This window comes from Arachis stenosperma, chromosome 6 (genome assembly GCF_014773155.1).
Source record: "Arachis stenosperma cultivar V10309 chromosome 6, arast.V10309.gnm1.PFL2, whole genome shotgun sequence".
NCBI lineage: Eukaryota > Viridiplantae > Streptophyta > Magnoliopsida > Fabales > Fabaceae > Arachis > Arachis stenosperma.
Genome location: NC_080382.1, coordinates 135,616,999 through 135,689,087, shown reverse-complemented (window position 1 = coordinate 135,689,087; position 72,089 = coordinate 135,616,999). Strand labels below are relative to the sequence as shown.

The 72,089-nt window shown below is 34.8% G+C and overlaps 5 protein-coding genes across 5 annotated transcripts; 3 read left to right on the top strand and 2 right to left on the bottom strand.

The window, feature by feature from the left end:
- Window positions 1-23,156: 23,156 nt before the first annotated feature.
- On the top strand, window positions 23,157-23,915 carry LOC130934724 (F-box protein At2g35280-like). Its single transcript, XM_057864264.1, has one exon. The coding sequence runs from the start codon at window positions 23,157-23,159 to the stop codon at window positions 23,913-23,915; it is 759 nt and encodes a 252-aa protein (XP_057720247.1).
- A 3,527-nt stretch (window positions 23,916-27,442) lies between these two features.
- On the top strand, window positions 27,443-27,817 carry LOC130934723 (uncharacterized). The gene has a single exon (XM_057864263.1). It carries the CDS (start codon window positions 27,443-27,445, stop codon window positions 27,815-27,817), a length of 375 nt encoding a protein of 124 aa, XP_057720246.1.
- Window positions 27,818-30,380: 2,563 nt separating this feature from the next.
- Window positions 30,381-34,316, bottom strand: LOC130934722 (uncharacterized). Its single transcript, XM_057864262.1, has 4 exons — window positions 34,250-34,316; window positions 31,856-32,703; window positions 31,365-31,777; window positions 30,381-31,283 (listed from the first exon to the last, which is right to left on the bottom strand). Exons 2-4 carry the CDS (start codon window positions 32,589-32,591, stop codon window positions 30,381-30,383), a joined length of 2,052 nt encoding a protein of 683 aa, XP_057720245.1. The 5' UTR covers window positions 32,592-32,703; window positions 34,250-34,316.
- A 7,306-nt stretch (window positions 34,317-41,622) lies between these two features.
- Window positions 41,623-48,205, bottom strand: LOC130935702 (probable protein phosphatase 2C 76). Its single transcript, XM_057865573.1, has 9 exons — window positions 47,856-48,205; window positions 47,104-47,367; window positions 45,659-45,786; window positions 45,446-45,544; window positions 45,174-45,332; window positions 44,762-44,848; window positions 43,985-44,076; window positions 42,807-42,881; window positions 41,623-42,211 (listed from the first exon to the last, which is right to left on the bottom strand). The coding sequence occupies exons 2-9, from the start codon at window positions 47,352-47,354 to the stop codon at window positions 41,900-41,902; spliced, it is 1,203 nt and encodes a 400-aa protein (XP_057721556.1). The 5' UTR covers window positions 47,355-47,367; window positions 47,856-48,205; the 3' UTR covers window positions 41,623-41,899.
- A 22,246-nt stretch (window positions 48,206-70,451) lies between these two features.
- LOC130934720 (uncharacterized) lies at window positions 70,452-71,183 on the top strand. The gene has a single exon (XM_057864261.1). It carries the CDS (start codon window positions 70,452-70,454, stop codon window positions 71,181-71,183), a length of 732 nt encoding a protein of 243 aa, XP_057720244.1.
- Window positions 71,184-72,089: the final 906 nt, after the last annotated feature.

Genomic DNA, 72,089 nt, shown 5'->3' with positions numbered 1-72,089 from the left:
TCTTAGTGTCATGACCAACAATCAACATGTCATCAACATAAAGCAAGAGAATCATAAAATCACCATTAGAGAATTTCTTAACATACACACAATGATCAGAAGAAGTCTTACTATACCCATGACCTTCCATGAAGGAATCAAACTTCGTGTATCACTGCCTTGACACTTGCTTCAACCCATGTAAGCTCTTTTTCAACTTGCATACAAGATGCTCCTTTCCTTTAACTTCAAAATCCTCTGGTTACTCCATATAAATTTCTTTGTTTATGTAACTATAAAGGAATGCAGTCTTCACATCATGCTGCTCAACCTCTAAATTCAAGCTAGCTGCCAATCCAAGCATAACTCGAATCGAGGACATCTTCATAATTGGAGAGAAAATCTCCTTAAAATCAATACCTTTCTTTTGCTCAAAACCTTTCACAACCAATCGAGCTTTCTACATTGGTCATGAGACATTTTCATCCGCTTTCAATTTGAACACCCATTTATTCTTAAATGCTCTCTTACCCTTCGGTAACTTCACCAATTCAAACGTATGATTCTCATGCAAGAATTTTATTTCTTCTTGTATGGCCTTCAACCAATTTTCCTTAAGCTCATCAGACATAGCTTCCTGATAGCTCTCTGGATCTCCAGTCTCAGTGTTCATCACATACTCATGAGGAGAGTATTTCTGAGAAGGATGACACTCTCTAGTAGATCTTCTCAATTCATGCTCAACTGGTAGTTCAGGTGAAACTTCAACATCTGGTGGAACTTCTGCATCTGGCACCTCAGGTTGAGGTGTAAGTTCATCATGCAAATCATCACCATCTTCATTATCAACTTGTACATCTCCCCCATTAACAGGAGGTCTAGTTGAAGGACTAGGTTCATCATCAGCAGAACGTATAACAGTTATTAGCTTATCTGTCTTCTCAAGATCTTCAATAGTTTGGTCTTCAAGAAAAATCACATCTCGGCTTCTAATTATCTTCTTGATCACCGGAACCCATAATCTATAACCAAAGTCTTCGTGACCATAACCAATGAAGATACACTGCTTTGACTTTTCGTCAAGTTTAGACCTTTTATCTCTTGGAATGTGAACAAAAGTCCTGCAGCCGAACACTCGCAAGTGACTATAGGAGACATCTCTTCCTCTCCAAACTTTCTCTAGAACATCACCATTAAGTGGAACTAAAGGAGAAAGGTTGATCAGATCTACTACAGTCCTCATCGCTTCACCCCAAAAGAATTTAGGCAACTTTGCATGAGCGAGCATACACCTGACTCTATCATTGATAGTACGATTCATTATCTCTGCAACTCCATTATGTTAAGGAGTCTTAGAAACTGTCTTCTCAAACTTGATCCCATGTCCTTTACAATACTCTTCAAACGGATCCCTGTATTCACCACCATTATCTATTCGAACACATTTCAATTTCCTTCCTGTTTCTCTTTCAACACTTGCATAAAAGTGTTTGAAGATACCGAGCACCTGGTCTTTAGATTTCAAAACAAAAGCCCACACTTTTTGAGAATAATTATCAATAAAAGTAACAAAATATGATGCACCACCTAGTGTCTTAGCATCCAAAGTACAAACATCACTGTGAACTAAATCTAGAACATGTGATCTCCTATGAGGTCCAGAACTATGAAATGATACTCTAGCATGCTTTCCAACAAAACAATGAGTACAAGTATTTAAAGTTGTACCTTTTACAGGAAGTGAGTGATTATTGGCTAAGATGCTTAGTCCTTTCTCGCTCAAGTGACCAAGACGTATATGCCACAAATCAGGAGAGAAATCATCAGCTACATTCATCTCTTCTTTGCACAACTTTGTTTGCAACCGATAGAGAGTAGTGAGACTATTGTCTTCTTTAGCAACAATGAGAGCCCCTTTGGTAATCTTGCATTTTTCACTACCAAAGGAAGTGCAATACCCCTCTTGATCCAATGCCTTCACTGAAATAAGACTGAACTGCAAATCTGGCGCATGCCTAACCTTCTTCAACTGCAACTTGCATCCCATGTTGGTTTCAAGCCATATATCACCCATACCAATGATATCACACACTCCTTTGTCTCCCAATTTGATCTTGCCAAAATTTTTAGCAGTATAGGAAGTGAAAAATTCACGCCTCGGAGTGACATGACATGAGGCACTAGAGTCTATAATCCAAGTGGAATCATCACAGACAAGATTCACATAATTTTTATCATATGTGATAAGAACATCTTCGTAAATAATAGTAGCAGTTTCTTTATCACTATTTTTTACCTTTGTTTTCATTTCTTTACCTTGATTGTTCTCTTTTCAAGAACCTACAACACCTCTTGATATGCCCCGTCTTGCCACAATGGTGACAAATAAACTCCTTTCTTGGCTTGTACTTTCCTCTTGACTTGCTTTGACTCTCTGACTTGTTAGAACTGTGAGGTTTTCTACATTGACTTCTCCCTCGTGACTCTAAAACAAGTGCTTCTGACTGGGAGGATGCATTAGTCAAACCTCACTCTCTTCTTCTGGCTTCTTCATTCAACATGCTCTCTTTGACCATTGCTAATGTCAACTTTCCATTTGGAGCTAAGTTAGTCAATGTCACAACCAAAACTTTTCAACTATTAGGCAAAGAGCTCAACAACAATAAGGCTTGCAACTCATCATTCAAAATAATTTTATTATTTGTCAGTTGGTTCACCGTCTCCTAAAAAATGCTCAAGTGCTCCGGCATTGATTTACCTTCAATATACTTTATATTGACAAGCTTCCTAATCAAGAATGCTTTGTTTTGCACATTCTTTCTCTCATATAACTCTTTCTATTTCTTTCACATCTTCTCGGCATTTGTTTTGGTGTCAACATGTGGATACACGCTAAGATCAAGTCATTGCCTAATCAAAGCAACTGCCTTCCGATTCAACTTCTTCCATTCAGCATCAGATTTGGTACCTTTGGATTTATCTCCCTCTATAAGATTATACAAGTCCTTGCTATACAACATATCTTCCATGAGGATCTTCCAAATTGAATAATTTCAGGAATTCAATTTGACCATATTTGGCCCTTGAGTATTTTCCTCCATTTAATTAGCACAGAGATAAACAACCAAAGCTCTAGATACCACTTTGTTGAAAAAACTCAACAAAGGTTTGATGGATGGATTATTCTTCTTCTCGGCCTTCTTGAGCTTCTCATCAACCTCTGATGGCTTGGGCATGGTCCCCAAAGCTCCTCGGATCAATCTTCCCTAATAAGCTCGTGGTTGTGGCACCGACTTAAGTCATTCGGATTAATGGATGGATTTTTCTGTGGGTAGCCATCAGGTTTGAAAGAATAAGGAACTGACTTGGTGCGCAAGTTACTATATGCATTTGTGTTTGAGAGTTTTGAAGAAAAAATTCATGCAGTATTGGCATGAAACTCGGTAACAATTATTATAGTGAGTAGTGATAGACCAAAATTCATCCACTAATGAGCCACTAGTACGAAAATTCAAATATATTCTACAATATCCAAAAACTTGAAAATAACTAACTCTAAAAGTAAAACACACTTTTAATTACACACGTCCAAAACGAGAAGTTTTGTACTAGTGAAACTCCAAATGAAAAAATAAAAAAAAAGTGACTATTTATATTTATTTGATTTAAAAGTTTCAAAATATGAATATGCATGCCAATTAGGTTCAAGTCTCTTGGTCACAATCACTCACAAATTCAGAGAAAGGATATCCAACGTTGTTTTGCCTATGAGTCTTGACACTCTTCTTTGTAAACAACTCATTTAGTTGGTAAAAAGTTATTATATATGATTGTTGGGCCTCCATGAGGAGCTCTCGACCATCGGAAAGATTTCGGGAAGGAATTAAGTGAGAGAACATAAGATAAGAAGACACCACATCCAACTCAAAACCTTAAGGTAGTAAGTTAATGGATCTCTCATCTTATAAACTCCTCACTCTTCCTTGCTTTCTTTGATGTGGGACTAACTTCATACACTCCTCACACTTGCAACATTAACAACCTCCTCCTCAAGTGTGAGCCTCCACTTCAAGCATCAACTCCCTCTCTTTCTAGCTCTTCCACCATGAGTATTCATCCATCACACTGCCGCTGTCGCACCACACCGCGGGACATGCCGCCCGGACCACCTTTGTTGGGAAGACCACACCGCGGGACACGCCGCCTAGACCACCTTTGCTGGGAAGACTTTCGATGCTTCACCTTGAATACTCTTTAAACCAAACCGATTAACCATCAGCTCTGATACCACTTGTTGGGCCATTGTGGGGAGCTCTCGACCACCGGAAAGATTTCAGGGAGGAATTAAGTGAGAGAACATAAGATGAGAAGACACCACATCCAACTCAAAACCTTAAGGTAGTAAGTTAATGGATCTCTCATCTCATGAACTCCTCACTCTTTGTTGCTTTTTTTGATGTGGGACTAACTACATACACTACTCACATTTGCAACATTAACAATTATAAGTGCTTTAATAGGTAGAATGCACATCTCTTTCAATATCATCGAATTGGTGCACTAAGATAAGTTCATGGTCATATGACCCAGAGACGCCCATGGTTAAATGTCAAAATTAATTGTTCATATGGCATCCCATAGAGCCATTGGGTATAAACTCTGTCCGCTCTCGTATTGATGATGTGTATTATATTCACTCTCCATTTTAGAATAGAATGCCATAAAAAGCATTGTTACCTATACCTGCACAATTACAAAGTTAAGGATTAATGTTAAATACCATACATAATCATAAGCTTGTGCAAGTATGAGACATGAGACCTTGAATTTCTTTAATAACCCAGATGTAGTGTGCTTTATGCAAAACATAGCTTCCATACATTATTATTACAAATTATTGGTGACCTAATAGCGTTATATCAATAAGAGATAATATTGATTTGTTGCAAGATTCCATAACCTCTATTTGAATCAGATTTTTTATTTGGTGCATGTAAAAGGAGGATTTCTTCTGAAGCATAAATGAAAAAAAAAAAATTCCGATGTAGCCTCAGGATGTGATCTTTTCTTGAAACCCTATATATCTAATTGACTTTCTTCTTCTTGCCTGAGTTTAGAAATCTATTTTTTCTTCTTGATTTGAGCTCTAATTAAAACTTTCCCTTTTCTTGTTTTTCTTCTTATTTTCTTCACATGGATGAGAGAAAAGAGAGAAGTATATGTATACCCTCCATTGGAGTTAGTAGTTTTGAGTTGAATCCTCAGCTCATTATCATGGTGCAGCAAAGCTGCCAGTATTTCGGTCTTCCACATGAAGAACCTACAGAGTTTCTGGCATAATTTTTACAAATTGCTGACACAGTACATGATAAAAAAGTAGATCAGGATGTCTACAGATTATTACTGTTTTCATTTGTTGTAAAAGATCAAGCTAAGAGGTGGTTAAATAACCAACCTAAGAAAAGCATAAGGACATGGAAACAGCTGTCAGAAAAATTCCTGAATCACTATTTTCCTCCAAAACGGATGACACAGCTAAGGCTGAGCATCCAAGGCTTCAAACAAGGGGATAATGAATCTCTTTATGATGCTTGGGAGAGATACAGAGAGATGCTGAGAAAATGCCCCTCTGAAATGTTTTCAGAGTGGGTGCAATTAGACATCTTCTACTATGGGCTTACAGAAAAAGCTCAGATTTTTCTAGATCACTCAGCTGGTAGATCTATACATATGAGAAAAACAATTGAAGAAGCTCAAGAGCTTATTGATACAGTTGCCAGAAATCAGCATCTGTACCTAAGCAGTGAATCTTCCATGAAAGAAGAAGCTAAAACAGTAACTGCTGAACTCAGTCCTGTAGATCAGGCTAATGAATTCAATCAGCAGCTGGATTTTCTAACTCAGCAGCTAGCCGAATTCAAGGAAATACTATAAGAAACAAGAATGGCTAACAAGAATATAGAAGTACAATTAAAACAAACAGAAAAGCAACTGTCAAAACAAATAACAGAAGAATGCCAAGCAGTTCAATTAAGAAGTGGGAAAACATTAAATACCTCACTTCAAAGCAGCAGGAAGCCAAGAAATGAACAAATGGCTACTCAAAATCCCTCTGAGGACAATCAGAGCCTAGAGAGGAATAATGCTGGTGCTGAACGCCCAAACCATGCTCATTCCTGGCGTTCAACGCCAGAAATAAGCAAGGATTTGGCGTTGAACGCCCAAAGGGAGCACAGTTCTGGCATTCAGATGCCAGAAACAGATAAGGAGCTGGCGTCTAACGCCACTCCAGCTTCCACCCCTGGTATTCAAATGCCAGTGGGGGATCAGACACATACAAGTACTGATAACAACCCTTCTAAAAAGGCTTCCCAATCCACATCTGTAGGCAATAAACCTGCAGCAACTAAGGTTGAGGAATATAAAGCCAAGATGTCTTATCCTCAAAAACTCCGCCAAGCGAAACAGGATAAGCAATTTGCCCGCTTTGCAGACTACCTCAGGACTCTTGAAATAAAGATTCCGTTTGCAGAGGCACTTGAGCAAATACCCTCTTATGCTAAGTTCATGAAAGAGATCTTAAGTCATAAGAAGGATTGGAGGGAAACTGAAAAAGTTTACCTCACTGAAGAATGCAGTGCAGTCATTTTGAAAAGCTTACCTGAGAAGCTTAAAGATCCCGGGAGCTTTATGATACCATGCATATTAGAGGGTACTTGTACCAAGCAAGCTCTATGTGATCTTGGGACAAGTATCAACTTAATACCTGCATCTATTATCACAAAGCTTGGTTTGACTGAAGAAGTCAAACCAACCCGGATATGTCTTCAACTTGCTGATGGCTCCATTAAATACCCATCAGGCATGATTGAAAACATGATTGTCAAGGTTGGGCCATTTGCCTTTCCTACTGACTTTGTGGTGCTGGAAATGGAGGAGCACAAGAGTGCAACTCTCATTCTAGGAAGACCTTTCCTAGCAACTGGCCGAACCCTCATTGACGTCCAAAAAGGGGAAGTAACCCTGAGAGTCAATGAGGAGGAGTTCAAGTTGAATGTTGCCAAAGTCATGCAACATTCAGACACCCCAGATGACTGCATGAGTGTTGATATCATTGACTCTCTGGTAAGAGAGGTCAATATGGCTGAGAGTCTCGAATCAGAGCTAGAGGACATCTTTAAAGATGTTCAGCCTGATTTGGAGGAATCAGAGAGAATAATAGAACCTCTGAAAATCCCTCAGGAAGAGGAGAAACCTCCCAAACCCGAGCTCAAACCATTACCACCATCCCTGAAATATGCATTTTTGGGAAAAGGTGATACCTTTTCTATAATCATAAGCTCTACCTTAGAGCCATAGGAAGAGGAAGCACTAATTCAAGTGCTAAGGACACACAAGACAGCTCTTGGGTGGTCCATCAGTGATCTTAAGGGCATTAGCCCATCCAGATGCATGCACAAGATCCTATTGGAGGATGACGCCAAGCTAGTGGTCCAACCACAAAGGCGGCTGAATCCAGCCATGAAGGAAGTGGTGCAGAAGGAGGTCACTAAATTACTAGAGGCTGGGATTATTTATCCTATTTCTGACAGCCCCTGGGTAAGCCCTGTCCAAGTCGTCCCTAAGAAGGGAGGCATGACAGTGGTTCATAATAAAAAAAATAAAATGGTTCCTACAAGAACAGTTACAGGGTGGCGTATGTGTATTGATTATAGTAGGCTCAATACAGCCGCCAGAAAGGATCATTTTTCTTTACCATTCATAGACCAGATGCTAGAAAGACTAGTAGGTCATGAATACTACTGCTTCCTGGATGGATATTCAGGTTATAATCAAATTGCAGTAGATCCCCAGGATCAAGAGAAAACGGCATTCACATGCCCATCTGGAGTATTTGCATACAGAAGGATGCCATTTGGCTTGTGCAATGCACCTGCAACCTTTCAAAGGTGCATGCTCTCAATTTTCTCTGATATGGTGGAAAAATTTCTGGAAGTCTTCATGGATGACTTTTCAGTATTTGGAGACTCATTCAGCTCCTGTCTTGACCATCTAGCACTTGTTCTAAAGAGATGCCAAGAGACCAACCTAGTTTTAAACTGGGAGAAATGTCACTTTATAGTGACTGAAGGAATTGTCCTTGGGCACAAAATCTCGAATAGAGGAATAGAGGTGGATCAAGTTAAGGTAGAGGTAATTGAAAAATTACCACCACCAGCCAATGTTAAGGCAATCAGAAGCTTTCTAGGGCATGTAGGATTCTATAGGAGGTTTATAAATGATTTTTCAAAAATCGCCAAACCTCTAAGTAATCTGCTAGCTGCTGACACGCCATTTATCTTTGATAAGGAGTGTCTGCGGGCGTTTGAGACTCTGAAAGCTAAGCTGGTCACAGCACCAGTCATCTCTGCATCAGACTGGACATTACCATTTGAATTAATGTGTGATGCCAGTGACCATGCCATTGGTGTAGTGTTGGGACATAGACATGACAAACTTCTGCACGTCATTTACTATGCCAGTCGTGTTTTAAATGACGCACAGAAGAATTACACAACCACAGAAAAAGAGCTGCTTGCAGTGGTTTACGCTATTGACAAGTTTAGATCCTATTTAGTAGAATCAAAAGTGATTGTGTACACTGACCAAGCTGCTCTTAAATATCTACTCACAAAGCAGGATTCAAAACCCAGACTCATAAGATGGGTGTTGCTTCTGCAAGAGTTTGATATAGAAATAAGAGACAGAAAAGGGACAGAGAATCAGGTAGCAGATCACCTGTCCCGAATAGAACCAGTAGAAGGGGCGTCCCTCCCTCTTACTGAGAACTCTGAAACCTTTCCGGATGAGCAACTCTTTGCCATTCAGGAAGTGCCATGGTTTGCAGACATTGCAAACTACAGGGCAGTAAGGTTCATACCCAAAGAGTACAGTAGGCAGCAATCAAAGAAGTTGATCACGGATGTAAAATACTATCTTTGGGATGAACCATATCTCTTCAACTTGATCACAAGCGTATCACTATATGGATACGTAGAGCTTCAGGATAATGATTCTAATAAAAATTTTATTGTTAATGGACAGAGAGTCAAACATTATCTTGAAGGCAATTTTGAGCAAGAATGCTCAAAACTGAGGCTTGATTAAGGCTCAGTAATAGTCCGGCTAATGACAATAAAGAAGCGCTTGCTGGGAGGCAATCCAGCCATTTACAAAGTTTATTTGTTAATTAATTGATTTTACAGGTATATGTCAAAGTATCTTCAAGGTAAAATAGCAATTGCTTGAATTCACAAAGTTACAAGGGAATTTGGAAGCTCACTGGCGTGAAAAAGTCAGTAAGAAACATTTTGGGCGTTGAACGCCCAAAAGAAGCACCCACTGGGCATTCAACGCCAGTAAGGGTAGCCATCTAGGCGTTAAACGCCAGAAAGGAGCATCTTCTGGGCGTTGAACACCAGAAAGAAGCACCTTCTGGGTATTTAACGCCAGATTGACAGCGTCCTGGGCGTTCAGAAAAACGCCCAGTGACAAAGGACTTCCTGGCGTTCAACGCCAGAAAGAAGCAACAGCTGGGCGTTGAACGCCCAGGAGAAGCAGCAATTGGGCGTTAAACGCCCAAAACATGCAGCGTTTGGGCGTTTAACGCCAGAATGGTGGGGAGGAGGTAAAATTCGTTTTTCTTCACAAATTTTCTAATTTTTATGTTTCAATTCATGATTTCTTGCATAAACATATTTCAAAATATCATCCTTCAATTCCAAAAATTTTAATCCTAATTTCTAAAATCCCATTTTCAAAAATATCAAATATATCTTAATCCATAAACACAAATCTTTTTCCAATCCAACTCTTTTTCAAATATTTTTCAAACTTATCATATCTTTTGAATTTCGAAATTGCCTTTCCCTCTATTCCTCTCCTATCCTTTCTTTTGCTTGAGGACAAGCAAACCTCTAAGTTTGGTGTGATTTGCCATGATCACTGAGCTAAAACTCATCAAGATCATGGCACCTAAGGGAACAGGAAGAGCAAGGATGTGACTTGAAGAAACTGAAGCGTCAGAAATTATCTCTTGAAGGATCAAGCATCCCACAGACTAGAGGAACACCCACTTCCCAAAATAAAGGTTGTTGAGTTCTAATCTTTGCCTTAACTCTGTGATAACTGTTCTTATTATTAATTTACCTTAGAAGTTATATATTAGTAGTAGCAATTAGTGTCTCTATTTTGATTTTATCTCCAATTAAGCTATAATTTATTTTTCTCATCATCATCAAACATGAATAAAGTAGTAGATTTTTAGAATAAAGAGGCAATATTTTTTTCGAGTTCTTAATAAGAAAAATTCTAATTATTTATATGTGGTGGCAATACTTTTTGTCTTCTGAATGAATGCCTGAACAGTGCATATTTTTTATATTGAATTTTATGAATGTTAAAATTGTTGGCTCCTGAAAGAATGATGAATAAGAGAAATATTATTGATGATCTGAAAAATCATGAAATTGATTCTTGAAGCAAGAAAAAGCAGTGAAAAACAAGCTTGCGAAAAAAAAAAGTGGCAAAAAAAAAGAAAGAAAAAGAAAAAGCAAGCAGAAAAAGCCAATAGCCCTTAAAACCAAAAGGCAAGGGTAAAAAGGATCTAAGGCTTTGAGCATCAATGGATAGGAGGGCCCAAGGAAATAAAATCCAGGCTTAAGCGGCTAAATCAAGCTGTCCCTAACCATGTGCTTGTGTCATGAAGGCCCAAGTGAAAAGCTTGAGACTGAGTGGTTAAAGTCATGATCCAAAGCAAAAAGAGTGTGCTTAAGAGCTCTGGACACCTCTAACTGGGGACTCTAGCAAAGCTGAGTCACAATCTGAAAAGGGTTCACCCAGTCATGTGTCTATGGCATTTGTGTATCCGGTGGTAATACTGGAAAACAAAGTGCTTAGGGCCACGACCAAGACTCATAAAAGTAGCTGTGTTCAAGAATCAACATACTTAACTAGGAAAATCAATAATACTATCTGAATTCTGAGTTCCTATGGATGCCAATCATTTTGAATTTCAAAGGATAAAGTGAGATGCCAAAACTGTTTGGAAACAAAAAGCTACTAGCCCCGCTCATCTAATTAGAATCTGAGCTTCACTTAAAACTCTGAGATATTATTGCTTCTTGATTTCTTTTTATCCTCTTTTATTCATCTAGTTGCTTGGGGACAAGCAACAGTTTAAGTTTGGTGTTGTGATTAGCAGATATTTTATACACTTTTTGGGGGTATTTTCATGTAGATTTTAGCATGTTTTAATTAGTTTTTAATATAATTTTATTAGTTTTTAGGCAAAAATCATATTTCTGGACTTTACTATGAGTTTGTGTGTTTTTCTGTAATTTCAGGTATTTTCTGACTGAAATTGAGGGAGCTGAGCAAAAATCTGAGTTAGGCTGAAAAAGGACTGCTGATGCTGTTGGATCCTGACCTCCCTGCACTCGGAATGAATTTTTTGGATCTACCGAAGTTCAATTGATGCGCTCTCAATTGAGTTAGAAAGTAGACATCCAGGGCTTTCCAGCAATATATAATAGTCCATACTTTGCGCAAAGATAGACGACGTAAACTGGCGTTCAACGCCAGTTTCATGCTGTAGTCTGGCGTCCAGCGCCAGAAACAGGTTACAAGTTGGAGTTCAACGCCCAAAACACGTTACAACCTGGCGTTCAACTCCAGAAACAGCCCAAGCACGTGAGAGGCTTAAGTATCAGCCCCAGCACACACCAAGTGGGCCCCAGAAGTGGATTTCTGCACCAATTATCTTAGTTTACTCATATTCTGTAAACCTAGGTTACTAGTTTACTATTTAAACAACTTTTAGAGACTTATTTTGTATCTCATGACATTTTCAGATCTGAATTTTATACACTTTGACGGCATGAGTCTCTAAACTCCATTGTTGGGGGTGAGGAGCTCTGCAGCGTCTCGATGAATTAATGCAATTGTTTCTATTCCTCCATTCAAACGTGTGTGTTCCTATCTAAGATGTTCATTCGTGCTTAATTATGAAGAAGGTGATGATCCGTGACACTCATCACCTTCCTCAACCCATGAATGTGTGCCTGACAAACACCTCCGTTCTACATCAGATTGAATGAGCTTCTCTTAGATTCCTTAATCAGAATCTTTGTGGTATAAGCTAGAATTGATGGCGGCCACTCTTGAGGATCCAGAAAGTCTAAACCTTGTCTGTGGTATTCCGAGTAGGATTCAAGGATTGAATGGCTGTGACGAGCTTCAAACTCGCGATTGCTGGGCGTGATGACAAAACGCAAAAGGATCAATGGATCCTATTCCAACATGATCGAGAACCAACAGCTGATTAGCCGTGCTGTGACAGAGCATCTGGACCGTTTTCACTGAGAGGATGGGAGGTAGCCACTGACAATGGTGACACCCTACATATAGCTTGCCATGGAGGGAACTTTGCACTTTTCCATGCATGGAATATTACATTACAGAAATTCAGAGGACAAAGCATCTCCAAAACTCCAACATATTCTCCATTAATAAAGTAACAATTACTTATTCCAAACACTTTTACTTCTTACAATTAAATCCAAATAACCTTATTGGCATCCTGACTAAGATTAATAAAATAAACATAGCTTGCTTCAAACCAATAATCTCCGTGGGATCGACCCTTACTCACGTAAGGTATTACTTGGACGACCCAGTGCACTTGCTGGTTAGTTGTGCGGATTGCAAAAGTGTGATTACAATTTCGTGCACCAAGGTGCTACCGACGGAAGAGGAAGTAAAGGAGGCAGTGTGGGATTGCGAATTATCTAAGGCTCCAGGCAGTGATGGTTACAACATGAACTTTATAAAAAAATATTGGGAGGAGATTAGAGTGGAATTTACTAAAACAGTGATGAGCTTCTTTGAGACGGCAAAGTTACCAGCAGACTCCAATGTTACTTGGGTAGCACTGGCCTCGAAATTTGTAGGCGCGAAGGAGATAAAGGATCTTAGACCAATCAGTATGGTGGGATGCATTTATAAGGTAATATCCAAAGTGTTGACAAGAAGAATGAGAAGTGTAATACCAGGCTTAATTGGGGAATCACATAGTGCATTTGTCAAGGGGAGGAGGATACATGATAGAGCGCTAATAGCATGTGAAACTGTATAATGGCTAAAACTGAAGAAGGCATCATCAATTATCAAATTAGACTTCCAAAAAGCCTATGACAGAGTCAAATAGAACTTTATTGAGATTGTGGTAGAAAAGATGGGGTTCGGTATCAGATGAAGGATATGGATTATGGAGTGCATTAGGTGTGCATCTATTTCCATTTTGGTCAACGGGTCACCTTCAAAACTGTTCAAAATGGAAAGGAGACTTTGGCAAGGAGACCCATTATCACCATTTCTGTTTGTTCTTGTTGTAGACGTGTTGAACAGGATTATTAGGCAGGCAGTAAGAAATAGGAGAATATCTCTTCTTTTACTTGGTAGGGATAATATATAGTTATCACATCTTCAATTTGCTAATGACACTATATTGTTCTGTCCACCAGAGGAGGAGACAGTGAGAAATTACAAGAGGCTTCTGAGGTGTTTTGAAATGATGTCCGGATTGAGTATTAACTTTGAGAAGTCCAGCTTGATACCGGTGAACTGCAGACAGGAGTGGATTGGTCAGATGTGTCGATTACTGGGTTGTCAGCAGGCAACTCTACCGGTGAAGTATCTGGGTATTAATCTAGGAGCAAACCCGAGGCTGGTAAAAGCATGAAAGCCGGTAATAGATAAGGTAGAGGAGAAACTCAGCTTGTGGAAAGCAAAAGTTCTCAACAAAGCAAAAAAGTTGGTCCTCATCAAGTCAGTCATTAATAGTCTACCTATTGACTATTTGAGCCTATATAAAATGCCAGTTGCGGTGGCGAAAAAAATTAATTCATTACAGAGGAGATTTTCTTGGGGGAAGGTTGATGAACAACCTGGACTGGCTTTGGTAAAGTTGGAGATGATACATGCACCGAAGAAATTAGGAGGGTTAGGAGTGAGAGATGCGATGGTTTGTAACACTGCCTTATTGTTTAAGTGGTGGTAGAGATTTTCTAAGGAAGATTGTCCACTATGGAAGAAGGTTGTGTGCTCATGCAATAATTTAAATCCTGAACAGCTATTGTCCACTCAAGCATTACCAGCAAAAGAGTGTCCGTGGAGAGATATATGTCGCTTGCAAATAAAAGAGCATCATGTTAGACAAAAGATGATTGACGGACTTGTTATGGAAGTAGGAGATGGTAGATCAACCAGATTTTGGGAGGATACATGGCTATGGGCGGAATAGCTGAAAGACTCCTTTCCGAGACTCTTCTTGATTTCAAATAATAAAGGATCTGTTATTGGGGACTGCGGGTTTTGGATGGGATAAAATGGGTGTGGAACTTCCAATGGAGGAGGGAACTCCGCCAATGAGAGATTGACAGCTTGAATCGACTGCTTAATATTTTGCAAGCTGTGAGATTGATAGCAGGTGTATAAGATAGAGTGGTCTGGAGATTTGACAAGGAAGGCATTTATACTACTAACTCATTTGTGCAGGCTTTGTAGGTAGAGACTTTAACAGAAGACATCCTTAGCTACAAGTTCACAAATAGAATATGGAAAGGACTAGTGCCTCCTCGAGTTGAGCTGTTTACTTGGTTTGTGCTAGTAGGTCTTGTTAATACAAAGGATCGTCTTAGTAGATTGTGCATCGTTGACCAGAGTGACAATATTTGTGTTATGTGTAACAAGAAAGTTGAATCAGTTCAACATCTGTTTGTTACGTGTGAGTTTACTTGGCAGGTGTGGTGCGCATGGCTTAATCATGTGGAACGGGTTTGGAGCATCCCAGGCTCCATAAAAGAGCACTTTGAGAGTTGGAGGACGATGCCTTTGAGAAAAGACATGCGGAAAAAATGGCTAGTAAGTTTCTTCTCAGTTATATGGAATATCTGGCGGTGTAGAAATGATTTCATTTTTCGAAATAAGACAACGGATTGGAGGAGTGTGTTGTTAGGTCGTTTTGTTTTTCTAGGGAGTAGTGTGAAAGCTGAGTCATGTTGTTGATGGCTATGCCGGAGATGACGTAGGAATTACTTGGCTATAATTCTGTCCTTGTACGCTCCACCAAGTATGTTGAGCTTGTTTTCTCTTTTTTTTTTAAAAAAAAAATAATAAAATGTTAGTTAGTAATAATAATATAAGTGGTTGTTTTAAAAATATCATTTCTTAAAATAAGTGGTAACTATAAGTGGTTGTTGTTCAAGTTTATTTAGTTGATCATTATAAAAATTTAATTTTGATTTAAATTATTTTAAAAATTTGTATAAAAAATATTAAAATATAAAATAGGATGTATAACTATATTTACTCATGAATAACTATAGTTACTTTATCAATCTTAGTTTACACACTGATTTTAAGTTTTTATACACTGGTGTTAAAAAGTTACGCATTAATTTTCACTAATTTAATTTAAGGGATATGTATGATTTTGGTCCCTAACGTAGAGGCCAAAAATTTATTTCGTCCTCGAACTTTTTTTCGCTACAAAATGGTCTCCAAGGTTTCAGTTTATTTTAAAATCGTTCTTTTTACCAATTTTATTTTTTTTATTACCAAATTACCCCTCATTAAAAAAATATAAAATAAATATAAATATAAATATAAAATAAATAAAAAAAAGAAAGGGTACAGAAGCGGGGGTGGGAAGAGAGAAAGAAGGGGGTTATGAGAAATATTTTTTGTAGAATTTCTGAATTTTTTGTGAAATATTATTGTTACTGAATTTGGCTTGAATTTGGAATATTGTTGGATCGGGAGAGAGAAAGAAGGGGGTTATGCGAAGAGAAACGGGGGGAGGGGGGAGGAAAGGGAAGAAGGGGGAGGGAGGGGTGTTGAGGAAGAAGAGGAAAGGGGTTATGCAAAGGGAGAAGGGGGAGGGGTTCAGGAAGAAGAGGGGGAAGGGTCTTCGCCGTCGCTGCCGCCACCGCTGCTCTTCTTTGCTCGATGGCCGTTGCTCGTCGTCGTTCGGGTGGCTTGCCGGATTCTGCTTCTGCTTCCATCATTCTTCTTCTTCTTTCATTCTGCTTCTATTATATTTGTTGATTTTTTATTATTGTTGTTTCTGGTTGATTCTGATTCTAATTGATTATATTGTTTCATTGTTATTGTTGTTGTTGTTCTGTTTCTGTTTTTGCTCCTGCTTCTTCCATTTCTACTTGATTCCATTGTTGATTCAATGGTGATTTATTGTTGTTGTTGTTGTCGTCTTGCTGCTGCTTCTGTTTGATTAATTGTTGTTGTTGCTTTTGGTTCTGTTTCTGCTTGTGTTTCTGCTGGTGCTTCTGCATAATTTTGGGGAAGAAGGGGAAGAAGAGGGGAGGGAGAGTATTTTTGTCCGAAGGACGATTTTAAAACAAACTGAAATTTTGGAGACCATTTTGGAGCGAAAAAAAGACCAAAAACAAAATAAATTTTCAGCCTCTACGTTGGGGACAAAAATCATACTTATCCCTTAATTTAAGGAGTTACGCATTAATAGAAAATGCAATTTCTATTTCGTCTCTCATCTTTAATTTGATATAAGACTTTTTCTTTCATCTTTTAATTCATTTACTTTAGATTTAAAATTGTATTAAATCAATGAATTAGATTTGAATAATAGGTTAGACTAATTTTTACTATACATATACTTAAAGGCATGCATCTTCTTAAATTTTTCTGTTATAAAAAATAAAATAATTACTCTATTGAAATGGATCTGTTTAAAATCAGTCTAAACCTTTCGGGTTAATCTAATATACCGTTCAATTTAAAGCATTAGATTAAATTGATAATAAATCTAATGATTTATATTTAATTTATAAATAATTTATTAAAAGGGCAATTTACGTTATTAAATTGTTACACCCTTAATATTACGCAAATGCATTGTTTCAAAATCCAATACGCAAATACGTTGTTTTACAATTCTATATAAACCGCTACTACCAGTAGCGGTTTATAGGTGTGTATAAACCGCTATAACCAGCCGCGGATTATGTGTGTGCATGTGTGAGGGTAAATCGCTGCCGGCAGCAGCGGTTTACGTGTGTGAGTGTAAACCGCTATAGGCTATAGCGGTTTACGTGTAGTGTGCTGCCTATATAGTCAATACATATATATAGTTTCGTCTCCTTATATTGTAATTAAAATATAAATGTTATACCAAATAATTTTATTGAAAATTAAATAAACAAAAGTCACATGTATATATTTTCAAAAAATAATGTAAATTGTACTATCTTCTAAGAATTAATGGAGGTCATGTATAATTCAGTTAGAGAGTAAATTACACCAAAAACAAGAAAAAAATACTGTTTTAATATATTATGTGTATAATACACCTATATATCTCCCTATTTTTATGTATATCTTTTTATTTTGTATATGTTTGATTAAAAATATTATTTATATACTAAAATAAATTATATAGGCGTATGTATCATGGTCGATTTTATGTACTCACTGTAACATCTTAATTAGACTTTTTTTTGTTAAATATCAGAATTTTTTGTTTGTCTGTTTTTTTCCTTAAAGACAAACATGACTTCTATATTTTAACTCTTGTTCACTGGAAATAACTAAGTGTAGTTTTTACGTTCTGTTCAATTATTAAATTGAAAAATAATTTAAAAAATATTATTTTTTTGCTAATTTTGCCATTCGATTTTATTTGTAATAAAAAAATCAAGAATAATTATCAGAATTTTTGTATTTTTTTCATAGCCATGTTTTATAAATAAATAATTTTTTGTACTATTATTTTTAGCATTCTTTTATAAGTTTTGATTTTTTTAATCAATTTTTCATTTATTTTGTTTGTTCATAGTAATATGTTTTTTTAGAATTTTTTTATATTCTCTAATGCATATTGTTATATTTTTGTAACGGAATTTTTAGTACTCATTATCTATATAAAATTTTTAATTATTTTTATTAATACATATTCTTTTGTATGAACTTAGTTTTGTATGGAACTTAGTTAATTTTTATTTAATTTTGTATAATTTGACTATATAGGCAGCACACTACACGTAAACCGCTATAGCCTATAGCGATTTACACTCACACACGCACACATGTAAACCGCTGCTGCCAACAGCGATTTACCCTCACACACGCATACACATAATCTGCGGCTGGTTATAGCAATTTATGCACACCTATATAAAATTGTAAAACAACGTATTTGCGTATTGAATTTTGAAACAATGCATTTGCGTAATATTGAGGATGAAACAATTTAATAACGGAAATTGCCCTTATTAAAATTTATAAATAACTTATGAAAATTTATACTAAAAGATAAAAGTTTTTTAATATTCAATTTCAGCTCCCAGAAGAACACCTCAACAAAAAAAAACTATCAACACCTTCATGGAAGACCACCGACCACCCTGCCGCTTCTTCCTCTTCCATCTTCCGCACCAGGTACCTCCATGTCTCTATTCAATTTCTCGATTTCATCCAGATTCTTGCGATTCTCGTCGTTTTTTCTCATTCCACCGAAGTCTTGTGAATTCGTTTCATCCGCACCAGGTTCAACTTCACTGCTACGTTATACCTGCCACGCGGCGGCTCGAGGTGGTGGCGGGGGAGGCAGACGCGACAGCGTTCAGGTAGAGGTGCACGTGGCGGTAGAGATCGTTGAGGTCGACGCCTCAGTAGCCGTTGAACTCAAGTATCTCAACGTATGCGTAAGGAGATAGCAGATCTTGCGCTGATTCGTATAGAGAGTGAAGCAGAGAGAGAATCTGAGATGGAAGCACATGTTGCAGAACGGTGAGTAACCCTAACAGTGTCCACAATTGTGATAATATTTCCATTTTTGCAATGATGATAAGCTGATGTTTGTGTTTGCTGGTTTGAGATTTGTTGTTCTTGAGGAATGGTGGAGTGGAAAATGGAGTGAGAATTTGTTTGTTTCTTTTCACATGTTTTTTTCTTCCTTTTTTTTTTCCTTTGGATTGTAACTTTCGGGGTTCTCATACATTGCATAAAGTGGAAACAGGGTCTGCTAAAGGTTGGTGTTTTTGAATTTGGGATGAAAATAAAAGCAGCATTGGGCATATTGCAGAGATAGAGTAGGGTATAAAGTTGAAGGTTAAAGATGATGAAGCCAAACAATTTGCTTTAATATTTCGCTTTTGCTTTGTTCGTTTGTAGATGCGATTGATTTTGCTCAAATAAACTCATCTCTTCATTATCATTTATTTTCAAATCAATTTATTCTCACAAATTGCCATTAGTTAATTGACTTTTGAGTACCTTGGAAGAGACAACCCCCTTGGAACCATACTTTACCTGATTATTTACTTGATGTTTCTGTCCTTTGTCCTTCTGTTTTAATTGGCTTGTGCTTCTTGTGAAACTGATCCTGATATTGCACATGCTATTAACGTGCCATCAGGTCTTGTAAATTGGTTGCAAAGAAACCCTCTTATCTATGAAAATTATTCATATATTATAACTGAGTTACATGTAAATACAAAATTTCTTCTGTAAATAATGATTTCCTTTGGTACTTTCATTTTCGTTTAACCCTTTTTAAATGCTCTCCTCCTTTTTAAACTAATTTTGCTGCCATGATTTCTACTTTTCTGATTTGTTGTCATAGAAGGTAAGCAAATACAATTGTTACTCAATGCTGGCGGACCTTATAGGTTATTGCATGTTCAAATGGCTGAGGCTGTTGCCCAGTTTAGAGGCTATGGCACCTCAAAAATCAAATCAGTGTCTGCCTCATCGGTATGTAATCTGCTTCATTTTATCACAATTTTCTGATTTAATTAGTAATTGTTTATTGACATTATATGTGTATATGAGAAAATATTAACCTCCTTAATGCTAACTGATAATCAAATTTCATACTAATATACATGAACCTAGCATGCTTCTTTTTCAGGTTAATAGAGGCGTGAAGTCCCCATCTGACATATCAATGATATCACTAGATTAGTTCAAACACTAAAAATTCATCCTGTTTCATTCAAAGATGGTGTCAGATTAACACTTGAAGCTGAAGCCAAAAATTGGAGCAACAAAGATGTCCAATGATCCTTTGTTAGCATTTTGAGTATGGCTGCCATAAAAGTGAAAACTATGCTCTCTCAGTGCTCTGCTTTTCTTACTGCATTCTTAATGTTGTAAACTAAACAAACCTGAATTCTTGATGAAGTTAAACCAAGCCAATTTGCTATTGGGCATCTTTAATTTGTTTGTCAATGTATCATTTTCATTTTTGAAAAATAAGTTGTATTGAAATTCGTTCATGTGTTTTTGCATGTATTATGTATCCAAAAGAAATATTGGACCTGAGTTGCTATATATATGTCAAGCGAAGACAAATGTTTTTATAGCTCAATATGCTTTCCCATAAATTTAAGACAGACTGCTCAATGCTCATTATGCACAAAAAAATAACAAAAAAAAATTAAATAAAAGGGATTAAAGGATTTGATTACCACTTATTTCACCGATGCAAACTGCAAAGATAACCAAGATGTTGATATTGTTGGTTTTCAAGATCAAGATGCCTATTTAGCCCCTTATTGGTTTAACACTTCAATGGATTATCAATTCCCAGTTCCCTTAGGACAGCTTCTACCTCAGTAATTACTAAAAAGAAACAACACCCTCTTAGTCTTAATTCTTATGCACGTTACAATGTGCATAATTTCATTTTTCGTTATATGATTAAAAAAGCATGCATGTCTAATTGAGGGTTTTCACTTTTCTGTAGTTTCATCTTTCTATAAAATTAACTAAACAAAGATTCCGGCAATATGCTAATACGCTAATACGATATGGGCTTGTAAGCAAGTCATTTATGATTATTGTGAACAATGCATAAACTTCTTGAATAGACAATCAATGGAGTGTATACATTTCATTTTCTGAGAAGTAATAACAAACAGCATCAAAATACAAACGAAATTCATATATATTAGAAAAGATATGATGGGTACATCAAATTCTAGACGTTAGTAGTAAAAAAAAAACTAGTGACTGCTATTAACAATTGGCCTGAATTGATGATATTCCTAACCGCATTGTTAGATTTCCATCTTCCAGATCATATTATCAACACTGCAATTATGAGATTTCTCCAATGCTTAACTGACAGAACCTGTACTCAAATCTACTGGGGGAATGAAGCAATCTACTGAGAGACCTGGGACATTGAATGCAACCTCTTCAATTGTCCACGCCTCTTCCATTTTTGTTTTGGTATGGCTCATAGCCATCTCCCCAAACCTGAAAAGAGTTACCACAGAATGCCCATTTTTGTTTCATCTGCCAGAGCACAAATCCACCGGACTCCACGCACCTAGAGGCATTCCGGTTTTTCACTACTCTAGTTGCAGTTTCAAACTCAGAAGCTACCATCCTCACCTTTCACATTGCATATGCATTTCTTATTGAGTTCTGCAACTTCTGCCCTCCAGCGGCAGCAGTATACTGCTGCAATATGTAATAAGCAGATGAAGTTTCCTGCAAGCATAGCCAAGAAGAAACACAAGACATCAAAATCACTAGTTTAGATTTTGAATAAAACATTAACATTTATTTTCTGATGCAAACAGAAGAATTTGGCATCCTTAACAGTAGAGAGGTACATCCAATATACTTTACAGGAAGTGAAATGAATTTTAACTTTTATACCAGGACTTGATCTGCTTGACAAGTAAACTAATCTCAAGCAATAAGTTAAGTTTTGTTACAGCACAAAGAACCCTTATAGAAAACATCTAAAATCCCATATTCTCTGCTGTTTTTTTTTTTTTCCAAGCGTAAAACTGAAGCAATAGAGAAAAGGTGCTATTGATTCTTACTTTCAACTGGTTATCCGTTTCAGTAGTAACAAATAAAAAATAGAACTAGAACATCATGAACAGAACCATACACACAGAAATTGAAATCATTATCATAAAAACAAATTTCAAAATTTTTTAACCCTCATAAACAAAACCCAAAAAACAATTCAAACAACCAAATAAACAGAACAAAAAAAAAATAATTGAATGAAGTCAATGAAACAAATTCATATAACAAACCTTAACAAAAAATACGTAGAACAGAAAAGTTTTTGAATGAGTTCAATGAAGCAGATTCATACAACAAGAACATAAAGGGAACAAAAAATAATGAAATCAATGAAGCAAATTTATACTGAGGCTGAGACTGCATTGGAACTCTGGAAGTGGAGGATGAAAGGGGAGAGGGAGCACCACGGTGCTGACGACGACGCTCAACTCGCTGAGATCCACGCCATCTCTCGTTGCCTGCTAAGGACGACGCCGCTGAGGAGTGAGAACGACGACGCCCGCGGGTGTCACGACGACGGCGCACTGAGGCTGATAACGAAAGACTCGAAGAGAGAAGAGGGATACTGCGAATGAACGACGGGGACAGAAGGGCTAAGAACGACGGAGATGGGCAGAGATCGGCAGCGAGTGCTGGGCTGGACGGCAACGGCGACGACGAAGATCAGAGAAGAGTGGAGTAGGTGGTGGTGGCTCTTTGGATAGAGAGGGGAATGTAGTAAGTTTACACGGAAAGAAATTAGGGTTTTATTGGATGAATTTTAAAAATATGTGCGGTAAAGATAAAAAAATGATAATTAATATTAAACCCTCATATGGTCATATTTATAAATTATTTATTGTGTATATATGAAAAATTCAAAAGAATTGAGTTTATTAAAGATAGATCCCATTCTATCTTATTGTTTTATTATTTTATCATGTTAATATATATATATATATATATATATATATATTCCATTTTTTTCTCTTAAATTATCTTTTTGTGTTATCTATATGTATTGCTTTTTCTTTTTTCCAAAATATTGTTTTCTCCCTCAACTAATCGTTACAAATATAATTTGATATCTTTAATTAACACAAAATTTTGGAAGAATCACTTTTTTATTTTGTATAATATTGTAAAAAATCTTTTTTGATTTGTCAAATCTATCTAAACCTTTTTAATTTTTAAAACCATTCTATCTTTAAATAAATTATTATCTTAATTTTGAAGAATAATAATCACACCATCTATTATAAATAGAACACAATACAAACTTCAAAACAATGAGAAGCATAAACAAGAACATGCAAAGACCAATGTTTAAGAAGAAGAGTAGATTATCCTCTTCTTCAACCATAAAATCACTCCCGAAAGAATTATTGGTGGAGATAGTTGCAAGTGTAGCCTCTCATTCATTCATTGACCTCCACAACGTGAAGAAGAGTTGCAAGGATCTTCTTGAAGCTGCGGAAGACAACTATGTTTATCGACGAGTCTCTCTGGATAAACTCTCCTTCATCCCAAGGTCTTCCAACGATAAAGAATTGTCATTCTTAAAGCGTTGCAAAGAGAATCAAAACACAGAGAGCTTGTATAGAGAAGGGTTGCGAGAATGCTTAGGGAATGAGAACACAGAAGGTCTTAGACTTTTGGATATGGCGGCTAAAGAGGGTCATAAAGAAGCAAAATATGTGTACGGCATGATCTTGTTGTGTTCATCAAGACAAGATGAAAAGTTGATCGAATTAGGATTACGGCATTTGCGTTTCTTGAGAGAGTCTAAGTGTGTTGTAAAAACAAGGAAAAAGGTAGAAGAATTCGTTAGAATAATAATATGGAAAAACAAGAGAATGGTTATTAGTAGGATAAATAGAAAATTACCTTTGTGTCCCTTCAAGAACACATGCAAAGGATGGAGAGTGAAGAAAGGACGATGGACACTACATGATGATGACGACGACGATATTGTTATTGACTCGTGTGAATATTGTAGATGGGATTACGAGTTAAAGTTTTTTTATAGGTTGATGAACATCAATTAGTTCTAACTATATAATTCATCATGGGATTCTTTATTTTTTTTTTTGTATTAGTTATCTTATATTACTAAGATTTTGGAAGTTATATTATTCTTACGACAATAGATACTTTTGTTCATTGCTTGTATTTTTTTTTTTCTAAGATAAATCAGTTAAACAAAATATTTAAAGATTATGGAAGTTGAACTATGAATCAAATATAACCACAATTTATAGGATTTGTTTGGATGAATTTTTAATTTTTTTTTATTTTAAAAATTTTATATTTAAATGTCTAATACATTTTTTTATTTATTAATTATATTTAAATATAATAATATAAAAATATCTCAAATTAAAATTAGAATCATTATTACATGCTTCTATTGCCGCTAAAAAAAATTGGATAGAAATTACCAAAAAATATCATATTTCAAAAAACCATAAAAAAATTGTTTATGGGCCAACCAATAGATAAAAGGTACACATGTGATGTACATAAAGTGTATCACATCTATTGGGTTAATTAACTAGTTTTTGCGCACTTGATTCTTATATTGTGAGAGACTTATAATAACAAGTTAACAACGTTGGAAATCTTTCCTTTCTCGCTGTTTTTCTTTTATTTCCTTACAAAAAAAAAAACATGAAACACGTGTCTCTTTTTTCTGGTTAGCTAGGTGTTTTATGTAAGAGAAAAAGAAAGCTTCTCTTTCAAATGGTTTAGTTTGATCATCCTCTAAACTGTTTTCAGGATTGAATTAATTAAGATAGGCGAAGTACAAATCAAGAATTGAATCTCTTAATCAAATTTTTAATTGTAAATCACAAATTTTACCGAATTATATAATTCATAAAACATAACATAATATAATATTATACTATTAATAAAATAACATTTTAGATTAATAATTCACAAAACCATCAGCATAATTCATTATCAGTCATGTATAATATTAAAAAAAACAAATAATTACTGGTATAGGTGTAACAAAAGACTTAAAATCTCAAATACCATCAAAATAGCAAATAGTATCTCATAGGTAAGCTAACATTGGCAAAATATATATCTATCTAATCCCCAAGAATCCAAGATCAAAGTCATCACTTTGAGTTTTTTCACTATCATCATTGTCATCAAGCATTATTATTGCCTCGTCATCTTCGTTTTCACTCTTATATCACTATCTCCCAAATCTTTTTCTTCATAGTCTTCAATCATAATCCCTTTTCCTTTATTTCTCTTGTATCATGATGCTTTTCTTCTTATCATTCTTTTTAGCATTGACATTTGCATTGGTATTCTCTTCTTGTATCATAATGTCTTACCTTTTGTAACTCTTGTTGACATTGGCATTCTCTTGTATCACAATGCCTTTTTTCGTAAGGTTGCGAGAATTGGACCCATCAATAAAAATTATTGGTTTATTAATTTATTAGTTCGATATCAGAATTTAATCGAAGTTTAACTAATTTAATTAAATATTAAATAAAATTATTAAAAAATTAATTAAAAATTTAATATATAATTTTAATAAATTTTAACTTAATAAACTTTAAAGTATATAACTTCGAGTATTGCAATTGATGAAATTACAAACAATAACAAGAAAGGCCATTTATACTGTTACAGCAATAAATTTATAACAATTATAAAGATATCTAAAATTACTAAAGATCTCAACTACAAATGTATAATGCAATTTAAAATCCTGAACTCAAAAGGTATTATCAGTTGAATCTTTCATATACAAAGATTTGCTGTCAAGCTTTGTTATACAATAAAAACTATGTTTGTGCTTCTCGTTGGCATTTCACTCATGGTTGATTCAAGAAAGTTGGTGTCTTACTATGTTGCACCATTTTCTCATCCTCCTATCTTTTATGTATTTTCACTCTTAAATTTTATCTCCAATTAAATAGGCTTTTCAATTTTCACCTATTAATTTATGACAGTTCATTTTTTATTTAATCATTTAAGTATGTCCTAAAACTACTATAAATCAGGTATTTGAAAACTGATTTACTTAAATTTCTATTATTAGAGAAAGCAAACAATAACTATTATCACATTGTCATTACAAGCCTCAATCAGAACCATTAATATGAAAAAACTTTGCAACAATTTTATCTACAATTTCAGTATTAGCTAAAAACGTCCCAGATGATCAGAATAATGAACCAACAATTATCCCATTTTCTCCCCCTCACCTCTCTTCAGAGCAACTAAGATAAACACCGCACATGATCAAATTTATAAGCATAAAAAGATTCAAAGTTTACAGCAATTTCAACAACATTCAGAATTACAACAATTTAGAATATAAAATTATATCAAAATTCTATTCAATATTACAAAATTAACAAAATAAAAAATGAAGAACTGAAGAACTCTACAAAAATTCATATAATTTAACAAAATAAAAAAATAAGAACTCATTGCAGCAATTCATATAATTAACAAAATAAAAAAAATAATTGAAAAATTGAAGCATGGCAGAGAGAAGAAAGAAGGTTCAGAGTCCACGGCCGTAGAACATATGCTTGGTAGGACAGAAATGGTCAACAACAAAAGCTTCGAAATTTGAACTGATCACCAACGACGATAGAATTTTCAAATCGTGCTTCTGACAACAGATGCTTCAGAGTTCAGACAATTGGACGAGTTCAAATTAGGGTTGAGGGAGGGCTAGGAGACGTGGTGAGTGACTTCCTTGAATTAGGTAGGTGAGTGTTTTTTTTATTCAACGTTCTGGTTAATTATCGATTTGGCCGATTTTTTATCAAATTTTTACAGACAATTCTAAAAATTAATTAGACCGACTAAATGATCGATTTCCAATTAATTCAGTCGAACCGGTTGAATTTATTCAATTTTTAGAACTTTTATTTTCGTTGTCTTTGTTATGTACATTGATATTTTTTAGATCTAAAGTAACAAATAGTAAAGTAAATACAAGATACTAATGTACTATAAAAGGAGATTAAAGCAAACGAGCTAGCGAAAAAATGGGATTCGTTAGTTCTCGTAGTTGTTATCTCTCTTTTTTGGGCATGAATTCGATATGCAGGAGACGTTGTATACTGAAACGTCAAAAATTTGTTTGGCACATCGGTCAGCCATAAACTTTCAAATAAAAATATTTGTTTTTTTCGAATCTTTTCTGGCAATTCTTTATAAAAAGGGGTCAGTTTTTTAATTTTTTAAGTTTCATATTTAACTTAATTATTAAAGTTAGTTATACTCAGTATTTAATTAACTATTACTATCGCTTCTCTCTTCTTCCAGGTTCTCTTCCTCCCTTTTCTCTGCCGTCGAAAGCACCGCCCCTTCCATTATTTTTCCGTTCGCGGACAACGATTGAAACCTCCCACCGTCTCTCCTACTCGCTCTGTGGTCGCGCTGCCAACTCCTTCCCCCCACTCAATCATGGTGGCTTCGGCAGCGTCTTATCCGGCACGTCCGATTCAGGCCGCAGCCGCTGCTACTGGTCTTCTGGGCCGTGGGGAGGAAGAAACAGAAACAGCAGGGCTCCTCTTACGGTGGATCCATGGATTTTCGGGAGCAGGTGTTCTTGAACGGCAACGTTTACCAGGGAGAGATAAGGAAGGGGAAGTGTCGGGGGAGTGGGGTTTATTATTATAGTATGAGTGGAAGGTATGAAGGGGATTGGGTGGATGGGAAGTACGAGGGTTTTGGGGTGGAGACATGGGCAAGAGGGAGCAGGTATAAAGGGCAGTTTAAGATGGGATTGAGGCACGGTTTCGGGGTTTATAGATTCTACACTGGGGATGTTTATGCCGGGAAGTGGTCGAGTGGGCAGAGCAATAGCTGTGGAGTTCATACTTGTGATGATGGGAGCAGGTATGTTGGGGAGTTCAAGTGGGGGATTAAGCATGGTCTTGGACACTACCATTTCAGGTAATTTTTGGAAGGAGTTGAAGGGGACATTAACATAACAGGAGATACTTAATTCTAATTAATTTAAACTAACATATTTCTAATCTTTTGATATAAATTTACATATATTTTTGATATAATAACAATAACTATAAAAAAATATTTTTAAAATAATTTTATTGACATAAAAACTGCAAAAAAATATTAACTAGCCAATCACATTAAATTATATTTAGAATGATTTTGATCGTTAGATTAAAAAATATAAAAGATTTGATGATTCTTCAATAAAAAGACACACTAATAAACCAAATAAGTTTTGGTGTTTTGGTGCCCAAAAGAAGATTGACGTACCGTGCCTTTTTTTTAGGTAAACCTTCTGCAATTTTAAAACACATCTTTATTCATTCGATTGTCCTCTTTTATTAGGCGAGAATCTCGTTCAATGATCCATTCATCATTGGATTCAAGATCCAATAAACAAATAGGATCATATATGTCTCCTTTTATTTTCCTTTTTTTTGTTTGGCTTCAAGTTAAAAGTTGTAGTAATAAAAATAAAAGTAATTTTAATTTTTAGGGATAATTTACATGAATAAATAATTTGAGATTGAAAATTATGTAAATATTTTAAATAAATTTTTATTAAATATATATCTGTTTTGAATATTTTTATATAAATAAAATCAATTTGATTCGATTTATTACTCAACATACTAAATCAATTGATTTGATTTATATTATTAGAATAAGCGTATAACAAAAACTGATTTGACATGTATAATTTTCAATCACAAACTATTTATTCATATAAATTATCTGACTTTTGTTTTTGCAAATGATTTCTCCTTTTTGAATAAATTTGATTAAAGACACTCTAATTTCTTTCCCATCCCGTGACACTATACAAGTGACACTTAAGACATGAAAGACTACTGATTAGAACTCTTTGCACTTGTAATCATAAATTGTGTTTTTCTAATATAGTAATACTTAACATAAAGATAATGTAGCTAAAAATTAAGTGTAGTTAAAATGTTGGAGCATTCGACTAAAAGTTAATAAATGTTAATTATTAAAGGATCTCCGGTCCATCAACACAAACACTATATATATATATATATATATATATATATATATATATATGCAACTCTTCCAAAGCAAGCTTTAAACATAATCACCTTTAATCATTCTTCCTCAGCGTTCGTTTCTCCTCTCTCCTTTACTAATTATAAGATTTGTAGACAATTTACTATATATATATTTTGATTATTAATTTCATTCTTCTATTTATCAATAATTTTACATTTTAATGTTTTGACTTTTGAGTATTCACATGCAGTTTTAAACTCTTGATATAAATCATGACCATTATATTCTCTACAAATAATATACCTTTAATCATGACGGTTTGTTTAATTTGTAAATAATAATATCATCTTTAATATATACAATATCCAATCTTATTACATAAACCAAAATATCCTCCGGAGAGACATTGTGGGTCTGCTTCTGGTTTATATAATGATTATTATTATTTGATGCACTTTTAGGATACAGTGAGAAAATAAATGAGAAAATAAACTGCCTTTATATTACAGATCAGAATTACTAAAAAGAGCATGAAGCAAAACAATATGTGATTTTCTTTTCTTTCCAATTTATAAAGCCATAATCATTCCTAAATTATCATCATCTAATTATATGCTTATATCATGAAAGGTGTTCATAATAAAGTGGTTACTTTTTATTAAGATATTTTTATATGAAAATAATATTGTAAACAATTAAATGGATTAATTTAGTTAAATAGATTAATATGTTTGACTAAATTATCTAACAATTTGTAATATATATTATCTCCACATGAAGATAACTTTATAGAAATAGTTATTTTAATAATAATATACTTGAAAAATGACTTCAAATAAAAACTTAGTTATAATGTTTTTTTCCCCTCTTACCATACCCCATGTTAATTACCTGAAAACTGCTTTCTATTTTTTAAGAAAAATAAAACACAACTTTTTAAGATTAAAAAATAAAAGAAAAAAGAAAAAAACTATTCCTAAGACTAAGAGGTCAAACATGCTAATATTGGATAAGAATCCTCCTTAACGTAATTACGAAACGAAAATAACAACCATCAAACTAATGGTACAAAGTTGTGCTATCATATAACCTCCACTAGAACCTATTGTGAAGGCATTTGCTTTGCAAGGCAGAAAACAAATTCTGTATCACCACCGGAACTAAAAATAAACAATGAAAGTGAAACTTGTATAAAAAAGCATCATTGGAATTGAATATCAAACAGAAATTTCATAGATGTAAGTAAACAATGAATTTGATGGAGTTACCACCACAAAGACAGAATAGGCACCAAAACATCATACCAAAACTTCTGATTTAATCATTTTGCTTGTAGAAATGACTATCATTGACCTTTTAGCATATCTATACCTATATGGAAAACAAAGTAGTAAAGCACTATAGGCTGTTCACACTGTGCAGAGTTCATCTATCATTCTTTTTCCATCTACCATCCTTTCTACTCTACTCGGTTCTGAAGCATATTTCTCAGGTAACTAACTTGTGTCTTCCTTTGATTTTTCAACATTGGCTTCATTCTTTGTCTGAAGGAGGTCTAAAGAGGTGGCTGCTGGATCCAACTCTTGACAACCCTTTGGAGCATTAGGAGCTTCTTGTCCTGTAAGCAAGTAATTAGGAACCTGATGAGAGAATCGAAACATCTCCACTTTGGGAATCTTCCTTACCAGATCATGACCTTCAATCCTCTGAAACACTGCCACAAAACCATCAACCTTGATAAGTGGTGTAACTAGTACACCTTGCTTGTCATTGAAATCATCAAGTACTTCCACCATATCATACTTGTGCTTCACTTCATCGGGAGTATCTTTATTCCAATCAGAAGACCAGTTTCTATAAAGGGCCCAGATATCCCCCTTCCTCGGAAAGATGCGAACGATTCCTCTGTTGCCTTTTGTCCATCTAACCTTGTGGGAAAAGGAATTTAACGATCCAGTTATTTCACGTTTGCCGATCGTGAAATCCCCACAAGTTTTATAAAAACCAGAACCTATCCAATCCATCGGCCCCAATTCTTTGTTGCTTCGAGAGTTAAGCCAACTGACACTCATTTTAAATGGCTTCGTTGACATCACCTTTTGAACTTTAACATAAAATCTAGGCATTTTATCATCATCATCGTAAGCTGCCCAGACCTGGTCCTCTGCAAAGGAATTTTCAGCTCTTTCCAAGTCAAAATTGTGAAAATCAGAATCAGCAACGGGAATCACATAGCAGTCTTGGTTCTCCTTTCCAGTATCATCAGATGTGACGGGAACAGGATCACTTTCCAGATGTCCATTACCATTAATGGTGGAATCTTCATGCTTCTCCGAACCAGTTGTTTTGTCATTTAACAAGCCTTTTTGTCTCACATTTCCTTTGTCCTTGTTCATAACCTTATCTTCCTGCTTCTCTGAACAAGTTTTGTCCTTTAACGTGCCTTTTTGTGTCTCGGTTCCTTTGTCCTTGTTTGTAACCTTATCTTCAGCTGTTGATTTCCATTCTTGGAGTTTCTTGCGAATCTCATTCTGTGCTTTATTGATCAACATGTTTCGCAATTCATACGTTGACAACTCTCTCATGCTGCGATGCTTGTTAGTAAAACGTGAAAAACCATGTGTCGTTTCTATACCCATGTGAATGTCATCTGATCTCATTTTCTTTACAGTTCTTTGGACATTATTGAAAGAACCATCAGACCTCTTGTACTTGTGACTGCTCTCCCTTGCAGCAATTGAAGGAGCACCCTCACATTTGCTTCTTGATTTCACAGTTGCCTGCTGCTTAGTAGATGCAGCTGGAGTAGATGCTGAACTATCTTTGCTAGCAAAACCATGCATTCTTGAGTGAGGAGCGTACTGGGAGTTTGTGTTACTAAAAGAAGACCCGCCTCGCATACTGCTTGATTCTATGTTTTGAGAAACTGAATGAGTTCTTCCTGGATTAGTAGTGGGGTGATCCCAACCACCAGCACGAGGCTGAGAATTTTGTTGATGTTGCTGAGCGGACCAATTAAAAGACTTAACACCATCAGCAGGTGGAACCTTCTCTACAGCCACAAACGCCTGATTACAGTTTGGACATCGTAGCGCAACATTCAAATAAATCCTGAGATATTGAAGTAGTGTACTACAACGACTACAGATAGTCCAAAAGGTATCAACCATTCTATATGGAGGAGGAACGGATGTTGGAGGAGCCTGAGCATTATTACTTCCAGTTCTTGCATTTGGAGTTGCCATCCTATTTGGATTGGGTGCTTTTGGTTGCGACACAACGTGGTTGGGAGCATTATGCTGAAACCCTGTTGAACTCCTCTTCTGATTATATGCTAGTCTTCTCGCCTTATCTGATAGCAAAGTCCATGCCTCAGAAACAAGCTTAAACGCACCGTCTGCACCTGGAGACTTGTTTTTGTCAGGATGAAGAGCGAGAATCAGCTTTCTGTACTGCTTTTTAACTGTCTCATCATCAGCAGAAGGAGTCACTCCAAGTACACCATACCAATCTGTTACTCCACTTATTTTTTTCTCGGCGGAGATATAAACATCCAAGGTTGTCACAAACTGGGTAAGACCCTCCAGTGCAGGATACAAATTAAGAGCCTTGAGAGCAAACCTTTTTGCACCAACGTAGTCCTTTTCAGATAATTTCCTCTCTGCCACTTCTTTGGCCCTAACTGCCTCATCTTTATTGCACTCCATACTTTTCTCTTGTCTCAACTCTTTACGTGTGGCTTCCTCACATAGTTAGAAGACAGAGAAGAGCATAAACCATGAACACTGGATTTAATAATAACACACATAAACCTTCAATCTGCACATGAAACAGAGAAGAGGGTGAAAAATGAGATATGCCACTAAAATTCTTAATTGTTGAGATTAAAGTGATGAAACATAAGTTATGTTTAAGCAACATTTCAGTTATGTGTTATACATATTCAAAAGTAGTAATAACAAAATCTATGGTTTAAGCAATTCAACATATTTTAACCATTGGATGCCTATAGTCAGGTGTTTCTCTATAGGCTTTCCAAAACCAAAAGATCAATACGGCATAATTTGCGAAGGCTACTAATTATTTAGCAAGTAAGGACCAGTAAAACTTTTCAATATAAAGTGTATCTCCTTCTGGAACATAAATGCATTTGCTCTTGTGCAAAAAATACACTCTAAACAACTTGGATCTTTTGTGAGCTTTCTTGAAAGAATACACGTTGCTTATGCAGATGATCAGAATACACCATTTTGAAAAGCCAATGGAAAAAACAATGTCACTTGTCGATACTTGAACTCTTACAATAACTGGTAACCTTTAGCCAATACAAACAAAAGTTCATGTTTCTATACAAGGGTACAAAAACAGGGCAAAGCTGTCTTCTCTGTTTCCTTCGTAAAAGTTTGAAAACAAGGTGACATGTTCATTATTATTATTATTATTATTATTATTATTATTGTTAGTAAAAACATATAAAATGAGAAAACCGTTAAAAGAAATCAAACAAACACTGTAAAAGTATCCATCCTCTCCATGCTCAGTTGAATAGACTTCTGAGCATCCATTACAAATTATCGTGACTTTGGAATGGAGAAGATGCATTTATATTAAAATGAACTTCAAAAAAGGTAAAGAACCCGCAACTAACAGCCCCTTCTCAACTACTAGTAGTAAAAAAAATGGTCAAATAATACCTTTTATAATCATTTGTAAACTCAACTTAAACTCAATAAAATAATCCTTTTTTTTTCTTCTTCTTTAGGGATAGCAATAACATAACACTTCATCTTGCCTATAGGTAGCATGCATCAATCGATCACAAAATCGAGAGTACCAACTCTGAATGTTCAACAAATAATATAAAGACGCAATAAGTAAAATTGCCTCAAAAAAAAAAAAATCCACACAAATCCAATTTAAAATATCATGACCACCCACATAACGTTAAACCCTGAACCACGTACCACAGAACAACAAACCCTAGCAAAAGAAGCTTAGCATAAAGAAAATGGAGAAAACAAAGTAAAGGAACAAAAGGATCACGTTGAAAACCGAGCCATGAGTGTGCGAATGTTTGAAAAATCAACCTCGCTTATTTGGAGGGAAAATGAATAGCTCGCCATGGATCTAGTTACATGCAGCTTTTCAATTATTTATTTATTTATTTATTAAAACAACATGTAAGCATGTAACAGTGGAAATTCACAATGTGGAGCCATGCAAATACAATACATACAGAAACCAAAACCCTAAACTCTGACGATGAATACAGGAATCTAATAACGAAACAAGATTAATAGTAAAGAACACACAAGATTTTCTACGTGCTTTGGAATTCGCAGAAGTGACGAAGGAGTGAAATTACCAAAAATGGAGGGAGAAGAAGACAAAGAGTATTGTTTGCGTGTGACGTTACGAAATTTGAATCTCAGAAGACGCATTGACCCATCTGTCAAGCCAGCCGGGAATTCATTTTCTTTCTTTTGTTTTGTTTTTTTTTTTTTAGTTATTGAGTACACTGTACACACACAGTCAGAAAGTCGTACACCATCTTATAGAAGAGTGAGGATCGTGGATCGTCCTGACAAGACGAATTGGATTATTGATTAAAAATAATAATTAAAAATAATAAATTTTAATAATTTTATTGTAATTTTTTTTATATTCTCTAAATTTTATGTTTTCAATTCTTTTTCTTCAAAATTCACATTATGCAAATTCTATTTATTAAAAAATTATACTTTGTAAAATCAAATATTTTTATTAAGTAAAGAGTATTATATTTTTTATTAATTATATAAATTTTAATTATTTATTTATTATATAATTTAAAATAATGATTTGTTAATCTAGTTAATAATTTATTTTTTTTAAAAAGATAAAACATAGAAACCCAAAATTGCTAATTTAATTATTACCCTAACATATTAATATTCGCCATTTTAAACCCACGGCTTCAAGTTAATCAGGGTTAAGTTTTAACTTTTAATAACATGATATTTATAAATTCTGAGTAATTTTTTATTTTTTATTTTATCAAAAATAGAAAGATTCGAACTCACAACTTTTAAATAAGTATGAGGAGATTATATCATTCTGAATAATTAATTAATAAATTAATTATTATTTAAAAAAATTAAAAAATTAAATTATATTTTAAAAAATAAAAATAATTAAAATACGAATTTTAATATTAATTTTAAAAAATTTAACTTAAAATAAAGTCAACGAACTAAATTAGAAGAACCGGGTTCAAATGAGCCCAAGCTCACTATATAATACTTCAAATTTAGTAAACATTCAACTTCATTTCCCATTTTTCTTTGTATTTCACCAATAGAGAGAGAGAGAGGAGAAGAAAGGAAGAGAAATCCTAAACCTATGCAAACTTCCACCCTCCATAACTTTTGATTTCGAGCTTTGATTGATGGGCTGTTTGCAGTCATGTAATCTTCTTGTCAAGCTTTTCGATTCTAATCCAACAAAGTGGTAAGAATATCTAAAATTCGTGTCCAGTTCTTCCTCCTCTATATTTGTACGTTTTTTATTTTGGAGAGGTTGAATTATTGTGATTTTGATTGTTTAAGAGTATTCTATCACAAATTATAAGTAGATTTTATTCCAATTTTGAGTGAGTAAGGTAAGAAAACTTTGAACCTTTGAACCTTTGTAAATTAGTGAATTAGTGAATTTTGTGTTAATTATTATAAAATTGTGTGAGATTAGATTGTGTGCATATGAAATTGAAGTTAAATGGAAGGTCTTAAATGCTTAATTTGGAGCAATTGTGGCTGAACTAGATGAATTGGAGTTTGGAACATTTGGAAGCTTGTGTGGAGAAGAGGGTTTTGAGGTATTTTGGTTTAGGAAGGAATTGGTCAAAGTATGATTTTAGTTTTTCGTAGTTAATGTATAATATTACATAAAAACTTAGGTTAATAGATTTTAAGATATTGTTGAATTGGTATGGTTGATGATGGCTTAGCTTGATATGTGATTTTGGTATGTATTATGTGTGTTGACATGAGTGTTGAAATTGAACTTATATGAGGAATTGAATTGAAATTGGAGTTTGTATGTTGATTAAAATTTAAAGTATGTGAATTGACATGTTTTGGTAGTGACTAATGTCGTTGTTGAATTAATTATTATTTAAAAAAATTAAAAAATTAAATTATATTTTAAAAAATAAAAATAATTAAAATACGAATTTTAATATTAATTTTAAAAAATTTAACTTAAAATAAAGTCAACGAACTAAATTAGAAGAACCGGGTTCAAATGAGCCCAAGCTCACTATATAATACTTCAAATTTAGTAAACATTCAACTTCATTTCCCATTTTTCTTTGTATTTCACCAATAGAGAGAGAGAGAGGAGAAGAAAGGAAGAGAAATCCTAAACCTATGCAAACTTCCACCCTCCATAACTTTTGATTTCGAGCTTTGATTGATGGGCTGTTTGCAGTCATGTAATCTTCTTGTCAAGCTTTTCGATTCTAATCCAACAAAGTGGTAAGAATATCTAAAATTCGTGTCCAGTTCTTCCTCCTCTATATTTGTACGTTTTTTATTTTGGAGAGGTTGAATTATTGTGATTTTGATTGTTTAAGAGTATTCTATCACAAATTATAAGTAGATTTTATTCCAATTTTGAGTGAGTAAGGTAAGAAAACTTTGAACCTTTGAACCTTTGTAAATTAGTGAATTAGTGAACTTTGTGTTAATTATTATGAAATTGTGTGAGATTAGATTGTGTGCATATGAAATTGAAGTTAAATGGAAGGTCTTAAATGCTTAATTTGGAGCAATTGTGGCTGAACTAGATGAATTGGAGTTTGGAACATTTGGAAGCTTGTGTGGAGAAGAGGGTTTTGAGGTATTTTGGTTTAGGAAGGAATCGGTCAAAGTATGATTTTAGTTTTTCGTAGTTAATGTATAATATTACATAAAAACTTAGGTTAATAGATTTTAAGATATTGTTGAATTGGTATGGTTGATGATGGCTTAGCTTGATATGTGATTTTGGTATGTATTATGTGTGTTGACATGAGTGTTGAAATTGAACTTATATGAGGAATTGAATTGAAATTGGAGTTTGTATGTTGATTTAAATTTAAAGTATGTGAATTGACATGTTTTGGTGGTGACTAATGTCGTTGTTGAATTTGGAATATTGCATGACTTGTGTATATCAATATACTTTTATAAAAGTTTGAATTGGTATAAGGAATGAGATATGAATGATGTATGTGGATACATTCGTTGGAATTTGGATTTGGTACGTGGAGAAATGATTTATGATGAGTTGAGATTGAGGGTTAGAGAATCATAGTTTTAAATCGAGCGAGGATTATAAAATAAGGATTGATGTTGTTTTCAAAAGAAATAATTTGGGAAAAATATTGATTTTGAGCGTTGTAGAATTTTTAGGTAAAAATGAATTTTGATCAATTTTGGCGGGGCATAACTTGGCTTTTACACTCCCAAATTTTGTGAAACTCGTATGAATAAAAATTGGGTTCATAAACTTTATGATGTTCAAAGAACGAAATAAAAATTATTTTTAACGAAAAAGTTATGCGCATTTGAAATTTAGGTCGTAAAACTGAATTCTGCAGCAAATTTTTGAAAACTAGAAACTCTGGTATGCGTGTGTACGCACACTGTTGTGCGCACGCACAGACCAGAGCGTATGGGAAGCTTGTGCATACGCACAAGGGGGTGTGCGTACGCACACCTTGGGAATTTTACAAGTTATGTGTACGTACACCAAGGAAAGCTCGTCTGGTGCGTGCGTACGCACAATACCATGCGTACGCACGATGCCCTGTTTTATACTAAAACTTTTTAACTGCTCAACCTTCCCGGCAAGCTTGTAACCCTCCAAAACCACTGTTTTGTTGAAAATTTGTGATTTTTAAACTATCAACCATTCTTCTAAGTTTTCTAAATTTCTGAAAATTCTGTTTAAAATCCGATAATTAGAATTAGGCTTAAGAAAGAGAGTGAACCTATTGACAGAGTTAAATTGACATTGAAGAAGAGTTGTGAAGTGAATAATTTAATTTATGATGCATGGACAATGTTAAATGATTGAGATATTGAGGATGACGAGATTGATTTTAATAATGACTTTTGAAGGAATTGAAATGATATTGAAAATGAGATTGAATTTGATTGTCATATGTCCCTGGCTAAAAGGCAGTGGCGTGTCCACTTACTTCGGGTATAATTGGAGATTCCGGGTAAGATGTAATGGCGTTGTCTACTTGCTCCAGGTACACAGGTAAGATGCGAGGGTTGCGATTTGGTCCCATTTGCTCCATATTTGGTGTTTTTGTCCAGGGTTTGCTACTAGACATGTTGGGTTTGGCTATATAATCGACAGATGAGACTCATCGACCATAGGACAGACATACATCATATGCATTTGTATGATTTGTTTGGGTATGCATTTGTCTTGGTTTGCTTAATTGCTTATTTGTAATTAATTGCTACTTGTCCTATCTATTGTAACTGCTATCTATATCTGTGTTTTTTTTGTCTGTTTTGTTTGTACTTGTATCTAAGAGACCGCTCATATGGTGGAGGCGTGATGAAAATTATTTCACCGGTGATTCGGAGGTTTGGAGGAGACAGAAGGTGCAAAGTTAGACTAGGACTAGAATCCCTGAGTAAGATTATCTATATTATTGATTAAGAATAAATTTTAAAATTAATCTAAGTGTCGGAATTTTAGAAATGCCTTTGCCTTTTTCAGGATCTTATATATTATCTATGTGGGCACTTTCACCATATTGAAAACTTCCGGTTCTCATTCCATACATATATTATTGTTTTCAGATGCAGGATGCGAGGCACCTCATTAAGTATTATCTATGTGGGTTGTATATATATATATACATATATATACTCTGGCCGGCCTTAGTTTCGTAGGTCGACTTTGGAACTTAATAGATGTATCTTTGGAACTCCAATCTTTATATATATGTGTATTATCCTTTATTTTTATCTTGTTTATCCGGCTTACGCGCATCTTTGAGAGTGTGATATGTTTTTTTTTTTTTTTTGTTTAACTTCTTCTTCAAGACTCCTAGATATGAATTCTTTCAATTATAATTATATACGTATCTCTATTTTAGATATCGTGATAGGGTGTTACAATATTCATTGGACCAGTTTAGGTAGGTCTATAAATAATTTTTTTTAAGTTTTAACTTATGAAAAGATATAATATTAATGTTTGGTATAATTTTCAAAACCAAATTATAACTTTTTAAAAGTTATTTAAGTGTTTATAAAAAAATTAAAAAAAAAATTTATCACTCTTTTTTTAAAATAAATATTTTTAAGACTAAAAAATTAAATAAAAATATTTATTTATAAACTATTTTTAATAACTGTGGTTTGGAAAAATTAACCCTAATAACTTGTATTTAGAGTGGATAGTCTCACTTTCTAATAAATAATCATTCTTTTATTATATATTATTTTTAAATTATTTTCAATCCCTATGGTCTTCTCCGGAAAATGAAAATATCACCGTCATATAAGCCTTCTCTCTAAATTTGTTTTCCTCCCCAGCCACACCTATTCGTGCCAATCAAAATTTAATTATAATTTTTGTTTTTTGAGCAGATTGAGAAAATATTTATATCTAGAAAAATGTTTTCAAAAATATATAAAAAATAACTTCAAGAGAGACTTGTAAGCAGTGACGGGTCTAAAAATCTAAGAGTAGAGGGGTCAAAAATTAAAATTTTATTTCATCAAATATAATGTTATATATTTGATAATAAATATAATTATAATTAATTTTTTAGTTACAAAATTAATAAATACTTATCAAATGAAAGAATTATTTCAGTATTTATAATTTTTTCATAATTTTTTTATGGTCTTATATCTAATAAAATATAAAATTATCTATTTTTAAATATTTTGTTGATTAATTTACTTTATTAAATATTTATGTGACGGTGAATTGTATTTTTATGTTTTATATTATTCAAAAATATGACATAAAATAATATAAATTAATTGCACTAAATTATTATGTAAATTTAAAATATATTAAAATATTTTTATATAATAATAAGAATAAATTAATAGAAAAATAATAAAAAAGGAATAACTAAATAAAATTAGAAAAAGAATAATATTATTATAAATAATATTAAAATATTTTTTATATGATTATAGAAGTTAAAACTAATTTTTAAAAAAATGTAAAAAAATTCTAAATCAAATAAAAAATACAAATAATATAAATGTATGTAGAAAAATTTAAACCTTAATATATAAAGAATACTAATTTTTTTTACTATTATTATACTATTATTTTTATTTTATACAATGCATCTATTATAATAGTATATAAGTTTAAAATTGTTAGAGGTGAAGGCCACTATTTATCCAGTTACCCCCTGAATTCGTCCCTACTTGTAGGATAATCAATTAAAATCTTAAATGAATTAGTCCGTTTATTTTTTTTCACTTCTACTTTTCTACACTATTTTTATCCAAATCATTCTATTTTTTGGATAGAGATCTTTAAGGCTTTAATATTTTCTTTAGAGTAATAAGATAAGTATGTCTTGAAAAATTCTGCTATGATCAATCTATTGTCTCTTTGTTAAAGTAAAAATTTAACTAAGCTTGAGAAATTTTGCAATAAATTTATAAATTCTTAAAAAATTATCAGATAAATTCTTGAAGAATTACAACGATAAATTTATCAATAAAAACAATATTTAGATTAATTAGCTATACCTAGTTTTAAATTATTCTCAACTAAATACTCGAAAAAATAAATTTTTTATTTACATGAGGAGAGACTCGAAAGCCAGACTTCTAGGCAGAGATGCGACTAATACCACATGAACTGCATCAGCTAGAAAAGGTCTATTACAAGGAGTTCAAAGGAATTTGTCTTGAGGGGAAAAAATAAAAAGAATTTGGTCGTAAGCTTAAGGTTAGCCCCATGTCGATAAAAAAATTTAGCCCCATCTTCTAAAGGGGTTTTGTTACCTTCTCTGCTCTTTACTCCGTTTTTGCTGAGAACAACTGCGAAAATGTTAAAAAATATATATTCATTATTTTATTTGTATTTGTATTTTTTATTTTTATTTTAATATTTTTCATTTTAAAATTTTATAAAAAAAAATAAAAACAATAAATTTTATATTTATATTTTTTTACTTTTTTTTTTACAAAATTCTAAAAACAAAAGATAAAATAACAAACCAAACACACTCAAAAAATGGTAAAAACTCAGGTGCATCGACTTGATATGACTCTCAACTATCAACTTCACGTGAAATCTGCACTTGAATTTTCACCCTCAAAAAATACCTTATTTTTGCCGACTATGCTTGTGTTTAAAATTCATATTCGCACACTGATTCCCAAAATATAACGTAGCGCCTATATTTGTAATTTTCTTATTTCAGTTTAAAATAATAAAAAATTACTTAACAAAAAATAATCCGCTATTTTTCACACGTTAATGAAAACAAATTAACTTGGCCACTTGGGAATCTGGAGAGAAGATCGATCATACCTCTTCAAGTAAAATTGTAATAATAAATATAATTTGTAGTAAGATTAATTTATCTCAATTTGAAAGTGACATCAATCTGGTAACAAAATTCACCCCTACTGAATCCAAGGTAGCAGGGAAAGAAATTTTTCGTGAAACCGATAACCATGCAATTTAGGGAACTCCAATCACCCATTAAAAGAGAAAAAATGCACACTGCATTTATTAGATCAAAACAAAATACCAAATTGATGCCTCTACAAACAATAAACTTAAATAGATATGGACAAATGCTGCAACCAGTTTTAAAGATCATAAAACCAAAATCAGAATACACGAGAGACTAAGATTACAAATACTAATGAATAAACAAATCGCTTGTTGTCATGCACAGTGAGCCACCATGCATATCCTCACCTCGGTGTTCATTCGACTTTACCCCCAAAAGATCTAAACAATGCATTTGCGCTTTTCAAGTAGACTCCCCTTGCTTGACACTAGCTGATGCTGCTTCTGTTCTGTCAGGAACGGTGGCATCTGCTTTGTTCCTCTCTTGCTTGACACTAGCTGATGCCACTTCTGTTTTGTCAGGAACAGCGGTATCTACTTTGTCAGGAACAATGGCATCTACTTTGTCAGTACCAATGGGTTCTGTTCTGTCATGATGGAAGCGCACCACAATGCATGTAATGTTATCTGCACTGCCACGAGAAAATGCTGCTTCTGTTAACTTACGAGCAGCTGCCTCAGGCTCCTCTTCTGTGCAAGCAAGAGCGATGGCATCCTGCGAACAAACATTAGACAGGTGACTTCAGGCAGAACAATAATCACACATCGTTGAGAGAGAGAAAGGGTGGGGATGGGTTGGTTTAAATGAATAACCCGAAGATTTTGGTTCCATTCTACCGGACAAACAATAAATCTTGAATAAAGCACACACTCTAACTCCAGTCTTTATAGCTTCAATAACCAGTCTGTATCTCGCATCACTCTCGCTACATTCCAGAGGGCATAGCATACAAGGGCAAGGACGAAGAGGTCACAACTCAACAGCTCAGTACAGAACATACTATTTGTTTAATCATTCCCCTCCGACCTTATCTTCTAATTTTACTATTTTATGATAGGTAATCCTTTATAGTCAATCAAACATTATTGCTCAAAAGTCAAAACATGGTATTTCATGACAGGTTCAGTAATAGTTAACTGAAACAGGCAACTGTATACTCATTCTTTTAACCCCGATTCTTTTACCACCTATATAAACTTTCAGGATGCTCCACACCTGCCTGATTAGAAAAGAATTTACAGCATAAAGTATGTGGAGACGGATGCAACAAAGAATTCAACCTATGAAGGAAAGAAGGAGGACAGCTTACATCATTTGGTACTACATCCCAAAGTCCATCACTTGCAAGAATCAGCAATTCAGTTTGTTCATCTATCTCCTGGTCCTGAAAATAAACCAGGCTATGAATTTAATTCTCAAAATCTTCAGACTAAGCAAATTATCAAAGTAGCCGAACAAATAAAAAACTTCACAATAAATCAAATTATCAAAAGCTGCACAACGGTCTTAAAATAGAAACACCATGCTTAACATCTCAAATGGAAAATGTAACTAGGATTGAGGAGAACTTGAATAGTTACCAAAGGGGGAGAGGGATTGGGTACATTTTATCAATTCAGAATCAGAGAAGATTGAGCAAACCTCTGTTTATAATTTTTTTTGGGTATCAAGCATCGATCAAAGAATGTAACAATTTTTTAAAGTGATGCTTATTATGGATCAGAAAGTATAATACTATTATTCCAACTGTATAATTTTGTAATTCTGAGTTTTCTTCTTCCTCCCTCACGTTTTGTTTTCAACACAGCCAGAAGTAAACAAATCATACACAACATACTAAGCTTGAAAGCTGGAACCAATTGAGGAAAATTTTCCCCTTTTACTGACGAGATACAGCTGGTCTATTGTCATCAAATTATACAGACTGGATTTCAACTATGTACGAAGTATTTACTATAACCCTTCCCTTATTATAACCTTTTTTCTTTTCCTATTTCCTGAACCCTAGGATAAGATCCCTAGCACATGGCAATATTACCATGTTTCTAAGGGTTCTAATTAATCTAGTAGCAGGAAACCTCTCCACTCGCAGGGGGTAACACTCCAGGTCATCTGCATTAAGCTACCTCTCTATTTCCTAAATGTTGCCATCTTTTCCACAACTTGATGCATTTTTATTGTTACGAAAATCAATAAAAATAAGAAATAAAAAAAATCAGCTCCCTAAACATCAGTAAAATGTAGGGCATATTTAAATTATAACGTGAGCTAAACTTAAGGTCAAGACAACCCATCACTGGCTGACTTGATTGTCCAGTGCTAAAATTTTAGGTTACCCCCTTGTAAAATTCAAAAATTAATTGTTTCTGCTAGAGGGCCTCATGAAACATAATATACATTTAATATTAGGATTTTGCATCCATGCTATTAAAATGATTATTAGAGTGAACGATCGCAGGAAATTACACAAGGTAAAGTAAGGATCACCTGGATCTCAGGTTCTGCAACAACAAACTGCTTCAACATACGATTGCCAAAGGCGCGAGACATTGCTAGGACACCTCCTACCCTCCAAGTACCTGACAAACAAAAACACCTGTAAATATCAGTTCCCCAAACTAAATCAATTGATTGATCAAATTCCATCCCTTGGATTGAAAATAAATACCATTCCAATCTAGTACAAGTTGTGAACATGGAATCGTGGATACTACTTGAATACATCAATAAGATTTCAATAATATGTTTACTTCATCTATAAATTTGTTTCATAAAAGATGGAACATGTAACATATTTTATTTATCCTAACTCCACAAAACCCATAACATTGATCTCATTTAACACTTGAACGTCTTAAATTTTGTCCAAAACTTGCAAAAGAAAACTTAATTGATTAAGGGTTGAATCAGAGAACTTCTATAATGTTCTGTATTCTCGTGTAAGATTACAAGAGTTAAACACATTTTACAGGTAAAAGGCAATAAAATATTTGGCATGTCCACCACCCTAGCACAATCACACCATTTATATTTTACAGCAACTAAACCCTAACCCATTCAAAACTGTTTCAACACTGAGTCTATGCAAGCTTCCAATGTCAGCACTAATTGATTCAAAACCAGCACTGGTCAAGGATAATGATTATAATATGACCATCAAAGAGTGACCATCCCCATTCTAGAGTAAAGTAAATGGTGCCAGAAACAGATTATTAAGAACAACTTAAAAGAAGCTGTTTGTATTCTGATAATATCACATCTCACCTGCCCACATGACAACACCCCCAGCATTCTCAATTCTCTTCCGTTCATCACTTCTGTTTGGCTTATGATCCTCGGAGAGAGCAATTGCTGCCAAACACAGTAACAGTTGGTTTAATGAATCACACCATAACCAATCCCTAAAATGCATTCAAATGGAAACAAACATGAAACTGAAGCATAGGTCAAAGAATATCTTCCGAATGACCTCTATAGTTAAAGTACACTTTTCACCATCAGAATATGGAAACTTTTTTTCTTATTTAAAGAAGAAAAGAAAAAATGCTGATATTAAACAAATATTATGAAAAGTTGCAACGCAACAGATATCAGAATTTATATCCCACCAAATCCAGTATTATGTTCAATACTGACTATAATCAAAAGAAATCATAAATAGGTCAACTAATAGTACCTTTACCAGCCTTCGATATTATAGTCCTAGAATCTCCAACATTAGCAACATAGAGATGGTTATCAATCAAAACAGCGGTTGAAGCAGTAGAGCCATCATCCCGGAAAGTATCTTTTTCAGAATCCAGAAATTGAGAATCAGTCCCTTGATACGTTTCACCTGCAGGGTTACATAAGTTAATAATAGCAAAACCAGATTATTGAAAACCAAAATCATTTTTAGCATGAAATTGGTTCCAGAACAATAAAAAAATCAACTTAGTGTGAACATACTTATAGCCAATTTGGCATCAGTAAAAAATTTTGGATGCTTCATGAGATTATCAAAGAGATGCTCTTTCAAATACTCTGCAGCACGAGAACCACCATGACCTGTAGGGTATTTGAATTTTTTTTGTTAAATTACAACAGTTACATAATTGATTATCAAGTATAATCATCGAGAGCAAAGATCTCCAAGCAAATAATGATGCTGGAAAATCATACCATCAAATATTCCAAATAAACATACTGAATGACCACCAATCTTCAATGTTTTAATATCATAAAAATCCTCCATCGTTACTCTTTTTCCTCTGAAGCTTGAATACCCACAGCTAAGCCTTCCATCCTCACTGCCAGTTGAAAAGTGAAAACTTTCAGCATAATACAATATAGATAGGAAAAGTCACAGACCAAGACATGAAATCCGGTCACTCAAGCAAATTTAAATTATTCATTAATATTATCCCTTAAGCACAATTCAGAACAAAATTTAACATTCAATAAAGATGGATTAAATAGCAGAATAACAAGGGCTATTGAGAAGAATTAGGAATTTAACAATTTCCATGATTGCTTGAGTAACTTGTCATTAAAACTCAAGATTCATCCATAATGTAAATTACCTTCCAAAATAAAAGGACAAGGCCTTTTCAAGGTGCTTTACCTAAAAGTATTGAGGGATAAGGAAACTTTTCCCATCTGGTGTTTTATTTACATGTGTGGTTTCGTGATTTTCCCTCCACTCCCCCACCAGGTAGGAATGAAGGCTTTGCAGCAATTTCGCATTTTGCTCTTAGGTTAAGGAGGATTATCCTCCAAGTCCTTTGCAACCTATTCTCTTCATTTAAATGACTTTCATTTTTCATCATATAAAAGGACATTCCAAAGAGATAATTTCTCTCATGGCTCTTCTACTTTTCTTCCCTCCAACCTTTTCCGTATATTTCTCTCAATCAAATGTAGAAAAGATAAACCAACATATCAACATGATGACTTAATCAATTTGCAGGTCTCATCAAGGGACTGCACTCTCCAGATCTATTCTCCTAGCATGAAATCACCCTGTTACTGCCTTTGATATGCTTATGTGTATAACATCCATTTGCAATTTTGCATATCTTGATTCAAACCTCCAAACTGCTCGCAATCTAAGAATACCACCAAAAGGTTAATTTTGGCAGTGATGTTACCTGAATACCCTCCCTGATATGCTTATGTGTATAACACTAAAAAAAAGCTTAAAAAGCTGTTTTAGTGAACAAAGTTCATACTAAATCAGAAAGGTGATTTATTTTCAATCTAAAGATCAAACACACACAATTTAGAGAATTGGCAATCATATTTTGGTAATTTGACATCAGTAAAACGAAAGTTCTCTTTGAAATGACCAAGCAAAAGTAAATCTGATTAATTTTCACTTCCGAATAAACATCACTCTATTAGAACGTAAAACTGACTCTCCCAAAAAATCATAATTCTTTTAAATGTACAGTCATACAGGAATCCAATCCAAGTTAGATGCTGCCATCCTTACTTGACCAAATGTTTCCCCAACATGGTTACCCCAGACTACAGGTCATATTCCATCTACAATTATCAAGAAATACATACTTTCTCAACATGTCAACACAAATCATTGAAAGCAAGTTTCTGTGTATCACAATCACCTTTTCCACCCTCCACTTGCAAACCGGCCATCATCATCTTTCTCTGGCATCATATCCACAAGGGAACCAGCACTTCTTGACACGGAACCCGTATCCACCATCATCACTGTGAATGTCTTAAATTGACGAGTAGTCGAATAAGAAATACTAGGGACAGCTTGCAAACTCCTCCTAGTGTTGTTTATTCTCACTCGTTTGGCAAAGGTTCCAGCTTGAACAACCAAAGACCTTACACAACTGCTGCATACCATCTAAACGACCAACCTGCCAATTCACATACAGAACTAACTAAATCAACCCAAAGATGATTTAAGCTAATGAAAACGTGGACAAAAAAAGAAATGGAAAACAACAGATTCATCGATTCGCAAATCCACAACTCAGATTCAATCCAGTAAGTCGCGCTAAAAATGGTACCAATCATTATCATCTGACAATAAGCATTTATACTATACGTTCTCGCTGGATCACATTCAATCTATACGTGTTTTAAACTGGTTTCTTCAGGAGGCGTAAAGGGATAATTAGAAGATAAATAAATAAATTTGTTTCATGGAAAGGAAATTCACCAATTCACAAATCCACGAAGACTAAAACCAAAACAATGTGATGACAATAATCACAGCCACTATTAATCGATAATAACATCCCATTAAAACATTATTTCTAGTGAACCCATCGAGTAAAATGTTCGAAAATAAATAAAACACAAAAGCTTTGGTTCCTTCGAAAGGGAAGAACAGAATCAAAACCTGGTAGAACGTTCAACTCTCTAAGCTAATGCAACATCGATTCTAAGAAAAAATTGAATGCGATACTGCGATAAAAGTGCGAAAACAGGTGCTGATGGTTCGGTTTTTTGGATCCGAGATGAAAAGGATCAGATCGAATTAAGCAGGAAAATGTGGCGGCCAGTGGGGATCAAGAATCAGGAACACGTAAAAGGTTGGGGAGAAGAATCGAGTGCAGATGGTATCTGCAGTTGGAATCTAGAAAGTGGAATCCTAAAAATGAAACCCTAAAAAGAGAAAGAGAGAAGAGTTTCAAGTTTTTAACAGAAGAGTGAATAGAGATTTGGCAAAAGGGACAGAGAAAAAAAAGGGAGGAGAGGAAAAGAGTAACAAGGATGGAGAAAAAGAGTGTGATATATATTGCAACGTGGAATTGTAAAACTTTGCCAAGTGTACATCTCATACTCTCCTTTTTCGGACTGCTACTACTATCCATTAAGGCATTGTTCGGGTTAATTAATAAATTATTATTTGCAAAGGATGAAATGGCATGTAATGGAAGCAGGTGGAATTTTTTAATGGACTTCATTATTTCAATATGAAAATTAAACATGGAATGGAAAAAGCATAGCAAATAATGGGACCAATTCCATCTAATCCCTCCAATTTGTTTAGTGGTGTTCCAACCCGAGAAACCGACGTGATCAAATGAACTTTTAAGTTTTAAACCATTTGATTGATTGTAGTAGGTTTTTTTTCAAAATTCAGATCCAATTGAATTCACGTGAATTTGATAATCAAAAGTTTTTAAATAATTTAAATAATTTGACTATATTTTTATCTAATGTCTCTCAATTATTAATTTTATTTGAATTTTCATCTTTTTTACATAAAAAAATTATTTTTTGAAAATATAATAAAACTATCAAAATTTATTATTTTTATTATTAATTAGTTATCAATATTTAAAAATATATGATAAAATATATTATTAAATTATTAGATTAAAAAAATTAATCCAAAATAATTAAATTAATAACTAAGCAATAAATAAAAATAATAAATTTTGATTATCGTCTAATATTTCTTGTATTTTTCATTTATAAAAAGTCAAACAGCAAATAACATAGAATATCAGTTTTACATTAAAAAAAACATTCTATATATTGGACTAATAATAGAAAAGAAGTGTAATATTCGATTACCAAAAATTTTAATAAGTAAAAATATATTTTTTTAAGTAAAAGAGCTTAACACAAAAAGTGGAATACCAAAAGTACAAAAAAGATTAAACAACAAATAATAAAAAAAAAACAAAACTTAATTTATAGTCATTTTTGGTATTATCATCAACAATCATTGGAATCAACTAGATACTATCTTTTGTAGCACATAAACGATCTATTGATAATTTTCGCTATATCTGTTTCTTGACTCCAAAATATTTTATTATTTTTTTATCAGTGTATGTCAGATAATAGCAAAAAATTAATTAACCACATTTTACGCTCTTCTTTTTTTACATACATTCGTGTCCAACTCTCAAAATGTTGTTTCATTATCTTTGGAATAGCTCATAATCTATCACAAATAAACAACCACGCATACCACACCTACCAAGTAAACTCACAATCAAGAAACAAGTAGTAAAAATTCTCAACATCTTTTTTATATAATACATATATTATCATTCTGATAAATAACGCCTAACCTACATCATTTCTCTTTAGTATTGACCCTACTAACTAACACAAATAACGCGAATAACTTAATTCGTGAAAGTATTAAACCTCTATAAATAGTACTAGTGAAACTATAGTTTGTACTACTTTGACATAGTATTTTCGCTTGCAAAACATGCACAAATGAGTTAGTAGAATAAATGTCTGATTTATCAAATTTTTACACAAATCTGTCAGCTCTCTCAATTGTTAATTTGACTGATTATAAGACCTCGTGAAGTTGGTTAACTAGTTTCAACTTCCGTTGGAATAATTTCCTTCACCACTAAAGAATTCCATATCCATTCTAACCCATCCCAAAACCTACAATATCCTATAACAAATTTGTTTTGGTTTGAGACCAAGAAAAAATTTGGAAAAATGTCCTTCAACACCTCACCTGGTAACCAATCCACAATCGGACACTTCCACCATTTCCTACCCCAAAGACAGTCCTCGAATCATCTTATTTCTTACTTTCTACTCCTTTATCTGTAATTGACATATATCCTTCCATGAACTCTCTCTTGTAAGTATTGTTTGATGAGAAAGCAAAATATTAAGATCTAGATTATTGCAAGAACACACAATCTTCTTTGATAATGGATAATCTTTTCTTAGAGAACCGCCACCACCACTTAAATAAGAGAGTAGTATCTCGAATCACTGCATTTTCTACTCCCAACCGTCCTAACTTTTTTGGATCTTTTACTATTTTCCATTTCACTAAGGATATTTCATGTTTGCCATCTTCGTTACTCCACATGAATCTCCTCTGTAATAAAATTAACTTCTTTGTAACTGCTTTTGGCATCTTATATAAGATGAGATAATACACTGATAAACTACTAAGCACTGATTTAATAAGGACTGACTTACTAGTTTTTTTTATTGAGAATTTTTGTTTTTCACAAATTGAACTTCTTTTTCACTTTCTCTATTATCGGTTTTCAGGTTTTGACAAATTTTGGGTTTGTTCCCAATAAAATTTCAAGATATTTAATGGGCAAAGATGTTTTCTTACACCCTGTTTTGTCGATTTTTTGCAAATCGATGGTGGTTCGATTCTAATGGTTTGGGAGCGAAACATACTCCTCTTTTGTAGGTACCAGTTTTCTATAAGTGCATCAAAGTGTCTTCGATTAGACAGGTATCAAGATGAAAGATAAATTGAAATTTATAAAATAAAAAAAGAACTGAAAATTTAAAGTTTTTGAAAAGAAACAGTACTGAAATCGAAAAAGTTGCGTTGAAATTTAAAGAAAGCATTAAAATGCCTTCGACTGGGTCAAAGGGCTTTCACACAAAACTAAAAAATACTGTAATGTAAAATTAGACATGAAAATTAAAGAATGCTTGAAAGATAAATTAACTTGAAAAATAAACTCACTTGAAAGATAAAGTTTACTGGAATTTTAAATGGAAAATAAAGACAAATGAAAGGAACCTTACAGATAATTGATTCGAGGCAAACTCAGAAAGTCGCTGGGATGTGAGAGTGCGTGAGTAATTTCTGAAATGAAGTTCCAACCCTTATTTCCTAAAACTTCCTAATATGTTTAGCTTTCTTTTTGTAACTGATCATTAATTACACAATGTTGTCTTGCGCACGCACTCCCTGGTAACCGTTCCCACTCTTTGGCTGATAAACGCTTACTTATAAATTCCTCACGTGGTAAAAGCCTTCAACTTCTCCATTTACGTAACTGCTCAATCTGCTATTCGAATAACTTTTTCGATTACTTATCTCGAATATTTGTCCGACTAGACCTGTCCGATTCATTAAAGTGTTTTGAAATCGAATCTGTGTCGAGTACCTCCAACCAATGCCTACACGTGCATCTTTTTGACAACTGCTTACACCTTAATTGACCTCTTCACTACTTCGAACCAACTTACATTGATCGAAAAATATTTTTCGACTAACAAATTGCTCCCTTGGATTAATGTGTTTGTCTTCGATAGCATAATTGGAAGATGAAACACTTAATCCAAATTCAAATTTCAATCTCTTAAATTAGTAATAATTACCATTTAACTTCCCATTAATACTGACCCACTCGACACGTTTTCCGTGACTTACGCCTTCTCTCTCCATCACTTCGCCTTCTTCGCGAAGTTATTTCTTTTCTCTTTGAATTCCTTTTGCAATAACGACTACAGTAAAATCCCTTTAAATTCGACACTTCCTATCTTCGTTGAGCTTTCTCGAACCTTTATTCTCTCGATTCCTCTTGTATTTATCCCCTACGCAACCATTATTTCTCAATCCTCAAACTTTAATCTTCTCTATTCTGTAATGGCCGCCTCATCATCTCATGCTACTACCCAAGATAAGGGTAAAGGTCATGTGGTAGTACCACCAGCTCCACCAGCCCTTCATGTACTGAACCAAGTCAATGATGAAGTCATTGACGACCCACAGTTTCAAATTAATGATACCAGAATCCTAATCCCTTTCATGGTAGGCGAAAATACCCATTGTTTCCTTGGGCCTATCGAATCCTTAGAGAGGGTGAACAAGAAATTACCTTTCTTCCCTAGTGCTCAAGAGGAGGATCTGTTGATCAATCAAGCATTCGATATCTCTTTCTTCATCAATCAGAAATCCTTTAGAAATAACCCAAAGATTAACCCTCGTGGGGTTGACTTCACAGCCTGACATCAACGCCTTGCCCCTACAAAGAACGCTGATTGGGAGGCTTTGGGGATTCAGGAACTACTGAGGCTTTTTCACTTTTCACCTTCAACGCTCCCTTGGATGATTGGAGCTGTAACTTGTTTTTGGAACAGGACAACCAACAACTTCCACTTCCCTTGTGGAATGATTAGTATGTCTCTTTTGGATGTGGCCGCTATTACAGGGCTTCCAATAAATTCTCTAGACTGTACTTCTGACATGCAACGTAGGCACCAATACAATGTTGTCTTAACCAATTCTTATAGTGATTTCATTGCTCATAACATGGGTGCAGAGGACACTGCTATTACAGATGACGAGCATGTAGCCTTTCTGTTCTATTGGCTGAATGCAATCATTTTCTGTTTCCGAAGCGTTCAGATGTCAAGGTTTTTCCTTCCTCTGGCTGCTCTGCTTCATGAAGGAAATAATCTTAATTTGGCAAAATTTCTTTTAGGGCATATTTTCAAAGAGTTTGGTCAATTCGTACATTTGTCTCTGAGACAATAGTATGATTAGTACAGGTGGCCCTCTCTGACTTCTTCAGTTATGGCTTAATGCCATTTTCAAAAAGTTTATGACAAAGACTGGAGTTGGCGCTACTGACAAACAGCACATCGAAGGCTTCTGATTGGCTGATTACAAGCCTAATTTCCCAAATATACAATCGGACGAAGATCAATTTTGGGCTGTTTTTTCTCTCTTTCATTCATGTAAAGATTTTTACAATAACAACCTCAATTTCGCTCCTTTTATGCGTCGAAATTGTGGTCCTGCATGGCTTGATCTTTTACTCTTCCCAAATGACATCGAGAAAAATGAACTTGTGAATCAGAATTGGGCAAACTTGCTAGCTGTCCAAATAATTCCTACATGGCTGCCCCAACACAAAAAGGAAAAGTTCAAAGTGACCCTGTATGCCCCTCATTTTACAGCCAGGCAACTGGGCTTTTCTCAAGCCATTCCAACTCCGCTGCCTCGAAACAATAACTCATTCTGCCACATCACTCTGACTTCACAAGAAGAACTCGATGCTTGCCTCTTAAAGAATCAACAACACAGGGAGCGTTTCAATTTCCTTGTTTATGATCGCAGCTCATATATCACCAAGTCCTGCCTTGAATGGTGGACTGCTTATTACTCTAGGTACAATCATACTTTAGTAGAAATTCAGCAATCTGCTATTCGAACAGCCTTAGCTGTTGAAGGTTCTCCGAAAAGAACTCAAAAAAGAAAAGCTGACACCACAGCCTCCTCACGACAACCACAACACAAGAGTCGAAGAACTCCTACCAGGATTTCTAGAAGGGTAACCATTTCTATACATGCTCATACACTTTAAATCGAAATATTCTGAGAATCACATTTACTTAACAACTCTTGATTTTAATTTTTCATTAGTTATGATTACAACCGTCAAGTGAGAGCCCTCATGGAAATGAGCAAACCATCCGGAACATCCTTGCTGCTTCCTCTCAATCAGAGGATACAGCTAATTCAGATCCTGGTCCTCAATTAATTCGAAAACCAAGACTAATTCTAGGAATACTATTATTTCTACATGTGTTTCATTTAAGTTAAAATAAATCTTAACTTATAAATGTATACCTTTCATATCAGCCCACCACTGCTGCTCACTCTATCACATCTCCTTTGGCATCTAATCAGCCACTTTTACAACAACATCATGATCAAGGACACTCCACATCTCATGATTCGATCCAAGTCACAGGGTCTGTTGAACCACTGCAAATTACTTTTCCACCTCCCCTTGGGACACAAGTGATTAATTTGACAAAGGACCTTCTACAGCGTTATCCAACACAAACTCAAATCCTTGGTCCAACCTCACCAACCAACCAGGCTATCTTTTCTACTGAGAACCAAGTAGCCCCAGACTCTGACTCTGTCTTTTGAGTTGCTGAAACTACCAATTTAGATTTGCTTCGATCTAGAGTCTTAAAAACTCCTCAAGGATTCTCTAGTTCCCCGCAACAGGCTGAATTTCAAACTCCCCCTAGACAAGGATCTGGAAACTTGGGTGCTTCTACTACACCTACAAGTGCTACATTGGCCAGCCTAATCTCTATCTTAAATCAAGTCATCCAAGAGGACGAAGTACCTGTACATGTCCCAATACTTCCAAGACCTTCTGCAACTAGTCCTTTATTCGAGTTGACTGTTAATACTCGAGAACAATTTCGGTCGCTTCCTAAACTCTTGGATAATCCACCTGCTACACGGATCAATGATGCAATTCTCAACCAGCTTTTATCTGATCTTTTAAATTCTATCCTTGAACTCCCGGCTTCTACTCCACATTCTGCCATAGTCCAACAATTCAAGCAACTTGCCAACAATAGCATAGCTTTCCAAAATAAACTCCAAAAGAGATCGAAAACAAGGAAGCTAAGATTAAAACTGAAGTAGAAGGTTGTGTCGTAGCCCTTCAACCAATCAAAGCTTCCCGTGAAGAATTCGATCTAAGAATCTCTCATGCTATTTCTATTTAGCCTTTTTATGACAAAGAAGAGGTAAACCTCGAAACAGAATTAGTCCAGATCAATGAAAAGCTTACCAAAATACGCAAGAGACGAGTTGATATAGCCATACTCTGACTACTGCCCAGCAAGAACAACAACATCTCATCCAAGAAATTGTTTCAATCGAGACCAAGCAAGAAGAATATGAGAAAAAACTTGAGAAGGTCCAATTCGACAAGTTCAAGCATGTTGAGGCACTTTCAACTTTGGACATTAAAAGGGCAAAGCTACGCTTAGACTTGGCAAAACTTCTGGCGCCTTACACTTCTTAGATTTCAGTATTTGTAATACTTTCCTTTCCTTTTGGACTTATGCACTGTGACTTTAATTTGGCAAACAAAAATATTGCTTTAAGTATTTTTCATTAATCGAGTCAATTAGATGTCCCGATTCGATATCTTTGATTCGATATGCATTTCTCGAATACAATCCTATCACTTGGAAAGGACCTTCCCAAGTATGGGACCATTTGCCAAGAAATACCTATTTCTTTTCTATTGGCAAAATAACCTTTAAAACCAACTCACCTATACTGAAATACTTTTCTCTTATTCGACGATTATAACTTCGAATAACACTTTCTTTTTTTCGAATCATACTCTCAAGTGCCAGGATTCACTCTGAATCTAATTCATTCAACTCATCAAACATTGCATTCCAGTAATCATCAACTGAAAAATCATTTTGTTTCAACACTCTTAAAGTATTTAAATTAATTTTTAATGGTAACACTATATCATGGCTATAAACCAATTTATACGGTGAAGTATTTGTTGACCCCCTTGGTGAATTTCGATAAACCCATAATACTTGACTTAAAGTTTCATGTCATGTTCGGAGTCTATTCCCGATATGCTTCTTTATCAGACTAATTAAGATCTTGTTTGCTGCCTCTACCCGCCCATTAGCCTGTGCATAATAAGGAGTTGAGGTAACCATATTGATATTCCTCGAAGTTGCAAAATTTTTAATTCGCTGACCAGTAAATATAGTTCCTTGATCAGTACTCAATGTTTGAGGAATTCCAAATCAATGAATAATATGTTCCTCAATAAAGTCTATTATTTCATTTTGACCAACTTCTATTAGGGAAATTGCTTCAACCCACTTTGTGAAGTAATCAATTGCTACCAAGATAAATTTATGCTGTTTCGATGAAGGATGGTGAATTAACCCAATCAGATCCAAAGCACAACCTCTAAATGGCCATGGTTTTATGATCAAGTGCAACTCAGATGCTGGGATCTATTGTATTGACCCATGCTTTTGCCACTCCTAACATGCCTTTGCATAATCAACATAATCTTTTATCATGGACGGCCAATACACATGATTGCGATATAACACCCATTTCATCTTTTTTTCAGCTTGATGGGCATCACATATCCCATTATGGACTTTGTCCAAAGCAATATTTTGATCATCTTGGCCTAAACATCTTGACAAACTCCCATCGATCCCTTTCTTATATAACTTATCAGCCATCAAGACAAAATTTACTGCTCACAATTTTATCTTTCTATCGATTGGAATACTGAGATTCCTTAAATACTGAGCATTAGGCTTTCTCCAATCAGTATCTTCCCGTTTTTCTATACACAAAACCTCTCTTTCATTCGCAGGCACTAATATTTGATGGATACTAGCCAATTTTTTAAGAGTTTTTGGACCAATTCTATATCTCGAAGCTATTTGGCTAATTCATTAACAATTTCATTATGAATCCTTGATATGTGAAACAAAGAAACTTTTCGAAAGGAGGTTATCAACTCCCAAGCAATTGTTAATTACTTTTACAATTTCTCATTATTGCATTTAAACTCCTTCGATAACTGCTTTAGAACCAACTGAGAATCCCCCAGTATTTGAACTTCCAAAGCCCCTTTACTAATTAATATTTCTAAACCCAAAATCAAAGCTTCGTACTCTGCCACATTATTCGAGCAAGGATATTTTAATTCAAACAAGAATTCTGATGGAATCCCCTATAGTAAGATTATAAGAATCCCAACCCATGCACTATTTTTATACTTCGATCCATCAAAATATAACTTCCAATAATCGACTTCAATATCGATTACATTTGCCCCCTGGTCATTCAGGTCCTTCGAATTATTCACAAGAAAATCTGCAATGACCTGACCTTTCACAGCTTTGGCTGGGACGTATTGTAAATCAAACTCTGTCAAGGCTAGCATCCATTTTCCTAAACGTCCTCGTAACATTGGAAAACTTAACATATATTTGATGAGATCAGTTTGTGCTATAACCTTCACCGATTTAGCCACCATATAACATTTTAGTTTCATACATGCATAATATAAAGACAAACACAATTTCTCTATCGGGGAATATCTTGTTTTGATATCAGTTAGAACTCGACTAAGGTAATAAACTGCCCGTTTATGTCCATTCTCATCATCTTGGGCTAACATACACCCAATTGTGTTTATAGATGCTGCAATGTATAATTTTAAGGGCTCATGCGGACGAATATTCGCTATAATCGGAGCCTTAGACAAATAAGTTTTAATCGAATCGAATGCTAATTGATGCTCATCTGTCCATTCGAACTATGATTCATTCTTTAGTTTTACTAAAGGTGCAAACACTCTAGTTCGATCAGAAAGATTTGAGATGAACCTTCTGAGGTAATTCACTTTTCCCAGGAAAGACTGCACTTCTTTTTTTTTTTATTTGGGCGCAGACAATGCTAATATTGCATCTTCTTTATTTTTATCAATTGCAATTCCTTTTTTATGAACAACAAAATCTAGGAAATTTTCGGCTGACATACCAAAAGCACATTTTAAAGGATTCATCTTTAATCCCTTTTTTATCATGGTAGCAAATGCCTTTCTTAAATGCTCAATGTGTTGATTTACTGAAATCGATATGACCATAACGTCGTTGATATATACCTCCATAAATTTTTCAATAAACTCATGGAATATAGCATTCATTGCTCGCTGGTACATTGCACTAGCATTTTTTAAACCAAAAGGCATAACTACCCATTCATAAGTGCCCAATGCCCTTGGATAACGAAAGGCAGTTTTGGACACATCATCTTCTGTAATGAAGATTTAGTTATATCTTGAATAACCGTCCATGAAACTTAAGATTTCGTTTCTTACTGCAGAATCGATCAACATATTTGCAATTGGCATAAAGTATTCATCTTTTGGAGTAGCATTATTCAAATCTCGAAAATCAATGCATACTCTTAGCTTCCCATTTTTCTTCATTATGGAAACAATATTCGAAACCCACTCCACATATCATGCAGTTCGAATAAATTTCGCTTTAATCAAGTGCTCTATTTCTTTTTTAATCTTTTGATTAATTTCTGGAGCAAATCATCGTGGAGTTTGCTTCACAAGTCTAGCATTTGGTTTTAATGCTAACCGATGTTCCACAAGTGAATGATCGAGACCGGACATCTCATGATAATCCCAAGCAAAACAATCTTTAAACTCATGTAAAAGATGGAAAAGTTCAGTTCGAAAAGGATCAACCAGATCTTTACAGATATAAGTGATTCGAACGTCATCGGAAGTCCCCAAATTAATTTCTTCTAAGGGATCCTGAGATTCAAAGCCTTTGTAAGGTTCACCATCTTTTACTAAATGCTTTTCAAAACCCAAAGGTTCTAAATTATAGATGCAATCAAAAGTGAAATCAACAACTTCCTTAGAAATAGGAGAAACTTGATTATTTATTAAATTAAAATTTCTTCGATTTTCAATTAAATCGGCAGTTTGGCTTGCAGCATCACTTTCATTACATAAAGAAGAAACATGTAAACTATAACTAAACTCAACCAAAGATTTCGAGTTAATACAACTACTATTTTAAGAACTTCTAACCCTACGTGATTCTATTTCATTAGAAGAATCATCTTTATTTTTTACAGAAAAAAAATTTATTAAATAATTATGCAAAGTTACCAGGTAATCGGAAACTTCCTCAACCTGGTCCATAGGGCAATCTTTCAGGAGATCTTCAAAAAGGACCATCCAAGCCAGTTGGAGCGAAATTCAACTCTAGGTAACACAACTTTACTGACAGACCTTCCGAGGACAAGTAACAACCTTTACAAGTATAAGAGTTCAGTGTCCTATCGACATTCAAAGGCTTCAACTTAGGATTATACATCCTGAAATCAACATGAAGTTGTTCGACATAAAGGTTCGAATCTGCCTTAATGACTTTAGGCTTTGCATCCTTCGTCCAAAGAAGAACACTTTGATGCACGGTAGAAGGTACAGCCCCAACACCATTAATCCAATCTTGCCCCAACAAGGCATTATAACTCACTTTTGATGGAACCACCACAAACACTGTGTTTCACTCGGATGATCCAACCTTTACACTTAGAGTAACCAGCCCTTTTGCTGGAGTCAAAGTCCCACTAAAGTCCATCACGGCAATGTTTGTGGGGACTAAATCATCAGGATACTTTCTCACCTTCATTAACATTCTCTCTGACAAAAGATTGATTGCTGCCCCACCATCGATCAAGACTTTGTTTACTTTGATTCCTCTCAAAGTAGTGGTCATATGGAGCGGGCAGAGATGAGACATTTGTTTTTTAGTAGGCTGAAGAAAATACCCCGGCTCATCTTCAAGTTGGATGAAGGAAAAAGCTTCCTCATCCTCCATATCATAATTCTCCTCTGGGTTGCCTTCGTATTCCCCCAGATACTCAGTTGGGATAATCAAAATCGTTCCAATCATATCGTCATCCCCTTCTTCGAAGTATTCCTCATCGACATAAACTTCTTTACCTTTCTCGACCCCTGAATATTGGGCTATTGCTTTGCCCTTTCCCATCTTTGAAGGAGATGGAATTCCCTTTGGATAAGTCTCTCCATCGGAAGGAAAGACAATTCGGGAATGCACAGTTGCCCACTTGCTTACTTCTGCCTGAGGCTTCTTATTATGATTGAAATTTCTTCTTTCTCATCTACCTCTTGGATACCCTCTGGCTCGACCACGATAGTAGATATATTGGTTTCAAGGAGGTCCCCGATGTCTCTACTGTGGGTTGCGTCGATAAAGAGCATCCCGCTTCTGGAACTCTTGACAGTTCTGAATCCATTGGACACCTATAGACTGAGATCGGCTCAAAGGTGAAACCACATTCTGTTAAGGAGTCTTAGAACTCTGCCCCTCCATATGCCTAACTAGCTGCCTTTGTCGAGCCTGCTCTTCTCTATGAGCTAGCTCCTTCTTCATTCTCTCTTTTTCAAAGATTGCTGCGGCTTCAGGATCAAAAATAGCATTACACTGTAGACACAGAGATATGATACGTGAAAATTAGATTTCACGTATAACAACCAGCAAGTATACCGGGTCGCATCAAGTAATAAAACTCACTTAGAGTGAGGTCGATCCCACGAGGATTAGTGGATTAAGCAATTTTTAGTTAAATGGTGATCTAGTTAAGCAGACAATTTGTGATTTCTTGATATATTCAACATGAAAGCAAAATGCAGAAATATAAATGACAGTAGATTAAAGTGACTGAAAGTAAAAGACAATTAATTAAATGACTGGAAGTGTAAATAGCAGAAACTTAAAGTGCAAGAAAGTAAGAACTGAATTGTAAATGGCTGAAGCTTAAATTGCAAGTAATTAAAGAATAAATGTAAATGGCAGAAATGGTAAAGTGCAGGAATGTAAACTAGGGAATTGGGTACTGGGTAATAAGAAATTTGAAAGAACAAAAGTAAAGATTGATGATGGGTGAGATCACTAGGGATCAGAGATGTTAGTTCCTCATGAATTAATGGTGATTAATGCGGTATTTTACAACCACAAACTTACCGGCAAGTGCACCGGGTCGTACCAAGTAATACCTCATGTGAGTGAGGGTCGATCCCATGAGGATTGATGGACTAAGCAACAATGGTTAAATGATTTACTTAGTTAGGCAAGCAGAAAATGGTTTTGAGAAGTTCAAAAGGTTTAAAAAGTGACTTTAAAATATTAGAAGGCAGGCATGCAAGTAATTAAGTTGAAAATAAAATATGAGAGAAAACAGTTAAGACTTCAGAGTTATCTATTTTCCTGATTGACTTTTCTTATTTACTATTTTAATCATGCAAGATTTAATTCATGGCAAACTATTTGTGACTAGACCCTAATTCCTTAGACCTTCCTAGTCTCCTCTAAAATTCATCAACTGCCAATTCCTTGGTTAATTAATTTCAATTAGAGGGTGATGATCAAATTCCAGTTTATATGCCACAAGAATCCTAATTATCCAAAAATAAGGGGATTATATGTCACGTATCCCGTTAAATACAAACAATTAGAAATTCAGGATAATATGTTTTCAAGCTGTTGTTCAAGTAAAGAGCTTTTCCAAGTTATACAAGAACATAATTAGAACATGGGTCATACTTCCGTTCCACCCAAATTCATAAAATAAAGAACGAAAACAATTATTGAAATATAAATCAAAACATGAATTAAAATAGAGAATTAATAGTATCAATCCATACAATAGACAGAGCTCCTAACCTTAATAATGGAGGTTTAGTTGCTCATGGTTCAGAGAGAAAATAAGGATTCAGGTAAATGCTGAAGTATGGAATGTAAATTGGTATAGAATTCCCTAATGGAATCCCCCGAAATCCCTCGGAATCCCCCTAAAGAAGAAAAGTTTCTACTTTTTATATCTAATCCTAATTAAATCAAATTTCTGAAATTAAAATAATATCTTTTCCTATCTTAAAATTCAAATTTGCATCAGAATTAATTAAATAATCCACGCCTTGTAACGTGGGGACCACTTGGCTTCACTGGATCCGCGCCTAACTTGGCAGAGAGCTGCGCCTTACTTGAGTGCCAAAATGGGGCCCAGAAATTGTCCCCAGCATTTTCTGCATTTTTTGCACGTAGCGCATGTCACGCGTACGCGTCAGTCACGCTTACGCGTCGATGGTCTTTTCCGCGTGTCACGCGTACGCGTCAGGTACACGCACGCGTCACTGCACAATTCTTCAAATCACATGCACTCGTTAGGTACGTGCACGCGTCGCCTTGGAAATCTCTAAATCACGCGCACGCGTCGGGTATGCGCATGTGTCGCTCCTCACTGTCATCTCCTTTAATTCTTGTGCTGCAGAAATTCCATCAAATCCAGCTAAATGCTACCAAAAATAAACAGATTTGCACAAGACTCAAAGTAGCATCCATAGTGGCTAAAAGATAATTAATTCTTGATTAAACTTAACAAATTAAATGCAAATTCACTAGAAAAAGATAAAAAAGATGCTCACGTATCACAACACCAAACTTGAATTGTTGCTTGTCCTCAAGCAACCAAACTAGTATAGGCTAAGGATGTGAATTTGCATGAGAATGAGAGTTCGATTAAGCTCAAGTCTATTCTTAAAATGGGATTTATTCATTGTAATTTTGAACAGTTTTGGCATCTCACTCTCCTTTGAATCAGAGGAATGTTAGTGTCATTTGGAATTAGAATCTGGATCATATTATGAATTCTTTGATTTTTATATTCCAGTTTAATCCTTGAACACAGCATGATTTTCTTTAATTTATTTTTCTTTGGTGATTTGCACCTTGAGCCTAGCCGTGACTTTAAATGTTTTGTCTCAAGCGTTAGTTGACATTGAAATACCACAAGCACTTAACTGGGGGACTCTCTTTGAGTTCTGATTTTTCTTTCAATTACTCCCAGACAGTGGTGCTCAATGCCTTTGGCATACTCTGTTAAACGCACTTGGTCTCGACTCTAAGTGTTCTGTCTCAAGGATTACTTGACACAATCACACCACAGGCATATGACTAGGAAAACAACTCTTTGAGCTTTTAATCATATCTGACCTCAGATGAGCGGATATTTTATACGCTTTTTGGGGGGTAATTTCATGTAGATTTTAGTATGTTTTAGTTAGTTTTTAGTAGATTTTTATTAGTTGTTAGGAAAAAATCATATTTCTGAACTTTACTATGAGTTTGTGTGTTTTTCTGTGATTTCAGGTATTTTCTGGCTGAAATTGAGGGAATTTAGCAAAAATCTTATTCAGGCTGAAAAAGGACTGCCGATACTGTTGGATTCTGACCTCCCTGCACTTGGAATGAATTTTTTGGAGCTACAAGAGTCCAATTGGCGTGCTCTCAATTGGGTTGGAAAGTAGACATCCAGGTCTTTCCAACAATATATAATAGTCCATACTTTGCGCGAAGATAGACGATGTAAACTGGCATTCAACGTCAGTTCCATGTTGCAGTCTAGAGTTCAGCGCCAGAAACAGGTTGCAAGTTGGAGTTCAACGCCAGAAACAGGTTACAACCTGGCGTTCAACTCTAGAAACAGCCCAGGCATGTGAGAAGCTTAAGTCTCAGTCCCAGCACACACCAAGTGAACCCCAGAAGTGGATTTCTGCACTATCCATCTTAGTTTACTCATTTTCTGTAAACCTAGGTTACTAGTTTAGTATTTAAACAACTTTTAGAGACTTATTTTGGATCTCATGACATTTTTTAGATCTGAACTTTGTACTTTTTGATGGCATGAGTCTCTAAACTCCATTGTTGGGGGTGAGGAGCTCTGCAGCATCTCGATGAATTAATGCAATTATTTATGTTTTCCATTCAAACACGCTTGTTCCTATCTAAGATGTTCATTCGTGCTTCACTATGAAGAAGGTGATGATCCGTGACACTCATCACCTTCCTCAATCCATGAACGTGTGCCTGACAACCACCTCCGTTCTACATTATATTTAATGAGTATCTCTTAGATTCCTTAATCAGAATCTTTGTGGTATAAGCTATAATCCATTGCCAGCATCCTTGAGAATTCGGAAAGTCTAAACCTTGTCTGTGGTATTCTGAGTAGGATTATAGGATTGGATGACTGTGACGAGCTTAAAACTCGCGGGTGTTGGGCATAGTGACAGACGCAAAAGGATCAATAGATCTTATTCTGACATGATCGAGAACCGACAGATGATTAGCCGTGCTGTGACAGAGCATTTGGACCATTTTCACTGAGAGGATGGGAAGTAGCCATTGACAACGGTGACGCCCTACATACAGCTTGCCATGGAAGGAGCCTTGCATTTATGAAAGTGAGAAAGCATTATATTGCAGGAATTTAGAGGACAAAGCATCTCCAAAACTCCAACATATTCTCCATTATTGCACAATAAGTATTTATTTTATGCCCTTTTCACTTTTTACAATTAAACTTGAAAAACACTGTTATTAGTATCCTGACTAAGAATAATAAGATAACCATAACTTGCTTCAAACCAACAATCTCCGTGGGATTCGACCCTTACTCACGTAAGGTATTACTTGGACGATCCAGTGCACTTGCTGGTTAGTTGTGCGAAGTTGTGAAGAATTGTGATTTTTAATTTCGTGCACCAACCTCCCTAGTCATTGATGCTCAAAGCCTTGCACCTTGCTTTTATTATTATATATTTTTTCCTTTTGCTGTTTCTTTTGCTTCAAGGATTAAATTTGTGTTTGTTTCAGAGAAGTCATAATAATTCTCTAAATTCCTGTTACTTATAAATCAACATCCTTTTATTCAAATTCAAATATGCACTGTTCATGTCATGCATTCAAAATTACAAACAATACCACCACATTTAAGTAAATAAGACTACTCTTAAATATAAACTCAATTTCTCATGCAATACATCACTTCTTTTTCTTTTAAATTCAAGCTTAGTGAGCAACATATGAGGCATTTTTTTTTACTAAAAGTACTAAAGATTATGCAAGCAATTAAAGCAACAGAAAACAGAAGATAACACAATAAGAACGGAAGAGAAATAGAATGAAAGGAACTCAACCACCTCAGTTATGCTGGTGGTCATCTCATTCCTTCATGAAGCACATTCATCTCCCTTTGGTGCTAAACAGAAAAGCCATAAGCGAAGCGTTAACACCAAACTTAAAGGTTTGCTTGTCCTCAAGCAAAGAAGAACTGCAAACAGAGAGAGATATAAAAGCAATTAATATGATGAAAGAAGAATAAAAAGATAAAAGAACAAGAGAGAATTAGGATTTGGGAGGTGGATGATTTGAAATCAGGCGATGAGGTGGTTCAATTGGGCATAGCATGCGACGCGTACGCGTGAGGCACGCGTAGGCGTGGATCACATGAATTTCAAGCGACGTGAACGCGTACGCGTGGATGGCCAGAATGGGAAAACGACACGAACGAGCATCCGCGTGGTGGGGCATGTGCGCCCAGCATAGTTCCAGCCCCACACCAGCATAACTTTCTAGCCAAACACCTTTTACGCCGATTTTACTCATCCACGCGTGCGCGTACTTGACGCGTATGCGTGGAGTGTCAAAAGTACAAATGACACGCACGCGTACGCGTGAGCCAATTTGTGCGCAAAGCACACTTTCTGCGCCACTCCCGCACAGCTTTCTGTTCACTCTTCTCTTGTCTTTTCTCCTTTTTTTTTGAAATATCCGGTTCCTGTTCTAAAATAGCTGCATGATCAGAAAAAAATTCAATAAAAATCGAATAAGTAAGAAAACTACTACTACGAAAAATAACTAAGGATACGAAATTATCGAGTTGTCTCCCGACAAGCGCTTCTTTAATGTCACTAGCTTGACACTTGATTGTTGAATTTTCTTCCTCTTCTTCCAGTTGGTTAAAAGAAATGTCTCCAAAGGGGGGAGGTGAAGATTAGTGCCCCCTGATATAAAGTCCTCTTAACAAGCTTTCTTTTATTGTGATTAGCTTGATTCACCTTGCTTGTTGGGGTAGAGGTTGGATTGTTTCTTGCTGACCTTTTCTTCTTCATAGATATTTTCTTCTGTTTCTTGTTCACAATCCCCTTTTCAGTGCTTTCCTTGATCGCCTTCACTTCTTTGATTTCAAGATTTTGGTGTTGTGTGATGGTTAGAGTGTACCTTTCATTAAGAACTTCTTGAATTGGTGGTTCAATAAACTCACATTCTATGGCACTCTCTGCTTCATTGGAATGTAAATTCCCATAATTGTTTTCATCCTTTACAACCTCCTTTGTTTATGCATCTTCCTCCTTTGTTTTTGCATCCTCCTCCTTTGTTGGCGCATCTTCCTCCTCCTCCATGTGTGAGGGTAGAAAGTTCTCCAATTCATTGGAGTATGAACTCCTTTGATTGATTTCCTCATTTTCTTCTATAGGATCTTGTATTATATCACTTGGTAAGGAATTTGCTTGTTCTTCTTCCTGGGACTTGGTAATCAGCTGCACATAATTCTCTACATTTTTGACAATCGTCTTTATATCATGTATGAATTCTTTCATGAGAAGCTCAAGATCTGATGGTATTTGAGATGCATAAGGAGATGGTGGCTCTTGATATGCATAAGAACGAGATGATGGTTCTTGATAAGTGTAAAAAGAGGATGGTTCTTGGTATGAATAGGGAGATGGTGGCTCTTGATATGGGTAGAAGGATGATGGTTCTTGATATGGATAGAGAGGTGGTGGTTCTTGGTATGAATATGAAGATGGTGGTTCTTGATATGAATATGAAGGTGGTGGCTCTAGATAGTTGGAACATGGAGTATTGAAGTTTCTTTGGTTTTGACTTTGCCAACCAAAATTTAGATAGTTCCTCCATCCACCATAATATGAATCACTACTTGGGTGTGAGTAGTAACCTATGTGATCTCTCTCCATTATTTTTCCTTAGCACAAAACACAAAAAAGGATTAAACGCACCATGTGGTAAACAGGAAAGCAAAGAAGAAAGAATAGAATTCTAAGAATTAAAATAAGAAAAATTAAAATAAAACTAACTAGGAAACACCAAACTTAATTTCAGAAATTAAGAAAAATATTAGTGCTAAATTTTTTTTTCGAATTTTTTTTAAAATAAAATTAAAACTAAAATGCCTAATCTAAGCAATCAAATAACTAATAATTGTTAATCACTATCAATTCCCGGCAACGGCGCCAAAAACTTGGTATGGAATTTTACAACCACAAACTTACCGGCAAGTGCACTGGATCGTACCAAGTAATACCTCAGGTGAGTGAGGTCGATCCCACGAGGATTGATAGACTAAGCAACAATGGTTAAATGATTTACTTAGTTAGGCAAGTAGAAAATAGTTTTGAGATGTTCAAAAGGTTTAAAAAGTGACTTCAAAATATCAGAAGGCAGGAATGTAAGTAATTAAGTTGAAAATAAAATATGGGAAAAAACAGTTAAGGCTTCAGAGTTATCTATTTTCCTGATTGATTTTTCTTATTTACTATTTTAATCATGCAAGATTTAATTCATGGCAAACTATTTGTGACTAGACCCTAATTTCTTAAACCTTCCTAGTCTCCTCTAAAATTCATCAACTGCCAATTCTTTGGTCAATTAATTCCAATTAGAGGGTGATGATCAAATTCCAGTTTATATGCCACAAGAATCCTAATTATCCAAAAATAAGGGGATTATATGTCACGTATCCCATTAAATACAAACAATTAGAAATTCAGGATAATATGTTTTCAAGCTGTTGTTCAAGTAAAGAGCTTTTCCAAGTTATACAAGAACTCAATTAGAACATGGGTCATACTTTCGTTCCACCCAAATTCATAAAATAAAGAAAAAAAACAATTATTGAAATATAAATCAAAACATGAATTAAAATAGAGAAATAATAATATCAATCCATACAATAGACAGAGCTCCTAACCTTAACAATGGAGGTTTAGTTGCTCATGATTCAGAGAGAAAATAAGGATTCACGTAAATGCTGAAGTACGGAATGTAAATTGGTATAGAATTTCCTAATGGAATCCCTCGGAATCCCCCTAAAGAAGAAAAGTTTCTCCTTTTTATATCTAATCCTAATTAAATCAAATTTCTAAAATTAAAATAATATCTTTTCCTATCTTAAAATTCAAATTTGAATCAGAATCAATTAAATAATCCACGCCTTGTAACGTGGGGACCACTTGGCTTCACTGGATCTGTGCCTAACTTGGCAAAGAGCTGCGCCTTACTTGAGTGCCAAAATGGGGCCCAGAAATCGCCCCCAGTGTTTTCTGCATTTTCTGCACATGGCGCATGTCACGCGTACGCGTCAGTCACGCGTACGCGTTGATGGTTTTTTCCGCATGTCACGCATACACTTCAGGTACGCGCATGCGTCGCCATGGAAAGCTCTAAATCACACGCATGCGTCGGGTATGCGCACGCGTCGCTCCTCGCTGTCATCTTCTTTAACTCTTGTGCTGCAGAAATTCCATCAAATCCAGCTGAATGCTACCTAAAATAAATAGATTTGCACAAGACTCAAAGTAGCATCCATAGTGGCTAAAAGATAATTAATTCTTGATTAAACTTAATAAATTAAATGCAAATTCACTAGGAAAAGATAAGAAAGATGCTCACGCATTAGTGATCAATTTCTTCTCAATCATGTGAGTAGATCTATGGCGGATTATGAATAATTGAATCCTAATCTCTTAGTGATTCAATTTCTCTTATTACAAACAATTGCCAATCCAAATGCCACACAATTCCCAGGATTTCAATTCAAGATGGTTACATCTCACGTACCAAACCAAGAATATATCAATCAAGAGAATCATGAGAGGATAAATCCCAAACTGAATTCTATGACTTCTTTCTCAAGTTCATCACACAATTCAAGTAGATTCAATCCTTCTCTCGATAGTAATTTATTCTATGAATCCCAAGAGTTTCCCCTTAGATAAACAAATTTGAATTGAGAAGAAGAGAAGATATATTGATTCATTCAAACAAACAGAGCTCTTCCCATAGTGAAAATGGGGTTTAGTGACTCATAGCTCCAAGTACAAAACTAAAATTCAAAACTGAAAATTAAACTAAGTACCAAAAATGAAAAGAAAAGGAAATATACAAGCTAGATGAAAGTAAAAGTGATGTAAAGTATATTCCCCTCAAAAGGTGGAGTAAAAGTCCCTTCAAGTACAAAACTCTTTCCTATGTATACTAGTCCTTTGGCTCTTTGAAAGGTCTTCAATCATGCTTTCCGGATTAGGAAGTGGGCTTTGTTGGACTTGAGACTTAAATTTGGACTTCTTCACTTGTGCGTGCACATGTCTGCTTGTGCATACGCATGCCAGCAATAATTCCCCTTGTGCGTGCGCGTCCATCATCCTTCGCATGCGCATAGTAGCAAAAATCCTCCTTGTGCGTACGCACATTAACAAAATTTTCCAAGCTACTTATCGGGCACGCTATTGGCAAGCACGCCTTCATACTTCCAAGTTGGCAATGTGTTTGTATTATCCCAGGGCTGAAATTTTGTAAAGGCGTTGCTAACTTAGTTTTCCCAGTTAGCAACGTTTTCCTCTACTCCCAGGAGCCAAAATTTGCAAAGGCTTTATTCATATGCTTCCTGGGGCCAAAATTTTAAAGGCGTTGCTAACTTGGTTTCCAAGTTAGCAACGTGTTCAATGCCCAAATTTGAAAGATACATTGGTAACTTGCAAGCATGAGTTAGTAACTCCTTCATTGTATTTCCATGAGTTAGAATCATTGGCGTTGTCTACTTGAATCTTAAGTTGCTAATGCCTTCATAAACTTTGCTCTCCAACTTCAATATTGAAGTAAGGAAGGCGTTGCTAACTTGGAAAATAAAGTTGCCAACGCCTTCACATTTCTTATCACCATCCTCCCATGTTGCATTAAGGAAGGTGTTGCTAACTTGAGAAATCAAGTTGCCAACGCCTTCACACTTTGATCACCATCCTCCCATGTTTGAAAATAGAAGGCGTTGCTAACTTAGAAAACCAAGTTAGCAACGTGTTCATAGTTGAAATAGAGGAAGTAGTGATGCTACATTAGGAAGGCGTTGCTAACTTGGAAAACCAAGTTAGCAACGTGTTTATAGTTGGAGTAGTGAAGGCGTTGCTAACTTGAGTTCTCAAGTTGGCAACGTCTTCAATCTTTATGCAAGGAAGGCGTTGGCAATGCCCAAACTTGAGTTGGCAATGCCTTCAATGGTCTTCTCTTTGCTCCATGGCTCTTTGCTCCACCTATCATTAACCAAAGAACTTGCATCAAAGTTTTGCCATTCTATGCAACTAATTTCAAGAGATTCATTCATACCAATTCATTTATAAGTTCTTTGAATTACTTGCATGAATTTGGCCAAAGTTTACCTAGTTCTTGGTACTTTAATGCATGGGGATAAAACTCATCAAAGTGCTTGTTTATTTCAAAGAAAATGAATAAAATTAAGCTAAAACTAACTAAACTAACTAGCTAGTTTAAGAAGTGGTAGAATTGTTACCATGTCTAAAGAAGTTTCAAACGGCAATGCAAAAATAAGTTATGATGTCCCAATAACTGATACACAAATTTCTGTAAATTTGATTCCACATGCAGAGTATAATTCTGGGGAGAATATAATGTTGCAGTTATTGGTGCAAGTGCTGGTGGTAGTGGGCAAAATCCACGCCCTAGGATCACCCCAGTATAGAATCAACCGCAAGTAACCGCAGGTTGGCCTCCATTTGTTCTTCCTCCTGGTTGTACGTTTGCTGTGAGCAGTTACACATTTTCAGTCAGATTTAAAAATGCGCCAGGTACGGTTTCTAACCAACCTTCTTTTTCATATTATGATGTTAGTCGAGATTACCAAGTGGGCTCTTTGTCGAATAATTTAGAATCGATGGCTGAGTTTCAACAATATATTGATAAAAGCCATCATGATTTAGTCAACCTATTAACTCACCAGATGACTAATATTCTGAATCCTATCCTGACTGACAATGAGTCAAAATATGATCAACTCGTTATACAAGTCGAAAGAATTGTCCGAATTGTTGATTATGATGAGGGGCAGCCTATTCCCCAAGATTTAGTAGTAAATCAAGAAAACGAGGAGAATGTAGTTAATAATCTGGAAAGGGAAGAAAATATCTCTTATCTTGTTCGACGAGATCAAAATGCTGATGAAGTTTTGAATAGACTTCACACACAATGTGGATATCATTACCAGGTGATAAGGATTGTCGAGGATGCCCTCAATAGAATGGGTATCAATATGGGTCTCATGTATCGATCATATTTTGTTTTTTCTTTCCCTGCTGTAGTACAAATGACAGAAGTGCTAATGGGTGTAATAAATCTCAAAATAATTACAAAATTTATAAGAGAGGCTGGAGAGTCAACTGTCAAGCATATAGCTCGCTATATAGTCGAATTAGAAAATTTGGCAAATAATAAAAATCTGAGAATGAAGTTTTTTCCTGCTTCATTAACAAAAAATGTTTTCAATTCGTTTTCAAATTTAAGACCTAATTCGGTTTTGACGTGGGCACAATTGAAAAATGCTTTTCATGCTCAATTCTATAGGACAAAGTTAAATGTCTCGTTGACAGATTTGCTTGCAATAAAATGAGACGATAGAAAATCGATAAATGACTATATAATTCAATTTAAAAATGCTCGCAATCGATGTTATGTATCGATCCCTGAAAACGAGATCGTCAAAATAGCCATGAAAAGTCTTGGCTTTTATATGCGTCGAAAATTACTTTATGTGCATATTCCTGATTTAGCCCATTTGGCTGAGAGAGTTCGACAAGTTGAAAAAATAAAAGAAGAAAAGAAGAACGAAAGAGAAATGGTTGAGTATGAGTTTGTCAAAAACAATATTTAATTATGATAAGTATTTTTGCTTGTACATATTGGAACCCGTTGGAAGGAGTTACGTGGCTCAGGTCCCAGAACCTTTGGACCACTTAATGGTCCCATTAGAAAACATGTTTTTAGAGTTTTTTTTAACAATTACTACATAGTCTTTGAACTAATTTTAATTACAAATTAACTCTATATATTTTATTTAATTATAAAAATTATTTTTTATTTTATAAATTATTATTTTATCAATTATATATTATATTATTAATAATCAAATACAAAAACAACAACCAATTATATCCTCTATTGATCCTAATAAAGCTTTTGGCTATTCCAATCGATTAAAATATTAAATTTGATCTCGTGATGTTCGTCCATGACTTCCAAATCGTGTTTCTTTGAAATTCAATCGATTGGTTTATCAAAACAATCGATTGAATTGTAACTCAATCGATTGAATTACAGTGTATCACAAAATAATCGATTGAAAGTTGTAAGGTAGAATGGTTTTCACTTAAACCAATTGATTGTTTATACTTTCCAGTCGAATGAATGCCCAGAAACAATCGATTGTTTTTGTTACTCAATCGATTGAATTCACGGAAACAACATGAATTTGCCAAATACAATCGATTAGAAAGTGATGACATTGAAGTTTTAGCCA

Coding starts and splice junctions, on each gene's coding strand:
- LOC130934724 (XM_057864264.1), top strand. CDS start 23,157: ATGAGAAGCATAAACAAGAACATGCAAAGACCAATGTTTAAGAAGAAG.
- LOC130934723 (XM_057864263.1), top strand. CDS start 27,443: ATGGATTTTCGGGAGCAGGTGTTCTTGAACGGCAACGTTTACCAGGGA.
- LOC130934722 (XM_057864262.1), bottom strand. CDS start 32,591: ATGGAGTGCAATAAAGATGAGGCAGTTAGGGCCAAAGAAGTGGCAGAG. Junction 31,778..31,855: donor AAATTCTCAGCCTCGTGCTG/GTGGTTGGGATC, acceptor GCAGTATGCGAG/GCGGGTCTTCTTTTAGTAAC. Junction 31,284..31,364: donor AATCAACAGCTGAAGATAAG/GTTACAAACAAG, acceptor CAGGAAGATAAG/GTTATGAACAAGGACAAAGG.
- LOC130935702 (XM_057865573.1), bottom strand. CDS start 47,354: ATGGTATGCAGCAGTTGTGTAAGGTCTTTGGTTGTTCAAGCTGGAACC. Junction 44,849..45,173: donor AATATCGAAGGCTGGTAAAG/GTACTATTAGTT, acceptor TGTGTTTGGCAG/CAATTGCTCTCTCCGAGGAT. Junction 42,212..42,806: donor GGGATGTAGTACCAAATGAT/GTAAGCTGTCCT, acceptor GTTTGTTCGCAG/GATGCCATCGCTCTTGCTTG.
- LOC130934720 (XM_057864261.1), top strand. CDS start 70,452: ATGGCTGAGTTTCAACAATATATTGATAAAAGCCATCATGATTTAGTC.